The sequence below is a fragment of the Metopolophium dirhodum genome, chromosome 1, assembly GCF_019925205.1.
Source record: "Metopolophium dirhodum isolate CAU chromosome 1, ASM1992520v1, whole genome shotgun sequence".
In the NCBI taxonomy this organism is placed as follows: domain Eukaryota; kingdom Metazoa; phylum Arthropoda; class Insecta; order Hemiptera; family Aphididae; genus Metopolophium; species Metopolophium dirhodum.
The window spans coordinates 147,642,750-147,709,417 of NC_083560.1; the positions used below are offsets into that span (position 1 = coordinate 147,642,750).

General features: G+C 32.4%; 6 protein-coding genes and 1 pseudogene across 6 annotated transcripts in view; 3 read left to right on the plus strand and 4 right to left on the minus strand.

Annotated features, from left to right (window-relative positions):
* LOC132933274 (uncharacterized) overlaps positions 1–2,227 on the plus strand; it is an 11,129-nt gene extending 8,902 nt beyond the window's left edge. Inside the window, exon 7 of the mRNA XM_060999586.1 lies at positions 1–2,227. This exon is cut by the window's left edge and continues 27 nt beyond it. Within this exon, the coding sequence (XP_060855569.1) occupies positions 1–2,227 (2,227 nt within the window).
* Positions 2,228–6,539: 4,312 nt separating this feature from the next.
* On the plus strand, positions 6,540–9,496 carry LOC132933275 (uncharacterized). Its single transcript, XM_060999587.1, has 4 exons — positions 6,540–6,686; positions 6,795–8,494; positions 8,618–8,762; positions 9,383–9,496. Exons 1-4 carry the CDS (start codon positions 6,540–6,542, stop codon positions 9,494–9,496), a joined length of 2,106 nt encoding a protein of 701 aa, XP_060855570.1.
* Positions 9,497–11,872: 2,376 nt separating this feature from the next.
* LOC132936637 (uncharacterized) lies at positions 11,873–13,090 on the minus strand. The gene is made up of 4 exons (XM_061003396.1): positions 12,816–13,090; positions 12,466–12,585; positions 12,167–12,369; positions 11,873–12,055 (listed from the first exon to the last, which is right to left on the minus strand). The coding sequence occupies exons 1-4, from the start codon at positions 12,852–12,854 to the stop codon at positions 11,899–11,901; spliced, it is 519 nt and encodes a 172-aa protein (XP_060859379.1). The 5' UTR covers positions 12,855–13,090; the 3' UTR covers positions 11,873–11,898.
* Positions 13,091–13,413: 323 nt separating this feature from the next.
* On the plus strand, positions 13,414–19,087 carry LOC132933276 (uncharacterized). Its single transcript, XM_060999588.1, has 3 exons — positions 13,414–13,616; positions 15,623–18,908; positions 19,013–19,087. The coding sequence occupies exons 2-3, from the start codon at positions 15,630–15,632 to the stop codon at positions 19,085–19,087; spliced, it is 3,354 nt and encodes a 1,117-aa protein (XP_060855571.1). The 5' UTR covers positions 13,414–13,616; positions 15,623–15,629.
* A 6,321-nt stretch (positions 19,088–25,408) lies between these two features.
* On the minus strand, positions 25,409–26,557 carry LOC132933277 (uncharacterized). The gene has a single exon (XM_060999589.1). It carries the CDS (start codon positions 26,555–26,557, stop codon positions 25,409–25,411), a length of 1,149 nt encoding a protein of 382 aa, XP_060855572.1.
* Positions 26,558–28,381: 1,824 nt separating this feature from the next.
* LOC132933278 (uncharacterized) lies at positions 28,382–30,331 on the minus strand. Its single transcript, XM_060999590.1, has 3 exons — positions 29,918–30,331; positions 29,254–29,867; positions 28,382–28,640 (listed from the first exon to the last, which is right to left on the minus strand). The coding sequence occupies exons 1-3, from the start codon at positions 30,329–30,331 to the stop codon at positions 28,382–28,384; spliced, it is 1,287 nt and encodes a 428-aa protein (XP_060855573.1).
* Positions 30,332–37,097: 6,766 nt separating this feature from the next.
* LOC132933821 (probable serine/threonine-protein kinase DDB_G0288147) lies at positions 37,098–59,756 on the minus strand (annotated as a pseudogene).
* Positions 59,757–66,668: the final 6,912 nt, after the last annotated feature.

A 66,668-nucleotide genomic window follows, 5' to 3' on the forward strand; every position in this document is an offset into this window, starting at 1 on the left:
ACCAGAAGGCATCTGGCGGTTGTTTTCGTACAAATTGCACGGCAAAAGTCACACGGTCGTCAGACTTCCTGTCCACCTGGAGGGTCGTCAGAACGTGTACTTTGCGCCGGGCCAAGGAGAAGAACGGCTACAGAACCAAGCTGTGCGTAGTACGAAACTCACGCAGTTCTTCGCGCTCAACACAACAGACGTGAATGCTCGACAATACTTGTACCAAGAAATACCGACGCATTACACCTGGCAGATGCCACGTAATCAAGAAAACGTACTCGTAAGAAATGTCACCCAATGGTTGCCGCGGCGGATTCGGATGGCAAACGTTACGTTGGCTCGGATGTACATAGTAAACCCACTGGACCGGGACCGTTTCCACCTGAGATTGCTACTTCTGAACCGAAGAGGCCCGAAGTCCTTTCAAGACATAAGGACGGTGGACGGGGTCGTTCACGAAACATTCACGGCGGCTGCCGTTGCACTCGGATTATTGGAAGACGACCGAGCGTGGCGGGATTGCTTGACGGAATCGGCGACGTTGGACACACCGCGGCAGCTGCGGTATCTGTTCGTCACTATACTGGTGTTCTGCGAGCCCTCAAACCCGCTGGCGTTGTACGAGGCGAACGAAGCAAACATGATGGAGGACTTCAACCGCCGTCTCCAAGACGTCGACCGCGCGAGGGCCGCGTGTCTGGCGGCCATCGAGGATCTACTTCGTGTACACCGAAAATCGCCGGGCGACTACGGTCTGCCCCTCGCCGACCCCCGTCTACTGGAACCGCTGCAGGACGACGCGCTGTTCCGGGCAATAGACGCGGCGGCACGGTGGGCCCCACAAGTAGACGCCTTGAACGCCGAACAGCGAACGGTGTACGACCGCGTGATGGCGGCCGTCGATGACCAACGGGAGGTGGCGAAAACTTTCTTCGTCGACGGACCCGGGGGTACCGGAAAAACGACGCTGTACGGATGCCTGATATGGGCGCTTCGGCACCGACCTCCGCAGCGGGAGGTGTTGTGCGTGGCGTTCACCGGTATCGCCGCGTCGCTCATGGACGGCGGCATGACCGTACACTCGACGTTCGGACTGCCTTTCGGCACGCTGACCGAAGACTCGACGTCCAGCGTCACCATGCAGTCCGAGCGAGCGCAAAAGATACGCAACGCGGCGCTCATCGTCTGGGACGAAGCCCCAATGTCGCCGGGACTGCAACTGACGGTGGTGGACCGCCTGCTCAGGGACGTCATGGCATCGGAATTACCGTTCGGCGGTAAAACCATGCTGTTCGCCGGCGACTTCAGGCAGATATTGCCCGTGGTCCGGAGAGGGACGAGAGCCGAGATCGTCATGTCGTCGATCAAGGAAAACGGTCTTTGGCGCGTCATGGAGCGCTTCAATCTGGTCCAGAACATGCGCGCGGACCACGACGCGGACTTTGCGACTTGGTTGCTTGAGCTCGGCAACGGCCGACTGCCCGCGGTCGACGGCGTTCCGAACACCGTGCAAATCCCGCGGCAAATGGTATGCGACGTTGATGATTTGATCGATTTCGTGTACCCGCAGCAAATGTCGTTGGCCAACGTCGACGAATTCGCTCGGAGAATCGTTGTGTGTCCCACCAACGAAGACTGTAGAGGTGTCAACAGGGACGTGCTGGAGCGCGTCGACGGTGCTCAGATGAGCTACACCGCCGTCGACACCATGATGGCGGACGATCCCGACGAAGTGGCCAATTTTCCCACGGAGTTCCTCAACAGCTTGGAACCGGACGGCCTGCCGCCGTACCGGCTGACGTTGAAGGTGGGGTGCATCGTGATGTTGCTCAGAAATCTCGATCCGAGGAGACGACTGTGCAACGGTACGAGGTTGGTGGTCACCGAACTGCGGCGTCACAATTTCAAGGCTAGGATTTTGGGCGGTGAAGCACAGGACGACGACATCGTCGTGCCCAAGATACCGCTCACGTCCAGCGGCGAGGACGACCTGCCCATCTTACTGCGGCGCCTTCAATTCCCGGTGAGATTGTCGTTCGCCATGACCATCAACAAGTCGCAGGGTCAGACGTTCGACCGTGTAGGTTTGTTACTGACGTCGCCTGTGTTCACGCACGGGCAACTGTACGTGGCGTTTTCGAGGGTGAGAAACGCACAGTCCGTGAGAGTCGGCATGTACGCCGATGACAGCGGCCGATTCGTCACCAAGAACATAGTGTACAGGGAAGTTCTGTAATGCAACGAGTGGTGACAATGGTAAGTATATTATAATTAGGTGACGCCTGCTGATAGTCTAGGTGACTTTAAACCTAACACGTGTAACATATTTTTCAAACATAATACGTTACACCGCTGTTCTACGTGGTATGTGTTCTACATGCGCCCGATGGTCAAAGATGATGATGATAGTCTAGGTGACTTTAAACCTAACATGTGTGACATATTTTTCAAACATAATATGTTACACCGCTGTTCTACGTGGTCTGTGTTCTACATGCGCCCGATGTTCAAAGATGATGATGATAGTCTAGGTGACTTTAAACCTAACACGCGTGACATATTTTTCAAACATAATACGTTACACCGCTGTTCTACGTGGTCTGTGTGGAGGTACTTCGTGGACCTTGCCTTCGGGCTAAACGGAGAGAAAGTTTGACAACCTCCTCGTGGTTCTCTCTGGATGCGAATTCACTATAATGTGAATTCGTAACTAATGTCAAACAATGTATGTAATGTCTGTGTTATTTGTATTGTACCACATCCTATTGAATAGTATGATATAGTACAGATAGTACAGACAATTTAATTTAAATGTTGTATTTTATTTCACACATTAAGATTCTAATGTACCTATATTATATGATGTATAAATAACATTAATAAGTTAATTTCACTATGTTCCCAATATTTATTACACCATTTCATTGTTGTATTTCTTTCTTAAGTAGTATTAATTTATATTGTATTAATGGTTATCCTTTGTTTTTATGTAATCATATATATATGCTATTGACATTAATCAGTCAATTTCACTGTACTCACAATATTTTTAATATTTTGTACACTGTATTTCGCTGAACTACTTGATTGATTTATATTGTATTATTAATGGTTGAGACATTACTTAACTTGACATATTTTTATTAATTGTTTTACTCATGATTGAGATTTCATTACTATTAGATTCTATATAATTAGATTTTATTACTATTTACTTACTATATATAAATGTAATTATTTCAATATTTATATAATTGACATTGTATTAATTGTTTTGCTCAGTAAAAGAGTATTTGTTTTGTGTTAAACACCATTTGTTCAATAACAATTTTTTTAAAATACAGTAAATTAATAAGCACAACAGTTTTGTCCTATTTGGTACATGGGTAGAACCTAACCTAACTAATATAACTAAAATAACAATTTAAAAAACCATTGATACTATACACACAATTGGATATCTTAATAACAATATTTAATTTATAATTAACAACACTGCAAATTGCTGTTGATTGTTTTTTACATAATTTGTTTTACATAATAAAACACCATTGATGATACTATTTTATTCACTAAAAACTTTAATATTATGTAGTGTGCTACTACATACTAGGTCACCGTGAATTGATATAATTTATTTTGCCACTGGATCAATTGCTATGAAAAGTAACTCTCGGATGAGACGGAAACACATATTATATTATTTACTTTTTTATTAGTTTTTTTTAGTTTTATATTATTATTACACATGAAATTAAATTACTTTAACAATGGAAATATTTATACAATTTAGGTTGTATTTGTTTTACTCATTGTAGTATATTGATTCTAAAATCTTTAATTTTGTTACATGCAAATCTTTAGACATCCCATGCAATACCTACCTAATGTCATTAACTTCACTGACATCCTGACAACCATTATAACTATTTATAACTCTTATTTGATCCACACACCACACATAATTGTAATAGTATGAACTATATTATGTTTTTGGTAACTAATAGAAATTTAAAAAAATCCTTCATACTGTACCCAAAGTACACACATAGTAATTTAAAAATATCCAGTAGGAGAGGAAAAGGAAAATAAAATATAATTTTAAATGATATAGTCATGTTTTTGTCATAAATGTCATTATTTTATTGATCATCTGAAAAAAACATAACAAATAAACATAGAAAAATTTTTGTTGAGAAAAAATGTTCCTGTTAAAAACTCACTTATTGGGTGTCTGCTATCGGTACCTGAAAATGATATGTTTGATTAGAATTATTAATTTCAAAAACTAAAGTATTTATATTATATCCTTACGACGTTTGGCGGTGGGCTCGGTGGCGTCTCCCTTGCTGTGACGTAGAGCTCCTGAAAATAATGTGTTTGATTAGACAAAACTTGAAGTTTTCTTAAATATATTATATACTAATATATCCTTACGTTTGGCGGCTGCGCAGTTTCAGCGGTCTGATTGAGGTCCTGAAAAATTTGTTTAATTAGATTTATAAATTTCAAAAACTCAATAGCTTTTTTTTAATATACTAATATATCCTTACGTCTGCTGGTCGACTACTGCTGGCCTACTGAAAATAATTTGTTTAATTAGATTTATAAATTTCAAAAACTCAATAGCTTTTTTTTAATATACTAATATATCCTTACGTCTGCTGGTCGACTACTGCTGGCCTCCTGAAAATAATTTGTTTAATTAGATTTATAAATTTCAAAAACTCAATAGCTTTTTTTTAATATACTAATATATCCTTACGTCTGCTGGTCGACTACTGCTGGCCTCCTGAAAATAATTTGTTTAATTAGATTTATAAATTTCAAAAACTTGATAATTATTTTAAATATACTAATATATCATTACGTTCGGCGGCCTCCGACTTTCCGTCTGCCTACGGTCCTGAAAAATTTGTTTAATTAGATTTATCAATTTCGAAAACTTGAACGCTTTTTTTAATTATACTAAATATATATCCTTACCTTCTTCGGCCGCGGCGAGGCCGTTTTCAGTAGACCGTCCTGAAAATAATTTATTTAATTAGATTTTTTGATTTCGAAAACTTGAATGTCTTTTTAAATATACTAATATATCCTTACGCTTGACGACGGCCGCCGCCTACCACCATCACCACCCCTCCGCCTACCGCCATCACGACCCCTGCCACCGCCATCACGACCCCTGCCACCGCCACCGCCACCGCCCCTTTTGGACGGGCCACCTCTGGACTTGGCTACAATATAAATTACAATTATATACATAATATTAAGACTGTTATTAAGGAATATGTAAAGTAAACACTCACCGCAATCCCGGGACAAATGTCCCTGTTTACCACAGTTCAGTGTTTTTATCAGTGGCGGCGCTAGGCGTGGGCGAAGTGGGCCATTGCCCACGGCCTCGCACCTCAAAGGGCCTCGCGTTTCATAGGGACTTATAATTAACCATAGAAAAATATGGGAGAAGTATCTATACAAAAATTTTTGTATCCATGAAATTATTTTATTAAAAAAAAAATCATAAGCATAAATGTTATATTTCGTCATATTTAGTCATTACTAAAAGTACCAGATCACACTATGCGTTTTGTCGGTTGCCGATCGGCAAACGACCGCGACTATTCTATAATTAACATATAAACCGCGTTATCGGGGCCAGACTGACCGATTCGGCGAACCGATTTTATCTAAACTCGATAACGTAATTTCATTTTGACAGTTGTTGTTAGTTCAATTGGTTGTGTTTTATCCTCGTTTCTGTATCGATCGATTACCGAAAATTATATTCAATTTAATAATATTTAACGAAGCAAAAATCATACCACACGTACCTAAGTTGTAAGTATAAAACTTTATTAATTGTGTTTACATTTTCCATTGTTTTTTTTTTGTTTTATGATATTAGTTATAAAATTATTTTATTATAATATGAAAATAACATAATCAGTATGGAAAACGATTTATTGTGACAGAATAGATATACCTATAATAATAATTTTTTATAATAGGGAAGTATGGAAATAATATATTTTAGTATGTTGTATTGGAAATGTTAGTTAAAACTTTAAGAACTAATAAATAATTGTAATTTGTAATAGAATATTATTTGTATTATAAATATAATTTAATAAATAATAAAATAATAATTTTATAAATATTACATAATAATTTATTATTAAAATATAATTAACTATCCATATGTAGGTATCATGTCTGGATCTAGTAGAGACAGAGATACTGGTCGGAAATGGGAATCTGGTGCTTCCAAAAGAAAGAGAAAAGCTGAAATGATGCAAGTGAACCAAGCTATGAGTACTAGTATGATGAAATTTCTAAACAAAACCAGTACATCAACAACTACAGACTTAGACGAACCTAATGCCAAAATGGATTTAAATGAAGGAATTTCAAAATACAATGAAGAATTGACAAAAGAAGTTGAAACTAAGTCTGATCTTGAAACTTCTCCGCCAATAAATACTTTTGAAAATAAAGAAATTACTTTTTATGTTAACTCTAATATAAATAATATTTGCGATTTAGAGATGCACAAACAAGAAATTGTTTTAAGTGAACCACTAATGAGTTTAGACCCAGCTACAGACTTAGACGAACCTAATGCCAAAATGGATTTAAATGAAGGAAATTTATCCAATAAAATTTCAAAATACAATGAAGAATTGACAAAAGAAGTTGAAACTAAGTCTGATCTTGAAACTTCTCCGCCAATAAATACTTTTGAAAATAAAGAAATTACTTTTTATGTTAACTCTAATATAAATAATATTTGCGATTTAGAGATGCACAAACAAGAAATTGTTTTAAGTGAACCACTAATGAGTTTAGACCCAGGGAAATGGGTGTTTCCGTTATCAGGTTCACAGCGTCACGATTTAGTTCAAAATGGTCCTCAACAGATGCTAGATACTTGCGATGAAAATTATCCTTTAGACAATAATAAGAGACATTTTTCTAACTTCCACTATACAAGAAAATTAAGTAATGGCGAAACTCAACATCGCAGATGGCTAGTTTATTCTCAATCTCAAGATAAAATATATTGTTTTCCGTGTACAGTTTTTTCTAATTTACAAACACAAATGATTCGTGAAGGATGTTGTGACTGGAAACATCTAAGTACAATTTTGCAAAGACACGAAAAGAGCAAAGAGCACATGGTGTGCATGATTAAATGGGTAGAATTTGACAAACGAATTAAACTCGGGAAAACAATAGATCAAGAAAATGAAAAACGGATTCGTGAATCACAAAAGCATTGGTACAATTTGTTTGAAAAATTAATTAATGTAATAAATTTCTTAGCCTCACATAATCTATCATTTAGAGGTCATCGAGAATCAATGAAGTTAGATGATAGCAATAACTCTGGAAACTTTATTGATTTATTAAAATTATTGTCCAAATATGATCATTCATTACAGAACCATTTTCAACTAATTAATGAAAAACAACTGGCACAACATTATTTAAGTCATGATATCCAAAATGAATTAATTAAACTTATGTCTAAAAAAGTAATTGAAGAGATTATTAGTAAAGTAAAACTAGTGAAATATTATGCTTTCATGCTCGACTGCACTAGAGACATAAGTCGCGTTGAACAGATGTCCATTATTTTAAGATTTTGTAATACGTCAACCGGTGATATAGAAGAACATTTTATTGGATTTATTGCTGTTGATTCCACAACAGGGGAACATTTAACAAACATTATTCTACACGAGCTAAAAAGTAATGGTTTAGATATTCAAGACTGTCGTGGACAAGGTTTTGATAATGGCGCGAATATGGTAGGAATAAACAAGGGTGTTAAAACACGAATATTAAATATTAATCCAAAAGCATTCTTTGCGCCTTGTGGTTGTCACAGCTGGAATTTGATTTTAGTAGATGCTGCTAAGTCTTCCATTACAGCTACAACATTTTTTGGCTTTATTCAAAAAATTTATTTGCTCTTTTCAAAATCTAGTAAACGATGGGATCTTATTAAAGATAAATTAAAACTAACATTAAAGTCTTTATCTGAAACAAGGTGGGAAAGTAGAATTGCTGCAGTCAAAGCAATATTATTTCAATTTGACGATATCATTGATTGTATAAATATACTTAAAATGCAAATAGTAGACGCAGAAACTCTATGTGATTGTGAAGCCATTTTAAAAGAAATGTTAACATTTGAATTTATTGTTGCAATACATGTGTGGTATGAAATTTTACTTCGTGTAAATAATATAAGTAAAATCTGGCAATCAGTTCAAGTTAATTTAAAAATGGCTGTTGATTCTTTAAATAATTTTTGCAATTGGATTCAAGAATATCGTGATATAGGATTCAATAAAAGTATTATAGAATCTCGCCAGTTCATAGAAAAAAGTAGTTATGAAATAGAATTAAATTTTAAAAACAAGAGAATAGCAAAGAAGAAAAAAATGTTTAGTTATGAACACACTGATGAACCTATAGAGAATGGTGAAAAAAAGTTTAGAGTTGACTTTTTTAACAGCATGATTGATGGAATTCTACATGACATTAAATGGAGATTTAAATCATTGAATGAATACTTTGAATATTTTGGTTTTATTTATGATATGAATATTTTAAGATCCATTTCCAAAGAAGATCTTTATAAGCATTGTTGTGATTTAGGTACAGTTCTTCAAGAAGGTGAAAAGAGCGACATTCAATCATTTGAATTATACGAAGAATTACAACTCATAATTTCAAGTCTACCAGACTTTATTAAGGATGCAAAACAACTCATCAAATACATAATAGAAAATAATTTACAAGAAATATATCCAAATGTTTATATAACAGTCAGAATTATGCTCACTATTCCTGTCAGTACAGCTTCAGCAGAGAGAAGTTTTTCGAAGCTTAAAATAATTAAAAATTACCTACGAAATACGATGACACAAGAAAGACTCTCAGCATTAGCAGTTTTGTCCATTGAAACGAAAATTGCAAATAATTTAAATTACGAAGATATACTTAAAACATTTAGTGAAGCAAAAAGCCGAAAAGTCCATTTCTTGTAAATAAAAAAAATGAAACTTCTAACAGTATTATTAATTTAAAAAAATATGTATTTAATTTTATAATTATGTTTAAATAAAATTATATTGACTACTTTGCAAATAAAAGGTTAATAATTAGAGTTTATTGTTTTAAAAAATTGTAAATCTTAATATTTATTAAATAACTATTGTTACTTAAATGTTTATTAAAAAAATTTTAAAAAAGGGCCTCTTTAAGTCTACTTCGCCCACATATTAATTTTACCTCGCGCCGCCACTGCATTCTGAAACGGGTAGATATCATTTTAATCGTTTCTAATTGTATACAATATATATATATTAACCAATAGTCTTATACAAATGTATGCTTACTTCGGTCGCGACCTCCACCGCCACCGCCATCGCCATCACCACCACCACCGTCCCCTTTCAACGGGCCACCTCTGGGCTTGGCTACAATATAAATTACAATTATATACATAATATACATAACAGTTATAACATTCTGAAACGGGTAGATAATATATAATATATTAACCAATGATCTTATACAAATTTATACTTACGCTGAGCGCGGTCTTGCCCGTGGTTCACATAAACCGTGCAGCTGTGGCTTATATTGAAGACGCTCATTCTAAATTGAATAAGACAGTTGAAAAGAACAATTGATTGGTCTGCATTATTATGTTTGTGGCATTATAAAATATTCAATTTGTCTAACGAAATGCATATGGTGCACACTAAAACTAAGCCAGCGTTCGAATTAATTGAAGTAGTATACATTTGTATGTTCACAGTCTACTTTTTGTGTCACCACGGTAATTTCACACCGTTCAAGGGAGGATGTCCCCCTTGGACACAATAATTTTACCGTGTAAAAATTATGAAGAATTTGTACACTTTTTACACGGTAATTTCACACCGTTCAAGGGAGGATGTCCCCCTTGGACACAATAATTTTACCGTGTAAAAATTATGAAGAGTTTGCACACTCAAAGTCAGTTTTGTCCAAATATTTACAGTGTACATGCTAAATGGTTTTTTCTCAACAAACCTTATTACTAAAATGGAATAATTATTTAAAATACAGAACACAAGCCTTATTATAAAACTGAAATTATAATTACTAAATATTACTATATATTCACATTTTTTTTTCATTTAGGTTGGTTTCACTGTAATTTATCTAATTAATGAATGTCTATATTTTTTTTTAATTTATATACTTTTGAGTTATAAGCTAATCGTTTTTTATATTCAGTCGTCAATGATCCGCCGTTTACTCAAGTTGTGTCTCATTTTACTTTATTTTCTTAAAATTTCATTAAATTGTTTTACAATTTATAAATTTTTTTCAAAAATGAACTTTCAAAAATGTTCAAATGATTTTCAATCATTAGTTTATCGTATACGAAATAATCCGGCTGCAGTTCATCCAGAATTTTCTTCGTTTTCATCAAGATTTAAAACATTCAAATTATTCCCAAAAAATACTTTTCAAAATAAATATACATTGTCTGAATGTGGCTTAAAATATTCAGGAGTGGATGATGTTGTAGAATGCTTTTGTTGCGGACTTATTCTTCATAACTGGGAAAGGCTGGACGATCCATGGATTGAACATTGCAGATTCAGCCCAAGGTGTTTATATGTGTTATTAATGAAAGGTAATCAATATGTTCAAAACATATTAAGTAAATATTGTAAAACCGAACATATTTGTAATTGTGAAACTGGGTCATACGATACCGTTTGTTAATCATGTTTTTTTATTATATTATGTTATAGTAAATGAAAATAAATGTTGATTTTTTAAAACAACTTATATGTGTTAATATTTGATTTAATATCTCGTGAACGTATAGCCTAGTGGGTTAGCGCGTGTAGCAATAATTTAAATGTTTTCAGGTAACAGGTAAGTATATGTAATTCTCCCCTCTACTACATGCAGTAGCCGACTATGCTATACGTTCACATTTTTTGCATTTTTTTTTTTTTTTTATCTATCAAGTTTAGTATATAATACGCTTGCAAAGTAAAAACGCTTTCAGTTCAAAGTATATCCCTCATCGGTTATATTACATCAAATTTTTAAAAAAAATAATTACGTTTATAGTTTAAAGGTTTTTTAATTATTAAAAAGAAAAGAACTTTAATTTGTTATGGGTCTACCGGTAATTGTGTCAAAATCGGTATTTGACATACGTCCATTTGGTAAGAAGAGTGTTACGGTTGGACTATTAATCAGCAAACAAATTTCAATTATTGTGTTATTAGAGTGTAAGTTAACGAAAAAAATTATTACATTAAATTTAGAGCAATGGTGTACGCTCATGTCTGAATCTAATTACATTTCAATTACTAACAACTTACATACCAGGTGTAGACGTGTAAAAATTACTGAGAACTTTACATATTCAATTAATGTGAAGCAGAGTTCAATAACCTTGCATATAAATGATGATTATATTACACTCTCGCATATAGATTTCTGCAGACTAAAACAACTTCAACATTGTGTCGACCTTTATATCGCAGAAAAACAGAAACGTCTACCGAGTTTTCAAACAACATTCGATGCAGCTTACGAACTGATTAAAAACGATGTCCGTGGTTTGCCCATCAGTTGCCAGAGAAACGAATTCACAAACCAGTATATACAGAACTATGATTTTAGTTATTATTCTCATCTACAAAACGATGACACTTCATTTTTGTATGAGATTTTACAATTTCATTTTAATGTAATGTCTGACATGATTTTACAGGACTTAATAGTATGATATAATACAAATTCATTTATATTTATGTATTGTTTTTTTTATTAAATAAATAAAAATATTTTTATACTACATTTTTTTTTTTTTCATGCGGCTAATTTATTTCTTATTGTACGACGTTCCGGGTCTTTCAAAATTACATCAAATATAACCTGCATGGTCTCGTTTAAACTTGTATTGAGAGTCTGATCTTTTGACTTGTCCGATGTCGTCACCTTGACAGATGCCTCAGAGTGTCGCCACCTGCAACATAAATTAATTATTCAATCAGTTTGGCAGTGAATAAAAACTAATGATTTTTTTCATTTAGCAATAGTTTTTTAATTAAAAAATAAACCAAAGTCTAGTCTTTACCTTTCCTTTGTTGGGACGTTGTGTATATTCGCACACTTGTAATGTGTTATCGTCCAATAATCCGTCGGCTTTTCGTCTGGATTAAATTGGCTTTTGATGGTAGCCAAACCATCTCCCTGACGAAAAGTGACAGAATTAAAAATCTCTTCATCAAATTCTTCCGCCCGCAATTTCTCTTCGAGAATTTCTCTGTATGATGAACTCTAAAAAAAAAAAACAAATAAATAAATTCATGCCATAATTCATAAACTTAGAATATTAGATAAAGTATTAATATGATAAATTATTATTTATCTTACTGTTTTCATCTGTTTTTTTTTGTTTTTTTTGTCTACTGTTTTTTCAGCCCCTCTTTTTAACGATGTTTTGACCTGCTTTGAAGTAGAAGGCTTTTTTGTGTCCAGGGACTCAAATTCGTTCTATAAAACATAAACTAAGGTGAATAACTATAAATGTATGAGTGGCTTACAGCCGATCTCTAAAACAATATTGAGCAACGTTACAGTCACACTCTAATTATTATTTAATTTTAATATTATGTTTAAAATAAAGTTATAATCAACCACGAATTTATTATAACCATAGCGTTGAGTAGTTTTACGACTGACCTCCAATTTGCTTTAGTTATTAAAGTGATTCAATTACTAACCTCTGATCCGGAATCGATGATCGAAGTTCTGTAAGACATCTTGAAGCTGAATTGTTATAGATGATGAAGAAGTTCTAGTTGCTGAATGTTGACTGTAATATTGCTGTTAATACGCTAGCCTTATATACTGTAATGTTTCCACTACCATAGATACTTTGAAATGTGGAATATTCATAGCAATGTTCATTAAACCAGCCAACGCCCTTAATTTGTCCTCTTATTAATATCAGTTTTATTCCGCCAACGGTCTTATACGACCTCCTATCGATACTAGTTTTTATTCGGTCAACGCCCAGTTTTATTCCGCCAACGGTCTTATACGACCTCCTATCGATACTAGTTTTTATTCGGACAACGCCCTAAAATTTGACCTAGCTATTTTTAAATGAATATTCCGGACTACGGTCAACACCAATACATACATTATATATTATAATTACTATTACTACAAAATAACTTAGTTGTTTTTAAAATTAATATTACATGAACAGGTCATACGATTTCTTCGAATAGAATGTAAGTTTTAAACGATAACTAGGAAAGTAGGAGATGATTCTCGACTATATAACGCAGCATTTGATAGTCTGATATCGTTCTCTACCAGCAACAACAAGCGGCAGTCATTCACCATCGAATATTGAAAATACTTCAATCCTACCAAGTTTACCAGTCCAGCATCGACATCATCAATAAGGGTTCATCACTCAACATTGGAAAATACTTCAAACCTACATAGTTTACCAGTCCAACACCGGCATCATCAACAGTCATTCGTCTCTAAACATTAGAAAATACTTTAATGTAAGTACCTATTTATTTCATTATTTATATATTTAAAAAAAAAAAAAAATCATCTTATCGAATCTAAAACTCCACATCTTTACTAGTTTTTAAACGAAAAATAATACACGATAGCAAAAAACATAACATAACATAAGCGTTTAGGGAAGTGGTTATAAGTGGTTATAATGAACCGATATTCAATAGTTTTATTAGTAATTTTAATATTAAATGTACAAGGTTTTTATAATTAATTTTTTTTTTTAAATTTAAAAGGTTGATTAATTAAAATATCTATGTTTATCATGTTGTATATTAAATGGTTAAAAAAATGTTAGAAAGTTGAAATAAGTTGAAAAAAAACAAGTGTATACAGTATGTATATGATTATAATTATATGAATAACATAATATAAAAACTTGATTATTATAATATATAAAATATAGACATATTAGCTTACATTAAATTATTCACTATGCTGACTGATATATTATAGTCATTTTAACTACCATAATGTATATTTAATGATTAAAAAATGCTAAAAAGTAGGGATACGTTTAAAAACAAGTTTGTATTCCGTATACAGTATGTAAATGATTATATTTATTGAATAACATGATATAAAACTTGATTATCAGCTAACTTTAAATTATATCCAATGCTAGTTGATATAGGAACCAGTTTCTAATTATCAGATTTTTTTTTTTTTAACATATTTCTTTATATATATTAGTTCTAACATTTTTTTAACCATTTTAAATAATGAATTCTCACAATGATATTTTAAACGAAATAGACTATTATAAACAAATGATTGAAAGTTATACAGAAACGGATGAAAAAGACCATTTCATGAGAAGATGGAGACTTAAACAGAATAAAAAAAATATTAAAAATATAAAATATCAATTGTTTTTAACTAGAATAAGTCCTTCTCCTTCTCTCAATGTAACTTATATTAACGAATATTATATACATACATGTGTATTAAAAGAAAAATTGCTTTTTTTTAAAGAAGAGAAAGAAAAGATCCTTATATTTTATCGTTCTAGATGTACCGACTATTGGCAATGTATAAATAATTTTAATATGCAGATACAAAATCTTAATTATCAGTTACAGGAATTGGGTACAATCTGTTAAAAACAAAATAAGATTATATTTTTTTAATATAAAGTATTGTATTTATTATGTTTATGTTTAAAAAATAATTTGATGATAGACACATGTAAATAAATAAACATTCTAAATTAAAAGTTTTTTGTTCAATTATTTAATTGTAAATAAGCTAAATATACCAACCATACAAAAAAAATGTTTTATTTATTAATTGAAGTAAACTTAACATAATAATCACAAACTAATGTTTATAGATGATGTATAACCATAATTTATTTTAATTTGTTGATAATATTTATACATATGTGTGAATACATAAGCTAGTCTATTATTATAAGTATTATTCACTAATTAATATACACTATTTTATTTTTTTTATTACTATCAGTTAGTGTATAAAAAAAAACTATGACATTTTCAGAATAAAAAAATAAAAAATAAAAAATGGAATCAAAATCATTTATTATGGATGAAATTAACGATGTTATCCGAAAGGCCGAGCAAATTGATCAAGCAATGGATGAGGCAGCAGTAGAATTTAAAAAAAAAATTAAAATTATTGATATAAAAATAAAAAAAGCGGGTTTAAAACAAAAAAAAATAATGAATGAAAAAAAAAAGATTGCAAATGATTATTTACATTTGCTACATACAGATAAGAAACGTGAAAAAAATATTCGAAAAGAATTATCTATATTATATGCACAGTACAATTATATGAACAATGGTTAATAGTAATTCATAATTTTCTTGTTTTCATTCATTATTTTTTCACCTCAAAACAGCTTTTTTTATTTTTTATGTTTTGTAAATATATTCTAAATGTATTAATTTATTTGAATGATATTTTAAATAAAATGATCTTTCTACATTATTATATTTTTTTTTTTTTATATATTCTATTACAGTTTCATCATGAAAAGACAAACGGTGAGAAAATGCCAGCGGACAATTTCTACTGATAAAGAATTATTCGAAATTGAACGATTTAAAAAATGCTCGAAAACTTTTATCATAAAAAATACATTGGATTTTATAGATTACACGCTTTTTTTTAACTATATTTCAGAGAAATTAATTTTTAAGTTAAAAGAATCGTGTAAAAATACATCTATAAAATTTAATTTAGTCGTGGATAGTGTTTACGAAAGAATTATTACACAAGAAGTACAGGATATTGCATTCAAAACTTTTAATGTTCTTGCATGTAATTCATCTAATTTTAAAAAAATACTAAACGATATGTTCAATAAATTGTTGCGGGAAGAGACAGATTTTACACAGAAAGGTTCTGGATGGACGCTTAAGGTAATAGAAACATTACAGTTGAGAATCAATATAGTGAATCCTCTTAAAGGAGGAACATATATTGATTTACCTAAGCATATTAAAGATAAAAGAGCGATTATTAATGTGAAAAATAGTGATAATAAATGTTTTAAATATGCATTATTATCCAAGTTTGATAATCGCTCTAATAAAACTAATTTTCATGAAAAATATTTTAAGATGTTAGAGTTAAAAAGTAGTTTAAATTTTAAATGTGTTGATTTTCCAACACCAATCAGTCAGATACCTAAATTTGAACGTATAAACAATATTTCAATAAATATTTATAGTTTGAATGACAAAAAAACTATTTTTCCCTTGTATGTATGTAATACCGAAAGAAATGATCATTTTGACCTATTTTTGTATAATAATGATGAAACATCGCATTATTGTTATATTCATAATTTTTCAAGATTAATCAGAAGTCAGAAAACGAAAAATTGTTCGAAGCTAATTATTTGTAAGAGATGTTTCACAACTTTTGGTACTCAACCGTGCAAAAGTAAGCTTTGGGGTGTAGAAGGATTAAATGAACATCGACGCAATTGTGGAAAGAATCCGTTGGGGAGGCCTATAATGTTTGAAGAGGGGGATGATGATTTCATCTATTTCAAAGGTTATAAAAAAACGCAGAGGATTCCATTTGTCATTTATGCAGATTTTGAATGTATATTAACTCCTAAACAACCTAATAAATTCATTAATAGACGTAAAAAACAAAAAAATCAGAAAACTCATGTTACACATTTACATGAAATTATGAGCTATGGGTTTTATGTAAAAGTTGACTATAGTATTATATCGAAAGAGCTGGTAAAACAGTTTGAAATTCCGACGAAAGTAATTATTTATAGAGGTAAGAAAGCTGCAAAAAAATTTATGAAAAATATGATCGATATTGGAAATGAAATTAATAAAATTTATCAAATTAATACACCGATGGACAAATTAACTGATAAAGAGGAACAACGTTTTCAAAGAACCAAGTTCTGTCAAAAATGTTCAAAACATTTTAAAAACAATAATTTGGTTAAAGTTCGAGATCACTGTCATTTTACTGGCAAATATAGGCAATGTCTCTGTCTTCAATGTAATTTCGAAATAACTAGTCCATCGTTCGTTCCAATATTCTTTCATAATTTATCTTATGATAGTCACTTCATAATTCGGGAACTAGGTTGCGATGATAAAGATATTCATATTATTCCTAATTCATCGGAAAAATATATATCCTTTAGCAAGGAAATCGCACCTAGATTTAGTATTAAATTTGTCGATACATTCCGTTTTATGAGTGAGTCGCTAAGTAAACTTGCAGCCAATTTATCTGAAGATAAGTTGAGGTTTAGAGAAACCCTAAAAATATTTTCAATCAAATCATTAGATTTAGTTACACGGAAAGGAGTCTTCCCTTACGAATATGTCGATAGTTGGAGTAAATTAGACAATGCTTTTTTACCATCAAAGCTTGAATTTTATAACTCGTTAACAGATGAACAAATTAGTGATGAAGATTATAGACATGCAAAAAATGTATGGAATACATTTGACGTAAAGACTTTGGGTGAATATAGCGATCTTTATTTAAAAACTGATGTTACCATACTAGCTGACGTGTTCGAAAATTTTAGAGACATATGTTTATCTACTCTCAGAATAGATCCTGCTCATTATATGACTGCCCCTGGATTTGCTTTTGATTGTATGCTTAAGTATACAAAGGTTAAATTAGAGAGGTTAAAGGATTATAATATGTTACTCTACTTCGAAAAATCAATCCGAGGCGGTATTTGTCAATCAACTAAAAGATATGCTAAAGCAAACATACCAAATATTGAAGGATTGGACTATAATTCGAATGAACCGATTACTTGGATTACATATCTCGACTGTGTAAATTTATATGGAAAGTCTATGTTGACAGAACTACCTTTTAAAGATTTTGAATGGGTTGATGATCTCGACATAGATGTAACTAAAATTTCTGAAGATTCTGAAGTAGGATATATATTAGAAGTTGATATCGAGTACCCTAAACATTTACATAAAACCCATAATGATTTTCCGTTTTTACCGTTTAACAAATGCCCACCGAATTCGAAAGTTGAGAAATTGTTAACTACTCTATCACCGAAAAAAAACTATATTGTACATTACAAAAATTTAAAACAAGCGATTTCTCACGGTCTTAAATTAGTAAAAATTCATCGAGCTATCCGCTTTTCACAAAAAAAATGGATGGCATCATACATTGAGTTCTGTACAAAAATGAGAGCAGAAGCAAAAAATGAGTTTGAAAAAAATTTCTGGAAGTTGTTAATTAATAGCGTTTTTGGTAAATGTATGGAGAATGTCCGAGCAAGAACTTCTATAAAACTGGTTTCATCAGAAAAAAAAGCGAATAAACTAATGACAAAAACTAGTTTTAAAGACAGAACTATATACTCTAAAAATCTCATGGCTATTCACCAACATAAGGAAACTATTAAATTCGATAAGGCAATTTATGTGGGATTTGCAATTTTAGACGTTTCGAAAACATTTATGTACGATTTTCACTATAATGTCATGAAGAAAAGGTATGGTACTAAAATTAGTTCTTTATATTCGGATACTGATTCCTTGATATACGCTATTCAAACTACAAATTTTTTCAATGATTTAAAAAATGATTTATTACCATATTTTGATACATCTAACTATCCCAAAGACCATTATTGTTTTAGCGAATTACATAAAAGTCAGCCAGGCTTTTTCAAGGATGAATTGAAAGGAATTATACTTAAAGAATTCGTTTCATTAAGACCGAAATTATATGCGTACAAAACTGTAGACGGTACTGAGGAAAAAAAAGCAAAAGGCGTAAAGAAATATATTATTAAAAAACATATGCAATTCGAAAATTATAAGGATATACTACACGCTTTTATAAACCATTTATCTGTTAAAGATAAATTAACTCACAGGGTCATGAATTTTATCCAATCAAACAAACATGTTGTTCAATCGAAAACAATGAACAAACTTGTTCTAAGCGCTAATGACGATAAACGTTATATAAATGACGACGGGATAAATACTTTGGCTTATGGTCACTACAAACTAGATAAATTATATAATTAAAGAAAAAAAAGACTTGATAAATCTCCAATCGGTATAAACAGAAAGCGCTATCAAACGGTAGTGAAGTAAATTTTTTTTTTTTTTTTGTTTTTAAAAAAATTACAAACTGAAAACAAATAATTATTTCAACTTTTTTCTGGCATTTATTATAAAAGTATTACATGTTATACATAAAAAATTATTATTTAAAAATATCTGATGATGTTATCCACGAATTTTGACTTGAATCAAAACCCAACCATTTAACAAACATTTTATTCCCAACTTTTTTCACAATACGTTCAATAAGAAAGGTGTTTGGAAAATTAGTTAATTTAATTTCCTGTTCATAAAAACCACCTAAGATTATATTGTTTGATTCATCCTTTAGTTGATAAGTTACTGGATTTGTCTGTAAAACTTTTGAAACTGTAAATATTTCCGTTGTCCAATTCGGGGTATATCCTTTACTAAATATATGTTTATACTTAGATATTCGTACTTTATCGCTAACTTTAAATTTTGGTTTATACAATGTTTGTAAATTTTTATATGTACAAAATTTAATTCTGTTTGTATCCATTCGAGCTTCATTAGGTGTGCATTTGATTGTTCTATGTTTTGTATTATTATAGTTATTTATAATTTTTGATATTGTATTATACCAATTCCATGTACCTGTTGCAGTGAAATGTTTATATATATTATTTTTAAGTGTTTGTATCACACGTTCTGCGATTGAACATTTAATAACACTGTATGAACTGTAATGTTTAATTTTATATTTTTTCATTAAATCTTGAAATTGAGTATTATAAAATTCTGTACCATTATCTGTCTGTAAAAATTTCGGATTAGCTTTTTTCAATATATTAACCATTCCTTTTGTACATTCTTTTGCTGATTTATTTTTCAGCGGTTCCACAAATACATATTTGCTATATGTATCTATAACAACTAATATAAATTTAAAACCGTAATTTTTTTTAGAATGAGATTGCATATCCATTAAATCAGCTTGCCATAGGTCGTCAATAAACCGTGTAACCACACTACGTCTAGGAAATATTTTTCTCGCTGGTCGATGTAGCTCATTAGCTATACCCTCTAAGGTCGTCATTATGCTATAATATTTCTCTCACGCAGTTCTTCTAAAATAGATATGATTTCGTTATTAACACCAGTATTACCAACACTTTGCGATGATGTCAAAAGATTTAATCTAGTTACTAGCTCATTCGGATCGTCATAATAAACTAATTGGGTTTGAGGTAAGACATCTTTATATAAACCACTACCTGTCTTAGGATCAGGTGATGAAGTAAAATTAATCATATCTGTAGACATACGATCTGAAGGTGAAAAACTGCTTGCTGATTGATTAAAATCAAATGGATCATTTTCTTGTGTTATTTTTCTACGTTTAGCGTTTAATAAGCCAAAAGGACTAGAAGGTAAAGTATTGTTAAATGATTTTAAGTTAATTCGTGGAGTTGTATTCTCATTAATTTTATCTATTTCTTCATTAAACTGTTTTTCCGTCGCCTAACCTAACCTAACCTAACCGTCGCCTGCGTTTTTCGATAATTTTTTCGAAAAGTCGAGTTTTAACTGTTTTGGAAACGTCTCACCTCCCGTTCGCGACTTATTCGCGTTCCCCGTTAAATTTATAGGCCGCGCGCGGCCGTACTTGAATATCTTAGAGCGCCGCGGCGTAGAGAACGATAGCGAAAAGCGCGGCGTCGTCGCCGTCTTACCGAGTTTTCCGAGTTTTTCGACTAAAGTCGCGTCTCACCGCTCTCTCGAAAGTCTCACCTCCCCGCCGACGTGATATTCGCGTTCCCCGCTGAATTTCTAGGCCGCGGGCGGCCGGACTTCGTCCGGGACGACGCCGAGAGTGGAGTGCCGATATCGCCGACGTCGAGTAGGTATTACTATATACAGGCATAAATACGTGCGTCGGAGGGTCCGATTTTTTCGCGTTTTCGACGTCCGAGGGTGGCGGAGCCGGTCGTCCGCTGCCCGATGCGGTGAGATCGCCGGCTCAAAAGCCCTCCGCGGACGCCGGGACCGCGTTCGCGATTCGCCGGGACGGCGAAACGGCTTAAGAGTCATAGATTCGACGCCAGTTTTCAACTCTGTAGGTAGGTAGGTAGGTAAGGCGTCGGTGCGGATGACCCGGGGAGTTATGAACAGTTATGAACGTTGTCCGCGATTCGACGCAGTCGGATTGCATACTTGACGAAGTTACCCAGCCGTCGCACATTGTCCGCTATCCGACGAAGTCGGATTGCCTACTCGGACCACTGAGGTGACTGACCTGCTAGACACCCTTAAAAGACGATTGCTATATAATTTGCATAGAAGCCCGAAATGTTTTGAATTTTTTTTCACGTAATTAATTTTTCCGTTTTTGGTGACAGTAATGAACGTTGTCCGCGATTCGACGCAGTCGGATTGCATACCTGACGAAGTTACCCAGCCGTCGCACATTGTCCGCTATCCGACGAAGTCGGATTGCCTACTCGGACCACCGAGGTGACTGACCTGCTAGACACCCTTAAAAGACAATTGCTATATGATTTGCATAGAAGCCCGAAATGTTTTGAATTTTTTTTCACGTAATTAATTTTTCCGTTTTCGGTGACAGTTATGAACGTTGTCCGCGATTCGACGCAGTCGGATTGCATACCTGACGAAGTTACCCAGCCGTCGCACATTGTCCGCTATCCGACGAAGTCGGATTGCCTACTCGGACCACTGAGGTGACTGACCTGCTAGACACCCTTAAAAGACGATTGCTATATGATTTCCATAGAAGCCCGAAATGTTTTGAATTTTTTTCACGTAATTAATTTTTCCGTTTTCGGTGACAGTAATGAACGTTGTCCGCGATTCGACGCAGTCGGATTGCATACCTGACGAAGTTACCCAGCCGTCGCACATTGTCCGCTATCCGACGATTGCCTACTCGGACCACTGAGGTGACTGACCTGCTAGACACCCTTAAAAGACGATTGCTATATGATTTGCATAGAAGCCCGAAATGTTTTGAATTTTGCATAATTTTTTTTCACGTAATTTATTACTTAATTTTGCATTTTTGGCGACAGTTATGAACGCTGTCCGCTATTCGACGCAGTCGGATTGCATACCTGATGACGTGACCCGGCCGACGCATATTGTCTGCAATCTGACGAAGTCAGATTGCCTACCCACACCACTGAGGTGACTGACCTGCTAGACACCCTTAAAAGACGATTGCTATATGATTTGCATAGAAGCCCGAAATGTTTTGAATTTTTTTCACGAAACTTATTACCTAATTTCGCGTTTTCGGTGACAGTAATGGACGCTGTCCGCGATTCGACGCAGTCGGATTGCATACCTGACGACGTGACCCGGCCGTCGCATATTGTCTGCTATCCGACGAAGTCGGATTGCCTACCCACACCACTGAGGTGACTGACCTGCTAGACACCCTACCCTTATTATTACGGTGAACGTCATTTGAGGTGACTGACCACCTAGACACTCAAAAATATACGACGGCTATATGACTTGCATGGACGCCCGAAATGTTACAATTTTTTTCATGAAACTTATTACCTAATTTCGCGTTTTCGGCGACAGTAATGAACGCTGTCCACGATTCGACGCAGTCGGATTGCATACCTGACGACCGGCCGACGCATATTGTCTGCTATCCGACGAAGTCGGATTGCCTACTCGGACCACTGAGGTGACTGACCTGCTAGACACCCTTAAAAGACGATTGCTATATGATTTGCATAGAAGCCCGAAATGTTTTGAATTTTTTTTCAAGTAATTAATTTTTCCGTTCTCGGTGACAGTAATGAACGCTGTCCGCGATTCGACGCAGTCGGATTGCATACCTGACGAAGTTACCCAGTTGTCGCACATTGTCCACCATTCACAATCCACTATTCTTATCATTAACCCAGAATCCTTATCAGAAATCCAAAATCCTTATCACTGATCCACCATCCTTATCATAAATCCACTTTTCTTATCAAAATCTAAAATCCTTATCACTTAATTTTTTCACAGATCCCTATCAATAGACCTCTGTATCACCCATACACCGCGTCGGCTTCGGTTGACGACCAGACCACAAGACCACTGCGGCATCCGACATCGACAACACTCCTCACCAACCACGGGGGGTCTGGGGGTCTCGTGTTGGTTATGAGTGTTTTCGATGTCGGAAGCCGCAGTGGTCTTGTGGTCTGGTCGTCAACCGAAGCCGACGCGGTGTATGGGTGATATGATAAGAACGGTGGATATTGATAAGAAAATTGGATAAGTGATAAGGATTTTGGATTGCTGATAAGGATGTTGGATTAATGATAAGAATTGAGATGGAACATATTAATATGTGCTTACAAACTATTATTACTTGACACTATATCAATCTATTTTACAATATGGGATAACTATATGGGGTGGTACCTCTGAAAACACACTAAAACCACCAATATAATTTGATATACATAAATAAACGTGAATCTATAAGATACAACTTTAGGTTAATATTGAAAAGATAACTAACAATGGCTCTATAGATGATACCGTCTGGTGTTGTGATTGGTATTATTATTATTATTATATAATTCAAGTAAATGTAATTTATTTTTTGTTCTGTAGACACAAAGCATTGCATTACAATGTGCATGTGACGAAGAATCCCTACAACCGTTGAACGATATATTATGATGTTTTAATAAATAAATGTCGTGAAATCAAATTGTTAATGTCAACTCGAGTAGCTAAATATAATCATAGTGGACGTCTAGTGAATGTTATGAATTAATTTATATAAGTATACAATTTAATCTATAATTTACAGAGTTGGTATTAGTATATTAGTAGTATATTAGGTGATCAAGGTGATAACAGTGTACACATAAAATATTCAAAATTTAAATTATTATTATTATTATTATTATATTATATTATATTTTAAAATTTGTATCAGGTGGAATACATTATAACTGTATAATATTATTTAAGAATGGCAAAGCTGTAGGAATGTTAATTTATGCCAACGAAAATAACAATCCATAAAAGCGTGTTTCACATTGCCGAGGTGTTGAAGTTTACAATTTTAGACAGTATATTATGTGATCACGGTTAAACTTAGATCAGGTTATAAACCAAAATTTATATCTATTAGGTATGTTAGTTAATTGGTGTACTTAATGTCATTGATGTTTAGTTCTGTATGCAATGTAATGTGTATAAACAACTTGAATGGAAAAGCATAAAATATCAAATTTAATGTAATAATAATAATAATACCTAAAGAACACACATTAAATAATATAGCTAGTATACAATAGTAAAAAAACTAAAAGTTATCGGTAAACGATTACAACTACCCTAAAAACCTAAAAAATAGTGAGTAAAATAATTCATACACACTGGACACACTGCTAAAAATGACACATGCATAAAATATTGTTATATGCTAATAATGATGGAATGGTAATAATTTTCAATGTAATACCTATAATAAAAATCTATCAATAATAATGTAGACCACCTATAGAACTCTCTGTAGAAGTACATAATATAAGGTACACCCTACATATTAATTAATATATAATATTATAAAAATCTTAAGACACTATTAAATCATTTATTAATTAACTATTTATTTAATTTATGTTTAATACTGTATGCAATAGAATGTTTATTATACACAGCTTGAATGAAGACACATGAAAAAAAGGATTAAAATTATAAAAATTACACTATTGGTGGGAATTATTAAAAATTAATAAATGATTTATTAGTTAACTATTTATTCAATTGATGTTTATTACTGTATAATAATAATAGTTTATAAATGTAGAAGTTCCTAAAGTTTTGCTCAACTGAATATTCTTATTAAAATGTAGAAATGTTTTCATAAAAAAGTAAAGTTCTTTAATCATTAAAATTTTAGTTTTTAGCCAATGTCAAACCAAAGTAATTTTATTATTTCAAACTAAAACGTGTACATATTTAAAATTAAAAACAAAACAAGAGTAATACAATGGAATAAAAACAAATGTAATTAAGTAACAGAATTTCTAAATTTAAGATTTTTATGTGAATTTTAAAAATTGTCCAATTTAATATTTAAAATTCCTGAACATATAAAGTAGTAAACACACTAAATAAACATACAATATACTATTATAATGATTATACCTAAATTTAGAAATATGTAAATTATAAAATTAAGTTAAGACTCACTTGGCAATCTCATCCTGGTCCTGAACTTCCAACGTCACACGGTCGTGTCCCTTGTATATATACTTGTAGATATACATGACACTCTTTATGGACGTGCATATCTCGACGTTGATGTGCGCGTCATACTTGGCCAGAAGGTAAGGGTTGTACGGCACTACACACTTGTTACCAACCTCACGACCTCTCACAAGTACCACCCGGCCGTCATCCGGTCGGCGGTACTTTGGATATCCGCCGTCCGCAACGTACACAGTCTCCTCTGCGTACGCTTTCGGGAAATCTTTGGAGCATTTGTTGTCCACCATGCACGGACACTGTGGATTGACTGTTCCACACGGCCCGTGGATCATGTGAGACTTGACGCAGTCGTGTAAGCGCCTGTCGATTGCGGGGTCCGGCAAGAAGGCGCAAACCACGTCGTCCACGTCCTCGGCCGTACGGAACTTACAGTCCTCCGCCAGGATTATCAGTATATGCGCATGGGGCAGACCACGTTTCTGAAACTCGATAGTGTACACGTAAGCGCCGACATTACCAAACACACGATTTACAGTTATGTCACCTATTAGCTCCTGTAGCTTCCTGTTGAACACTCTGGCCACCAGGTCCGGCCTGTCGCTTGCCGTGCTGTGGGCAGCCAGGTTTTCAGTGATCTCTGGCCACCTGGGGTTGCACGTAAACGTTATGAACAGGTCGGGTTTCCCTTTGGTACGCACTACGGTGATGGCGTCTTGATAATTCATCTTGTTGAATCGGTCGCTACCCGTGAACGTCGACGGCAATATGATCCTACGCCCGACCGCCATGGGATCGATGTGGAGCTGTTGGTTCACATGGTCCATGAGCCCTTGATACGCTTCGGCGAGGAGATCCCTCTGGTGCAAACGTATGTAGTTCAGATTATTCGACTCCATTCGAACATACTGGTCGCACACATACATCTGCAACAAGAACCGACCCTGATGTAACAAACTAAACAGTTCATGTCTTTGGTCGTTATTTCCCTGATATCTAACAGCCAAACGGTAGCACGCAAACTCTCTGATACTGTTGCGATTGCGGACATTGTTTCGTCGGTTGCCCGCTTGCAACATCCCGTTATGCCAACCGGCCTCGCCGTACGGGAAAAACAGCGGATACAACATCGGATCCGAGTGACACGACCCTTGTGAAATGTAACGAATGGTATATATTATTTAAAGTGAATTGCTAAATCAACGATTTGTAGTAGCTGGGGGTTAGAGGATGGAGTATAGCAAGTACATAACCGCAAAAGAAAGGTTATTAAAATATTAACTCTGATCTCTTTGTATTCCAAGGATTTATAGTGTATATTTGTAAGTGATGTCTGTTATGAAGTCCAAACAAATCATGAAATTAAGCACCGAATTAATGTGACTATATTATGTTTGATTATTGATAAATTATATAGTACACTACATACAAATCATAACACGACTTATTGTCATACTATCACTACAAGATGAATATAATTTATAATGAATATGGTTTGAATTTAATATTGTTAATTTAACTTTATCTAATATTTTATGTATACATAGGTCCCCTAGCTCGAATAGCAATACCTGATCTATTATGATTAAATTATGTCCTGAATAGAATTCCTGGCCTGTCTATTTAACATTCTAATCACTGATAAATCTTTGAACGACACTTATTATCGGAGATGCGAACAATAATATAATTATCCTTCAGTCTTTCAAAAAAAAAATAGGAGAACGCTGCAGGATTTGTCAAAATATAAATAAAGCTTATTAAAATAATTTAAAAAGTAATAGAATTTAATAGATTCATTCAGAACTTTAATTTAAAAAAGTAAAAACTAAGTAAAATGTACTATTAATTCTGAAAAAAACTGTTTTTGTTGCGTTTTCTATTTATAATTGTACTCAGTTTTTTAAGCACAAACTAATAATATAAAATGATAGTCATAAAACTGACAGTGCATATTATTTTAAAGTTAAAAGATAAAAGTCAGATAATTAGGTTTAATATTAAGACTGCAATTTGAGATGGAACATATTAATATGCGCTTACAAACTATTATTACTTGACACTATATCAATCTATTTTACAATATGGGATAACTATATGGGGTGGTACCTCTGAAAACACACTAAAACCACCAATATAATTTGATATACATAAATAAACGTGAATCTATAAGATACAACCTAAATATCAATTATTCAAAAAACAGTATTGGTCAGATATTTCTAGACTATTTAGGACCAACTTATTTCAATAATCTAGAAATTAATTTTAAGAGGTATCTAAGGTAACTAATTTGTTATCTCAATTACATAGTTTATAAGTTTCTCATTTTTGTTATAATTGTATCGAGTCTTTTTATAATTATATTAATAATTATCACATGCGAATTATTTATCAATATCAAAAACCTTATTTATGTTAATTACTGTTATTATTAATCTTAATTAATTATTCGCTATTTTTATATATTTAATATAATCTGTGCACTTTTCTGTCCATTTGTTAAAAATTGTTATAATGTTTGATTTAAAACTGTTTGAATAAATAAATAAATAGTAAATTGTATATGCTGTGTAATCTCTCTAGCTAAATAGCTTGTTCAGTATCCTTATATTATTTTATTGATGATACACATGATAAGTACTATATGTTGATCCCAGCTGTATTTAATGTATAATGATGTAATTTAGTAAAGTATTACTGCACAAGTGAACGGGTTAAGGTCGGTTTTGACCTAACGAATTAGTTATTAAGTAATTATATTTCAAAATAATGTCCAAAATGTAGTGTATACTTAATGTAAATTTAAAATCGCAGTGTCAGCTTTACTGTACAACAAAAACTATGGTTCTATTTGATGGTGTTGATATTAATGTGCAATAAATATAGTGAATATAAGTGAACAATTTGAGACAGCTGTGTAAAAAATTGTGTTTTTAGTTAATAATTATTAACTAACCCGCTGGTATGGTTTGCATCCTGTGTTGCGGGTTGATTGGATTCGTATCGTAGATGACCAGATTAATGTCTCTTGGCGGACGACCCCCTTCACCTACGAACACGGCCGCAACTTCGTTTGCGGTAGGCAGGTTGTTTCGCCCGTCGTCCCGGGCCGCATCTCGGACAAAATGCATCGTCACTGGCCTAGGTCGCACACCTGCGGGATCGGCGTCGGCTAGGTCTCTTTCTGCCAGCCACACCTCACGCATGTTCCTGGAACAAATATAGACATGTATATTTTTATACTTAGACAGACTCCATTTAACTGCATTTAACTCTATAATTGTATAATAATAATAAATATATATATTATAAATGTGTGTGAAGTGTAGTAAGCTTAGGAGACCACATAGGTTGGGTAATAACAATAAAACCTATACTTCATATAAATCCAAGCATTAAATTAGTAATATATTTTGGTATAATTATGATATAATAATAAAAACGTCCCAGCCCTAAGTTATATTTAATGTTACCTATATCATTCATAAGTACATATAACTCTGTTGGTAGCAGAGTAAAATTATAATAAACACATAAAATACATATAATATTTAATATAATTTAAGTAATAAAGTAAAATTTTTTGCTTTGTATACTATTTTGAATCAACATTAAGTAATAACTGCAGTATATTGGTAGCTGTGAGTGTCTAATATCAACGTAATATCTAGTTCAACAGTTAACATAGTTAGTTTATTGGTTACAGTGTGTAATTTTTTTTGTTTTTTCTGTCTACTTTGAGAAAGGTATCTGTAAAAGAAATTTACTCTAAGGGGCAATTTATATTCCTATTGTTAATAAATACAATAAATTTATATCTTACTTAAAAGCCATTGCGTACGGATTTACGTCTCGCAGAAAACCGTCCAATAGTCCCATCACAACTACGGACAGTTCACGATGATTTCTCTGCAGAGCCATCCCAACGCGGCGGGCGTTGGCCTCTGCGGACTCGAGGAAATACAACTGACAGTAGTTGGCATCTACTCGGTCAACGGCCACGTCATTATTTATCCTCTGATAAGTTTGGCCTTGGATACACATCGTTCGCGGTCCACGCCCTCGCAATCGCCTGTCGTCTGTGCCACAGCTAAACGCAGCGAATGCCAGGGCGTTGTTGTACCGGCGAATGTCGTCTCGGAATCTACGACCATCCTGTGAATCTCCAATCAACAAACTCATTAGTAAAAAAGGGGCGGGCAACAACGCGTGTTGTCCTGCAGCGGTCACTTGACCGTTGTTACAGCAAGTGGAGAAGTGCATATTGGCACCCTGGCCCACAACCTCGCCTTCGAAGTGGCGGGCGTTACACTGTGTGCAGATTCTGTTTAACGCGCCCGCGTTGTGCTGCTCTGGAAGCGGGTGTGTCACGCCTGCCGGCCTGTCAATTATTGGCGCACGCCCTCGGGGTTGTTCACCCACGGCAAGTGGTCGGAACTGCAATTTAAATGATAAGTTTTATCTATGGTTTTTTTTATAAGTAAGACATATTTACTGACCTCTTCGTCGACGTCTGGCTGCAACTCGTCGAGCATGTCCACAAACTCCAGTTCCGCTTGCACTTCGTCCATCTGCACTTCTACCACTTCTACGTCCTCCCCTCCGTCCATCTGGACTTCTACCACTTCCACGTCATCCCCTCCGTCCATCTGAACCTCAACAAATTCCACGTCCTCCACCACTTCCATCTGGACCACCTCGTCCTCCACCACTTCCATCTGGACTACCTCGTCCTCCACTTCCTCCACACCTTCCATCAGGACCTCGACAAATTCCATGTCCTCCACCACCTCCACTCCTTCCACATCATCCCCTACATCCACTGGGACACCAACGACTTCCACGTACTCCACACCCTCCACTGGGACGCCGACGATCTCCACGTCCTCTCTCTCTTCCATCTCGACGTCCCCAAGCACCTAAAAGTTAGGTTGAGTTTAGAGTAGGTACAATTGTATTGATAATTCTATATAATTATAATAATAACAACAATAATTGACAGTAAGCGTAGGTACCTATAATATGCAATAAGTGAATTTATATGAAATAAGGTTTATGTCACACAAATAAAAGCATACATGTTATGGTTCAAATTTTTTTTTAAATAGTTACAAAATAATGTTTAGCTGAATGTGATCAAGTCACACCTATATACAAGCCCTGCCTAACCTAACCTTAATACAATCTTTTATGATAACATTGCAGTAGGTATATTGAATAGGTAGGTAATAGTAGGTATACTGAATTTTGTTACAGTGAAATAAATAAATTTAAACTTTAAATTAAAACTTTGGTTGAATGAAGTTTAAAAAGTGAGCTGTATATTGAACGCCATAACTATATCAAATATTGGCAATAAGGTTTATAGAATGTTTTTGCTGTTGTCATTTCGTACTGGTAGTACAGTGTACCTACACACTTTATTTGAAATAAAATTAGTTATAAAATCATGTGATAATTATAAACCATCAGCACAGCAAGTAGGCTATTGGATTTGGTTTGCAGTCTAGTGAAGTATCAAACTGTAGCCACTGTGAAATACCGCCCACATGGGTAAATTGAAATAATAAACACGTTTTAATGCACAAAAGTTGATGTAGTAGGTAACATTTAAAATAAAGTGAGATAATTGTAACTCAAACTACAGGAGATTAAACCTAGGTCAGTAATAAGTAGTGAGTAGTAGAAGTAATAATATTAAGAACAGTGTGAGGAAACGTTTAAGTATTTTGTTTATTGGTTGTAAACACCCATAATAAAAGTGAAAATACAGTGAGTTAACTGGAAATTACACTACCCATTGCGTATGAGTAGATAATATATAGTTTAACATGACATTTTGAAATGAAAAAAGTCCAACTGAACAACATTATATAGGTAACCTAACCTAACCTAAACAATAAGATTGACCCAGTGTTTAATATGCAATGAAACAGCAATGTTGTTCGTAATTGTTTAAAGAATAAAAGCAATAACAAAATAAGAGTATAATTTAACACAGAATGTTAACCAACAACAATAACTTAATGCAAGTACCTATTGTAAATGGTTTGCAGTCTGGTAAAGCATCAAACAGTACCTAGCCGCTATGAAATACCTGGCACATGGGTATATTGAAATAATAAACACATGTGATATTTTAATGCACACCGTAGTAAAAGTTGATGAATTAAATAACGTTTGAAACAAAGTGAGATAATTGTAACTCACACTACCTACAATTGTGTATGAGATGGCAGTTTAACATGACCTTTTACCACACATTAGTAGTCAAGTAGTCAAGTAATACTTTGTGTAGTAGTAATATTAAGAAAATGTAAATTCATGTAAGAAAACGTCAAGCACTCTGTTTAGGTTAAGTCAATATACCCGTAATAATTTTAGTTAATGTATTAAAATAAGCTTTACCCAGTGTTTAATATCCAATTAAAATGTTGAACAGCAGTAAGACACTACTTATTGTCATTGGATTAACTCTGATAATTACACATTATGGAATAAACTTGAACAAATTAAATGAAATTAGCACTGCAGAATGATGTTTAAAAAGTGGGTTCCACTATCTGAAAAACACTATATTAAGTCAATCCCATATTGTAAATGATCAAAATGTATATCAATGTGATATCATGACCTTTGTTACAGAACCGTAGTACATACCTATTTATTATGTTTAGTAGTATACTTGTATGTTGCTACAAAATAGTTGAATGTCATTGAGTTAAGTTATTAAATCAAGTTTGAAATACACAGTAGGTACCTACATTAAACTTATGGGAGTACATGACAGTAATAGTGACAGTGTTGAGGTCCACCATAATAAAATTTATACTCACCAAAGACGGCACTGCTGTGTGCAACAGACGGCGGCGATGTGCATTTCCTACAAGGTAGTCAGAACCCGGAATAAAGTGCCTTGAACACACTTTGGAGGCGTGGTTCACAGCAAAACCCTGGGCCACCACAAATGCCACCCACTCACGACGACGACGCACGTCGTTCGGAAATCTAAAGGTGACATATTATTGATTTTATTACATTGATATTCATTGACGTGTTGTGTGAAATCGTAAATACCCGTGTACTGAAACGCCGTTGATGTCGTCCACGATTCCGCATAGAATGCAGCGTTTGACCATATTGAATAGCCTAAAGACATCACGAACAGGTTATAATAACCTACTTCCTTCAATAAATCTATATTATCTGATTTATAAGATTTATATAAGTAAAAAGTAAAATATACTAAATAGTAAATAATATGAAAAACTCGTTGTAATCGAATATAACGACGGTATCAGTCTGTTATCAGTGTTGATGTACCTACGCGACTCGTGTGGTATTTTTAGAATTAATAGGTATACACCTTACATTGTAGTGTACGTACGAGAAAATTGGAAAATGTGAAAAATGACATACCCAGCTCGTCGTAGCACACCTAACTGTTTGCGTAGAAATATGCTAAAGCGACTAAAAACGTAAATAATAGTCACCGCAATGGTAACGCGCCGAAACGGCCAACGGGCTTACGTCGATCAGAGCAATTGATAATTGTCAATACGAATGCGGCTATAAAAAAGTTAAAAAAGTACAATGAAACTGCGGTGTCAAAAACAAAAAAAGCGACGTGGTCAAAATAACGGAAAACGATGTGTGTGTAAGTAGTTAAACGGCACGCGCTACCGCGAATACACGTGTGTGCGGAAAAGGTAATCTGAATATTATAGTGCCTATCTTGACTTGTACTCACCGGTATGAAAAGCGCCCAAAACAAAGCACACCAAAACACAGAGAAAAGCTCTAAACAACAAACTTTATCACTTTATAGATTTTTCTGTGTTCGTAGACGTGCGTTGCGAGAGCGCCGGTCACAAGATGACGTTGGATGACACGGACGCGCACCGCGTCGCTAAAGTTGTCCCCCGCACACCGCCACACCACCGAGGACGAATGCGTATAATCATAATCTACTGGTCATACTGTAACAACTACGTGGTATTGCAGTGATATATTGCACACCCACACACACACACACATACCCACAAACACACAATATACACATACTTATGTATATTAATTACGCAAAACAACCACAACAAATATTATAGTGTGGATATTCACGGACAACATTGTCGAAAGCACATACTGCTCGTGGTGTGAGCTAGGTAGGCTCATAGGTAGCTATTGAATCAACTCGACCAAATATCTCGCTTTAAGGTGTAATATAAAAATTGTATTAATGACTAATGAATAATATATTTTAACCTAAGCAATAAATACCGAAAAATACCTACCTATGTGAATTAATAAATCCACACATCTAAATTTACCAACTGACTTCCCTGTTAATCGATATATATAGATATATGTATAATATGTCATAATATAACGTAGTCAAATATAATTGTATATAAAGTCAACAGCACTGTACAAACTCTATAAATATGCGAAAAAAAATCGAACGCTTCGACGCATATATTTATGCCTGTATACCTATGGTTATAAGTAATAACGAAGCGACGGCGGCGATCTCGGCCGTCCGCTCTTAACGTCTTCGCTCCGGCGGGGGTAAATTTAGAGGGGAACGCGAATATCGCGCCGTCAGGGAGGTGAGACTTTAGAGGGAGGGGGTAAAACGCGACTCCCGACGAAAAACAAAAACGCATAAAAAAAATATACCAAGTAGGTATATAATATACCTCCAAGTAAATATATTAATCAATTTAGCGAGGAACGCGAATAAGTGGGCGAACGGGGACGCGGACCCGGTAAAATAAATATTTAAACAAATTTAAACTTTTGAGAGAGCGGTGAGACGGGACTTTAGTCGAAAAAGTCGGAAAAATCGGTAAAACGGCGACGACGCCGCGCTTTCCGCTATCGTTTTCTACGCCTATAAATGTAACGGGGAACGCGAATAAGTCACGAACGGGAGGTGAGACGTTTCCAAAACGGTTAAAACTCGACTTTTCGAAAAAATAAGGTCCGAACGGGGCCGTCCGAGGTGCGCGAAGGCGTTAAAACACGAATTTTGAAGAAATTTTGAAAAAAATCGTCAAAAGTGATGAGGCGGAAGTGATAGCGAAAGGTAAATAACGAAAAAAAAAAACGTGAAAAAAAAAATTCTGAATTTACACAGCCGCCGCAAATTATGTCCATTCCCGGCGGCCGGCATCGAAACCACGACCCCGGGTCATCCGCACAGACGCCTTACCTACCTACCTACCTACTGAGTTGAAAACTGGAGTCGAATCTATGACTCTTAAGCCGTTTCGCCATCCCGTCGAATCGCGAACGCTTTCCCGGCGTCCGCAGAGGGCTATTGAGCCGGCGATCCCACCGCTTCGGGCGGCGGACGACCGGCTCCGCCACCCTCGGACGTCGAAAACGCGATATTCGCGAAAAATATCGGACCCTCCGACGCACGTATTTATGCCTGTATATAGTAATACCCTCTGGACGGCGGCGATATGGGCATTCTGCTCTCGGCGTCGTCCCGCGGCCTCGGGACTCGTCCCAGAGGAAGTACGGCCGCCGGCGGCCTATAAATTTAGCGGGGAATGGGAATAAGTCTTCGACGGGGAGGTCCGACGTCTTCAAAAGGGGTGAAACTCGAATTTAAAAAAAAAAACGTAAAATTTTCGTCAAATCCCGATAAGGCGAAAGGAAAATGACGAAAAAAAAAACGCAAAAAAAAATTTCGAATTATCACGGCCGCCGCAAATTAACGACGTTCCCGGCGGCCGGCATCGAAACCACGACGCCCGGGACTTCCGCACCGACGCCTTACCTACCTACCTACCTACCGAGTTGAAAACTGATGTCGAATCTATGACTCTTAAGCGGTTTCGCCGTCGCGGCGAATCGCGAACGCGGTCCCGGCGTCCGCGGAGGGCTTTTGAGCCGGCGATCCCACCGCTTCGGGCGGCGGACGACAGGCTCCGCCACCCCCGGACGTCGAAAACGCGATATTCGCGAAAAAAAATCGGACCCTCCGACGCACGTATTTATGCCTGTATATAGTAATACCTACTCGACGGCGGCGATATCGGCGCTCTGCTCTCGGCGTCGTCTCGGACGAAGTACGGCCGCGCGCGGCCTATAAATTTAGCTGGGAACGCGAATATCGCGTCGACGGGGAGGTGAGACTTTCGAGAGAGCGGCGAGACGCGACTTTAGTCGAAAAAGTCGGAAAAATCGGTAAGACGGCGACGACGCCGCGCTTTCCGCTATCGTTTTCTGCGCCGCGGCGCTCTAAAATATTCGAGTACGGCCGCGCGCGACCTATAAACGTAACGGGGAACGCGAATAAGGGGCAAACGGGGAGGGCGGACGCCTCGAAGAGGGCTAAAACTCGAATTCTCGAAAAAAAAGGCAAAAAACGCGCGCGACGGCGGCGCTCGGTCTGCACGTAATCGCCACCGCGGCGGGCCCGCCGGGAAAAGAGTGCGGCCGCGCGCGGTACGTAAATTTAGCGGGGAACGCGAATAAGGTCCGAGCGGGGCCGCCCGGGGACCCCCGGGGGGGTAAAACTCGAAAACGTGAAGAAATTTTGAAAATTTGGAAAAAAATCGCGAAAAGTGATAAGGCGGAAGTGATAGCGCGGCGACGGCTCCGCCGCCGCGTCCCGACCGTCCCATTGGCGGGTTCTCTGTTTTCCCTCCATTATCCTCTATGCTGGTACGGGAAAACGCCATAGGGGGCGCCCTCGGGTTTCTGTTTTAAATTATTATTAATATCATCTGAGATAATTGATCAATACAAATATTATACTTTACCTACCATTTACCAATTTGTATCATTTTATTATTGTCTTCCTGACACCGCGAGTACGTCGTGTTAACTGCTTCGGTAAGAACACGACGTGCGCCAACAATTCCTATAATTTTCATACAATTCTCAGTATATTATTTTCAGATATTTAATTTAGTCTCTTTACACTGTTCCTGTCAATAAAATAATAACATAATAAATAAATATATTAATTAATAATTTTATTGATATTTGACATAATTTTATTTTCCTATTAAATATTTAATATGTCTAAGTAATAGGAAATTATAATCATTACAGTATGCTAATGATTAATTCATAGACATGCATATGCCTAAATAAAACATTCTTAAGAAAAATATAATATACAGACCCAAAAAAGAAATATTATTATAGGATCTTACATTAGATTTAAATAAAATTTAACAAGATAAAATAAGACACTTTGGAAAGGAGGATACGCTAGACCAAAAATTATAATTAACCAGATCAGATTATGTACAATATAAATGCACTGAATTGCTATTTCAGATACCTACCTGTCCATTTATATGGTTAATACATTTTGGCTGACAGGCAGTAATTAACAGGCTTCTAAAAAAATAAGATATTCAAAGAAAACATCCAGTTGGGTTACCATACTAAATATATATTTATATATAGTAGTATATTATTAACAATTAAGTACCTAATAGAAATGCTAATACTATTTAAATAATTAACACAATACACAATATAATATCTTGATTTGTGTATCAACAAAAAAATAAAAAAAATTCTTCATAGTACGTTTGTGTACAAAAAAAAAAAAAATTAAAAATAACAACTGTTCAGGTAACTAAGTAATATAGTAGATAAAATAAATTATTACACCAATAAATATTTAGATTCAAATTAAGAAATTATTTTATTATTTTTGCTTAGCTTTTTCTCTTCTCGAAACTTGGCATTAGCCATAAAAAATTTCATTGGTTTCAATATCTCTTGATCAATACAATTTTGATGACTTTTACCGTTCTTATGGTTTCTGAAACACATGTGTAAAATGTAAATACTTATTTATTTTATATATTACAAAATTATACAATATAGTACAGTATGCAGGTATAGTTAAGTTAATACAATTATGAAGAACTTATGGGAGGGGGGAGGAAGTATAACAGTAGGTATACAAACACCCCTAAATTTAAAATAAAATATAAGAAAAAAATTGATTAAGAATTATTTTTTATAAAACTTTAATAACCTATTAGCACATTACAACCATATTTTCTAATGGAACCCAATATTATCTTATAACATGTAATACCTCATATGAAATTTCCATCTACTAATTTCTAATTAATTTAAACTTAAAATATAGGTATTTAAAAAATAATTATTCCCAAATATAAGGGCACAAGAATTAAGAGAAGAGAAAATCATCTTTTTTTTTGTCCGCTATATGAGAATTTGCTCAGCAAATTATTGTGAAACATTTTTGACATAATTTGACGGGTCATATCCGAAACTGTTGTACGTTCTAGCTGAACTAAAAATGTTATCTATAAAAAAATGAACATATTATTATATTATATAAAGGTATATTAATTATGTGTTATATTAAATGGATACCATACACTACAATTAAACTAGTGTGTATCATAATATTTTTAATAGCTGGAACTCAATTAAAAATTAAAATATATTAAGTTTAAATATTAATGAAAAGAAAATCATGTCTATGATGCATTATATATTATAATATGTATTTCTTATATACTTTTAATAATAATAATATATTGATAGATTAATTTTTAACTGAATCATGATTATCATTTTTTGTCGAAAATCTTTGTCCATTATTTTTTCTTCAAATACAGTTAATTCGTCAAGGCTGGTCAATGGGAATTTGTAAATACAGTAGAACTTCCATATAGCGGTCACTGAAGGGACTGTAAATAATGAGTGCTATTTAGAGGTGCCCGTCCTACAGAGGTGACCGTTAACAGAAGTTCAAGACCTTCTAGGTGACCGCTATATAGAGGTCATACAAATTTTAAAAATAAAACACCAATATTAAAATAACGCATATGAATATGGGTATTAAAAATTGTATTTATGATTTACGAAATAAAGTAGGTAGGTAGGTACAGTTTAAAATTAAAAAAAGTCTCATAAGCTTTTATAAATAGGTACATATTAAAATTAAAAAAATTGAGATATTAGTTTGTTTTAAATTCATTTGATTATTTGAACATTCCCACACAGCAAAATAATATTTTCAAAGTGTTTACAAAATATTGTATGATAAATATTTATATTTTATAAAGATCTTTAGATAATTGTCAGAATGTTTCAAAATATTTTGAAAATATTTTGAGATCACTTTTTGGCAGGCAATCAAACATGGCTATAAAATTCTAAAATAAGGTTTTTAAAATATTTCAAATCAATATTTGTGAAATGTTTTAAAGTAATATTCGGGAAATATATTAATTTCAATATTTTGGCTAAGTGCTGTATCTAATATTGTATAGATATTCATTACTTATATTTTCAAAATATTCAATAGCTCATATTTGAGTAATATATTGCATATATGTTTTGAGAATATAATAGATATAATTATATACTTTAATAAAATGTTGCGCCTAATATAGAACTTATGTTTTCAAAATGTATGTTGATTGTATTTATTTAGTACACTTATTATTGAACATTTAATATCAATATACACCATTACATCATTACATATAAAAACTGAAGTGAAAATCTAAATTACAAACTTAAAATAGACTTAATTATTATCATCATTATCATAGGTTGTATTTTTTTTCTCTGCTTGTTTTTTGATCCTTGATGGTGCCTGAGCCAACCAACCTTTGATTGATTTTTCTATGTTCTTTGTTGGGGTGTCCTTATATTTTTTTATTGTGTGTATTGACTCTAAATAAGTAGAATGAAAGTTTATTAGCTATAATAATAGGTAGATTTTGAAGAGCTACTAGAATTCAATTTTATTTTTTTATACTCAGATGAATTGTCCGCGTTATAACTTTCTATTGCTGTATTTTCATGTCCAAATGAAATACGAGTCGGACTAAAATGACTAAAAGGCCTTAATGTCTTCTCAATGTCAGAGTCATCCTCATTTTATAGGTCTAGATCAAGGTACTGAAAAGAAATATTATGATTTAAATTTTTTTTATGGTAAATTATTACCATCGGATCCAAGCGTAGGAGGACTAGAAATTTGATCATTGATGAATGTTTTAGGATTTTTTGATTTTTTTTTTCTAATATCTTCATATACATTTTCAAGGGATGATGCTTCAGAATTGTCTTCTGCCAATTTCCTTGCTTCTAAATAGGTACCTAAAACAATATTTTTTATTATTATTTTTGCCATTGATATCTATGAAAATAAAATAAAAAATACCTATATTTTTAAGCAAAACCTTAGCCCTATACTGTTTGAACTCAAATTCATTCGGTTGTTTGCGTCTTTCAATCCATTTAGTGTTATTTTTGTTTGTCCATGAGCATGAGCCATTTCTGTACCAGAATTCTAGTACCGCAGCTAATGTGTTATCGTTTGTGAAAACTACAATTGTCCACATTCTATAAAATAAAAATTATTTTATTATGTTACAAACATATTAAAGTGTATCATGTTAATCCAAACCTTCATTAATAATATTGAAGTTCTGAACGTCACAATAAAATATTAACAATAAACAAACAAAAACTAATGTAGAAGTTATTTAAATTATCATAAACTATATCATAATAATATATACTTCATATATCTTAATATACATATTATATTGTTAATTGTAATAACATACAATATGTAATATATGTACAGTAGGGGGGTCCTTATTTTTGAACTTCAAAATTTTTGGTTTCTTACCTTTCCATTTTGTTCATTATATTATAAGAAAGTAATTGCTTTCAAATTTGGTCATGATTACTCAACCCCTTCACGTGCCACAAAGGGATTGAAAAATTCCAAAAAAGGGTTGATATGTAAATTTTTAAGTTCAATTTAAAAAATGTTATACTAATCAATGAACGTATTAAAGGTAAATTATAGATATTTACTATTTATTTTGTCAATAAAAAATACATAAAAATACATTTATACAATTTCTTATGAATCTATTAATAGGTACCTACGTAAAAATATTGAATAATTTGAGTAATAAAATTATTTCGAATGAATTTCGAAATATTGTCAATAAAAAATACATTTATACAATTTCTTTTGAATCTATTTTTAATTTATAAATTATATTATTTCGATTAAATTTCGTCTGATATGATGGTTGATTTTCGAGCATCAGGGAATCTCTTTCTATGACTTTCGACGACTTGTAGAAGGAATTGTTTTTGACTTTCATTTTTCGTAAGAATCGAATTATAATTTTGAATTAGAGCCACTCCTCTTTCAGCAAAGTCATTGACAACTGAAAAAATGAAAAAGATACAAACAAGTCTGATAAATACCACTGATGACGTAAAAAAGCTGTAATTCCTGCATTCGATACAGCTTTATCTGGATACAATGACAGTTCTTTTAGTAAATTTAAATCGTTTACAGGAGCAGATATAGCACAGGGAGCTTTAAACCAATGAAATACGTAAATTTGAACAATAAATAACGAAAATCTTTTCATATAATTTATTGTATTTTTAGATGCTTTGAATTGATTTTTAAATAAACATATTTTTATGGCATAAATAGCACGTGCCATCCATCGCGCCCGATGAACTGCTCTAGGTTGAATAAATATTATACCTCTTGTAGGAACACTGCCGAGATAAATAATTATAAGTTCTAACAGCTCCCTGTAATCGTCACGCGAATGAAATGAAATTAATTGTTCTTTGCAAAATATTATGACTTCGTCTCGATTACTTATTCTTTCTTCTAAGACTTGAAATGTATTCTTATCAATATTTTTCCACTGTTGTTGAAATGTTAGAAATATTTGAATATTTGGCCCAGTTGATGGACTGTTATAACAAATATTAAAAATAGCTCCGAAAACTATTTTTAATATATGATGTCGACAATTTTTTCCTCGATTAACTTACATGCTCCGTTTATTCGTCCTGTATTGCTGGCTGTTGTGTCAAATGATAGTGATTGAACGCGGTCTGTTATACCCCAATCAAATAATGACTCTATAACAGCATTTGACATCGCTTCCCCAGTTCCAGATTCAAGCTTTGGAACACTGAGAAGCTTACTTACTCCGTCTCCGGATACTAAAATAGGAAGACGATCAACATGACCTTTCCCGGTAATATCGGGTAATATTTTGCCATCCCAGTGCACAGTTAGAGGACAATTTGGATTAAAAGATACTTTTATTTCATCGGAAACTCTTTGTCTTAAAATAATTCTATTTCTTCGAATAGTTGAGCGATTTATAGCGATGTTGTTCGCATTACAGCCAAGACTTTGAGCTGTAGCAATAAGAATATGAACTGCATTTCGATCACTTACTTTTGTACAATCTAATGCTGTTACAATTTCAGAACTCATAATATTTTGTCTTCCCCTTTTTCGTTTATTCGAAGTATTTGTAGTTTCTAATGTAAATTCAATATCTTCTTCACTACAACTATCAGAAGAAAATAAATCAACTGTATCAAGTACTGATAATTCATCAAAACGTATATTAAATTTAAACGATAATTAAAATTAATAAAAAGCCAGTAAATTAATCAAATAATTAATAATAAATATACTTAATACGTATTGTACCTACTTACAGTAATATTTGGTCATCTCTTCATGAGTGCGGTTCAATAAATAAAACACTTTAGACTTTACACTAGTATTATAGCACTATAGATCAGTAAATCACATATCAGTATAATTGTCAGTGTACAAAAATAATATTTTCACATAGAGTATTTAACGCATGATCGTTAGTACCTAGGTAATTTATAGATAACAACAACGATTCGACGGGCGGCCTCATATTACGAAATATAAAAACTGATTACAATTTATCTAAATATTATATGAATTCTACTATTAAAGTAACATGGTTATTCCAATGCAATTTTGCAATTTATACTTATATACTTATTAATTTTTCAACCCTTTTGTGGCACGTGAAGGGGTTGAGTAATCATGACCAAACTTAACATAAATTATTTACTCATAGTAATGAACAAAGTTGGCGGGTAAGATATCAAAAATATTAATATTTTTTTTTTTCGTTATAAATAAGGACCACTCTGTACAGTTATTATAATAAAAAATTAGGTTTTATTTATTGTTTATTTAGTGACATGCAAAGTTATTAGAAAATCTAAATTTAATTTTAACACTACAAATAATATTTACATAACCATAATAAAATGTAAATACATTAATACTACAAAATAGTTTTTATCTTAAAATCGGTACAGCAGTAAGTATGTTATCCAAATTAAACATAATCATTTTTTTTTGAACATCTGATATTTTCCATTGACTTGAATGTACTGACAGAGTTTTGACAACAAAAATATTAAGTTTTGATGATTTCAATGGTTTAATAAACATATCTTCTTTACTTGTGAAGGCATGGCCAACAAACATTTCATTATCTGGCAGAAATTCGTTAATTTTAACAATAGTTCCATCATATGTTAAAACAAAACAATCGGGTTCTTTAACTTTAAGCTGAAGTGCATCATTATCTTTTAACTGTTTTATTGTAACATTTTCTTGTTCTTTATACCGTCTAACTACTTGCTGTAATGGTTTTTCATTTTTTCTAAGCATTTTTTTTTAATTCTCTCATATAGTTTTCGAAGGTAAAAGCACTGCAATTATCAAGAGGTTCATGTCTTGTATAATCGTCTACTAAATGTAGCAACCCATGTACATTGTGCGATATTAAATGACACCCATAAATTTTTTGAAAAGTTTTCACAAAATATTTTAATAATTGACGTGCATAATCTGAATATTTAGCATGATCTGAACTCAAAAGTATTCTCATGGCAATACTTAATGTTAAAAAATGTTGGTAACAGTCTTCTGATAAAATATTTTTAAACACTATAAGCCCAGTATATAAAAGAAGTTGACGAAATTCAGTTGCTTTAAATCGGTTAACTTCTTCTATTCCTCTGGGTTTTCGTGCAAAATCATTAGTAATACAATTTTTTATTTTAAGAAGAGAAATAGTAATCTGCTTTGATTTAAGACCAGATAAACGGACATGTAAAGGACCTTTTTGTAACCAAATGTTTATTAATTTTTTCATTACACCAAGACAAACCAAGTGCATATAGTCTAAACAAAATAAATTGACTACATCAGCATTGGGGATAAGAGCCAAACATGATATTGTTGAAGAAATATGATGTTCTTCATTTCTCATAAGTAAATAATCTTCATGAGTTCTTATTTCATTACCAGCTTCAATGAATGGAAAACAAACACGATTGTTTATATATTCTCCCTCATGTGAACACCTTGTACAAGAGGAAAAGCCCGAATGCCCCTTAACTCTTAATAAAAATGATTTAGCTGTAGCGTCCCAACATATAACTTCAATCACTACCTTTTTTTTTCGTTATTTATGATAATTCCGTTAGATGTTAAATCTATAACTTCTGAAATAAAATCTTTAAGGTATTCATTACTATCTCGTGGTTTCTCATTACCATAGTATATTCCTATGGGGAAAACATAATTACGGTAGGAAACAATATAAGCCAAAATTGGCCAAAATTGACCAGAACTGCTTTTTGATATTGGTAGCCTATCAACTCCAACAGCAATATTTATGCATTCTTGAATGGGAATTGTAGAGGAATACTTAATTATACCATTAAATAACCCAAAATGATAGTAAACACCAGGATTCACTTCTCGTATACCAATTAATTTTGTTGGCTCAGTATGAAGTAGTGTTCGGCAAGTTTCAGGTAAAAATGATAGATCAGCTTTATACTTTAATATTTTTAAAAGTTTAGTAACTGTATTTTGATGAACATTACATTGTACTGCCCACTCTTGTAAAGACTGTAACACATTTTCTTCATAATTATTATTATTATTTGTATTGGATTTTGTTAGTTTAATAGAATCAGACGTGGTCACAGTTTGAAGTATAGAGTTGTTATCAGCAATAGAATTTTCAGGAACAAATTGAATACGCTGATCCAATCTGTTCTCCAAGCTAAAGTTCAAAGGACTTTTTTCGTGACTTAATTGAGGTGATACAATATGTAAAGCCGTATTTGAATTATGTGTAATTAATTCATCTTCACATGGTCTGTTAATCCAATCAACCAAAGCATTTAATTCTTTTTGAATTTTTCTACGTTTATTTCTGTAACCAGGAGTCTTGATCATTTTAAACTATGGATGATAAAACAATTACATATAATAGAAAATATGAAATACTTAAGTATTATATGGTAGTATAAGGTGTATTATATGAATTAACATGTGAGTATAACGGATTAGTTTAAAATGATTTGCATATTATATACAATACATTATTATGGAGTATAATATAATTTAATTAAACAATTTTAAAATGATAGGAGAAGTTATTATAAACTGGTGTAGGCACCTATAATAAAGTAATACATAATACCAAATTTAACATTTTCCTCAAATTTTCCAGGATATATTATTTAGCCAATAAAGTAGGTATATTATATAGTGTAACACCAATTTTAAAATGAAATAATTATACCAACGGTATATGACATACTTTAAAAATGATATTTGGTAATATTCAAATTAATTAAAATACACAATAAAATACATTTTTAATATAACTAATAGTTACTTAGCTCTGTTATTAATATAACGTACTAGAAATAACTTTTGATATAATTAATTAGGTATAAAAAGTATAATAATAATATGAAAATAGTACTGATAGTATGAAATTCTCAATCTTAAGAGAATGTCAGCGCACTATTTGTTTTCTCTCTTTATTCTATGTTTTAACTAATCTTAGAGTAAAATCACCCATTACAAAAAAGATAGACAATAATATTTTTGAGGGAATGACATATCGATTTGTCTAAATATATATTGTCTCAAAACAATTTAAACATAATTTAAATTAACAACATTTTTTAGTTTATTTTTAAAATAAAAAATTTTCTGCATTTCTGCGTTAATGCGTTTTGTCCATGTTACGCGTGGGCAAGAGAGAGAAGATGAACTATTTATCTCTTATCTTTCTGGCCCACGCGCAACATCCTCTAAATAATTTAATTAAAACATTAAACGCCAAAACGTAAACAATAATGTTATATAAGGTACCTACTCAAACACTACACAGTGTTATTTGCAAATACACCACACACATAGAAAATTACAATTGTAGGTACCGATAATATAATATGTAGGTACCTCATCTGTACATATTAAATTATAATTGATAAAATATAATAATATAAAATACTTATTATAAGTATAGTTACTATATAGCTATAGGTATAGGTTATGAAATATGAAATTATTACCTGACAATGATCGATTCCAAAACTTCCGAAACAGCGTATGCTAATAAAACAAATATTGAAAACAACTTGACAATGTAGAATGAGCTAAGAGCAGTTAAAGTATGAGTATACGCTTCAGTCTCCATTCACGAATGGCCTAAATAATCGTGTGTTATAATATAATAGTATATAATATATTGAGACTTGTATGACATTATGAGGGTGAGCTGCGGGATGCGGCCGCGGCGGCAGTCGGTCGTTGTTGTTGTCCGCATCGGTTGGTCGGCGGGGGTAAGGACGCGACGGATTCACTGATAAACAAGTCTTACTTGGGTATTAACCGGAATTACCCAGATGGGTAATCATACTATTTTTATATTACTAGAATATGAACAGTGTATTTCGTCTTCTAAATAACTTAATGCACTATAATATTTAATGGCTATATATTCTGTGATAGTATAATGTCATATTATATTGTTTATCCTTGTCAAAATAACGATTTTGTAATGTTGTATAAACCTAATTATAATTAAATACCTATATGGATATTCATTACACAAAAACCACTAAATAGAACAACCTTTTTGTACGATAATTTAATTTTTAAGTAAGTTATGATCATTTTCAATTTATGCGCTATTATATTCGCAAAACTTGCTAAAAAAATGAACCGCCGTAAAAAAACATATATATACAAATACCTATAGTATTTATTGTAACTATCAAGTAGGTAGGTATCATAATAGGTAGATTAAATCAAATTTTTAAACTAACGAAGCTAAACGTGATAACGTGATCGGCAGAGCATAATTTATTTGTTATGTTACGCACTTGTGAGACTGAGACAACAATTTAATGCCCGTGTAACGTCCTCTTTTTAGGCACAGCTTGTAAGATATGAAAATATAATAATGTACCAATATAATATTAGCTAGGGTTGCCATACGTCCCGGTACACCGGGACATGTCACCAGTTCATGACTTCGGTCCCGGTCGTCCCACTAGACCCTACAAAAGTCCCGGTTATGTGTAAATAATATTAGTACCAATAATTATTTTTATAAAAATTATAATTGTATTCTAAAACCATGAATTTCATGTCGGACACTCCTATCTTATCTTCACTGATAATAATTGAACTTTGCTATTATGGCATAATAGAATAATTCTATTTATGTCAGTCAACATGCATGCATTGAGTTCGCATTAGTTCGCATTAGTTCGCATTAGTTCGAATCTAACCAACGTCGTGTGATGTCTGTATTCAGTGTATTCTCGTTTATCGTGATTTTGTAGTTTCGTATGGTTTTACAATTTACAAATATTATGCCAAAGAGAAAGTGTCATTTTTCCGATAATTACACCAAAGAATGGTCGTTCTTAAAAAGGGGTCGAAATGAATATGAAGCACATTGCACAATATGCAATATATTTATTTCCGTGAGTCACAGTGGTAAGACTTCAATACATGACCACAACAAGTCTAATACTCATAAGTCCAATATATCGATAGCGTCCTCTTCACGAGATATTTCAACATTTATGGTTAAGGAAAACACTCCAGAAGATATTTTAGTCTGTGCCGCAGAATTAACAACAGCTTACAAAGTTGTTAACCACCATCAATCATTTAATTCATTGGATTGTAACACAAAACTTAATTCAAAACTCTATCCAGATTCAAAAATTGCCGCAAAACAATCAACTGCGCGGACTAAAGCAACAGCAATCATCAAAAATATATTGGCACCACATTCTTTGCAAACAATTAAAGAAGAGATTGAACAAGTTCCTTTCTATGGAGTTCTTACGGACGCTAGCAATCATAATGCGGAAAAATTGTTTCCTCTTATTATTCAATATTTTTCCGAAACAAAAGGTATGCAATTAAAATTAATAAAGCTTAATTCTTTGGAAAATGAAACTTCAGAGACTATAGTGAAATTTTGTGTTGATACATTAAATAATTTAAATATTTCTTTACATAAACTAATCGCGTACAGTGCAGATAATACAAATACTAATTTTGGTGGGAGAGACAGACATGGAACAAACAATGTTTACTTTAAACTTCAATCCATATTATCTAAAGATATCGAAGGCATAGGTTGTCCAGCTCATATTTTACATAATACAGCGTCTACATCCGCTGACGTACTTTCTGTTGACGTGGAGTCTATAGTACTTAAAATGTATAAATATTTTTCCATATTTACTGTAAGAAATGAACGTCTTAAATCATTTTGTGAGGAGGCTGATGTACATTATGCTAATTTACAGTCTCATTCGAGAACTCGATGGCTGTCTTTGTTGCCAGCAATTGAACGTATTCTACAGTTATGGGAACCACTAAAAAATTTCTTTCTCGAAGAAACAAGACCACCAAAAGCAATCGTCGATTTTTTCAAAAATCCGTTGTCACAAATTTATTTCTTGTTTTTACATTGTCAAACATTTTTATTTGAGAAACAAATCAAAAAAATAGAAAAATCTGATATTACCATTATAGGAGTCAAAAAAAATTATAAACGATTTAGAACAAACACTTTCAGAACGCGCCGAAGCTAACTTTTTGGGAATCAAAACTAAAATTGAATATAATAAAATAAAAGACGATGCTCAGCTTTTTGTTTCGATAAAATTATTCGACGAAGAAGTCGATAATTATTACAAAACGGCACGGGAGTATTTACAACAGTGGAGTAACCCTCTTATAAAATTTGAGGTATTTTCATGGATGGATCTTACTTCTTCGCTGCAATGGCAAGAAGTTGAAAAGACAATAACTTATTTAAAAGAAAAGGGAATTGATATTACGGATAGTTGCTTTGAAGAAATATTGTATTTTAAAAACTTCATAGACAAACAGAAATTTGATGAAGATTGGAATAAAAAAAATATGCATGACAAATGGTTACATTTCTTTCAAAAAACTGATGTATTGGAAAGAAAACGTAATTTAATTTTAATGTGCCAATACTTATATGCTATTCCTGGTCATAACGCTAATGTTGAAAGGATATTTTCACTGATAATGGCCCAGTGGATAAAAGAACGTAACCGTCTTCAAGTAGAAACTGTAGAAAGTATCATTCAATGCAAATTTAATTTCAAAATGACTTGTTCGGAATTTCATATGTATGTTATGGGAAAACCAGAGCTATTGAAACAGGTGAAAAAGTCAGAAAAATATAATATTTCAAAATAAATAAATAATATTTCATTAATCAAATGTATCTTCTAATTTAATGTCTTTCATAATTCAATACTATTATTTTTTTTTCTATATATATATATTAATTATACTGTGTTCTAAATTTTAATATTAAAAAAAAGGTTGTTCAAATTATTTTTGTAAATGTCCCGGTCAGTACTTGGACTTTTATGGCAACCCCCAATAATTAGCATCAGCAATGCGCCTATTAATTATTATTATAATGGTTACAACATACTTGTAAAAACCATAACTTGCAAAGTCTTCAGAACACGTCTAAGTTTTAGATTCTGAGCGGAACAATAAATTATCAATTTATTATTTAATAGTACTTCAGGTTACCTATATACATGATTAAATTATTTTGACTCTACTTAGGCAATGCGTATAGTCATGAACAATTTTCGATATAATTTTGTTATTTTTTTAATAACAGTACCTACCTAGTACCTACCTATACTGTATAGTTAAATAATATTTAGGTAATAGCTAGGTATCATTTCGCCAAAAAGCTTGAAAATGTTTAACAAGGTATTCAAGGTAAATTATATTACAATAATAGCAAGCTTGATTACCTTGGTTGTTATATTTACCAATAAATGTAATAAGTATATGTAAGTACTTCTACTGTAGATCTGTTTTACAGTATAGGTACCCACTATTTATAGGTACCTATACCTATACCTATACCTACACAAGCGTCAAGCATCAATATAGCATTATACTATTAGACATTAGAGTAAGACTACCTATATTATATATATTAATATGAATTCTATAGATATATATATTATAGTATATAATAATAATTATATTACTATGTACATATAAATATATTATAATATGATCTGAAATCTCAATTATTACCCACACGCACACATCCGATTTAGGCATATTATACATATTATTATAATTATTATCAGTCGATATTGGTCTATTAAATAACATATTGTATTGTTGTTTAAGCATAACTGAACAATATTATTTTATTAAATATAATCATATCCTGTCATTATTAAAAAGCACCGTATACACCGTTATACAAAGTATTTTGTATACATTGTTTTGAAAACCTTTTAGTAGTGATATGTCGCGATCTACCAAACTTGTTCCTAAGTTCATTATTATTATGAAGTTTTAATAAATAAAATAACGTGCATATAAAAAACTCGTAAAACATTAAAATACGTAGTACCTAACCTATTTAGGCATAAATATACATCATATACAGTATCTCTATATAGGTTATTAATTTTATCTTATCGTACGAATTGGACAGTCTCAATAATGTATCGTACATGTTTATGATTTATCGGTTGGATAAAAGTATAACATAGCCACATAGGTATAATAGGTTCATAGGTATTATAAGTACGTTCTTTTTTTTTAATTTTGGGATTTCTGGTAGGTCACGCACTCACGCGTGTGATATCACTACCAACAATTTTAATCATTTTTAAAAACATTGAATGGAATAATGTTTAAAAATATTTAGTGTAAGTATAAGGTTTTAAAAATACGTTAATCGTACTTGGGGAATTGAAAAGATTGAAAAGATTGAATGGAACACTATTTTAAAATATTTGGTGTATAACGTTTTCAAAATACGTTTATCACATTTGGGTAAAAATATTTGTAAATTACATATTTTCAAAAGATTGAATGGAATACTATTTTAAAATATTTGGTGTATAACGTTTTCAAATTACGTTCATCGTATTTGGATAAAAATATTTGTAAATCAAACAATTTTAAAACATTTGATGGAACACTGTTTTAAAATATTTGGTGTATAACGTTTTCAAAATACGTTTATCATATTTGGGTAAAAATATTTGTAAATTACATATTTTCATAAGATTGAATGGAACACTGTTTTAAAATATTTGGTGTGTAACGTTTTCGAAATACGTTTATCATATTTGGGTAAAAATATTTGTAAATTACATATTTTCAAAAGATTGAATAGAACACTGTTTTAAAATATTTGGTGTGTAACGTTTTCAAAATACGTTTATCATCTTTGAGTAAAAATATTTGTAAATTACATATTTTCAAAAGATTGAATGGAATACTTGTCGGATATCTATAAAATCCTCGATAACGTTATTTGGCCGCCGGCCTGTTATCTACAATAATTGTCGTCGGTCATTACGGTAGACTCCACGTCGAGAATATTCGATACCCCCGCCCCGCCTGTGCCATCTCGGTCACTGCCTGCCGTCTCACCGCGAACCCGTCAACGTCTAGTTAGTGACCCTCGGTCTGTTCGTTGCAACTGTTGCAACGGCCCCGGCACCTTTGTCACGTCCGCGTGTTGCGCGACAGACTATTTTTCTGCGTGATCGATGTTGTGAATGTGTCGTGTTAAGTATTCATCGGCCGTGGCGTTTCGCGTGTGTTAAGTCGATCCGTCCATATTAGTTACCCGTCGATCACCTGTGGTACGTTGTCTCGTGGTGTACGCGAGCAGGTATCTGGTTGTTGGCCGTCGCCATTGTGTTGCGTGGAGTATCGGCGACGTCCGAATTATTAGTGTGCGCCACCCGTCAGTGGCCATCGTTGGGATTCCCAGTCCACCAGCGTCGACTCGCCGTATGGACCAATTAAGCAGTCGGAAGGTGAACGAGTGGCAACATTGCGGGTACCAGGGAGACCGGTGATTGTATCATTATATTATTATTTTGTATCATTTGTACCTACGTGTTAATTTTACCTATGTATATCCATTAGTGGGCGCCCATCCATTTCATATGAATGTAAAACATTGTAATCTTACATATTAATATTAGGGCGGTGCTTCTGGCTCGCCATTAGAACATATTACCTTGAGTTCTTCATTCTTATTTATATTGACGTTACGTATAAGGGACCCACTCTCATCCGTGCCTTGCGTGGTGGTGCTTAGCGCTATCATTTTGTTCAGTCAGAGCGTGGAGCAATACAACACGATAAAATATTATTTAAGTGTAGCCGAGTCGGTCGATGCCTCTGGGTCGGCAGTAAGGACTTTGTGCGACAATACTATTTTAAAATATTTGGTACATAACGTTTTCAAAACGCGTTCATCATATTTGGGTAAAAATATTTGTAGATCAAATATTTACAAAATATTGGCACAATATTTTTAAACAAATATTGGCAGTAAAACCTTTTTCAAATATTGTGAAAATTTATATATTTTCAAATTGCCGTGTGGGTTTTTTTTCAAAATACATTTCTGCGGTTTTTAACATGTCATAACCATCTACGTCACCTTTTTGAAGAGTGAAAGCTGATAATTGTTGTATTTGAGTTAAAACCTCAGAATAGTTTGATACAGTGTACTCGGGTTCTTCAGTTTTTTCAGTTTCTTCAGTTTCTTCATGTGTTTCCTCTTCGTCATTATCTGTTATTATGAATGACTTGATATCAGTACTATCTTCTTCAGTTCTTAGATTTTTGTCGACCAAAAATCACTCTTCACCTTGCATATGAGTTGGCAGCATATTAAGTAATAATTACTTAATATGTTCACCAACAATTATTTCGTTTTCAAGATCTGTGTTATCTAAATCTACAGGCAAATTTTCCAAAATAAAACCTGATTTTTTAAAACATTTAGTAACACAACTACCAGTTATTTGCTTCACAGACTGTTTAATCCACATCAAAGCGTCTAATACAGTAATGCTTTTTGCAAGTTCATCAGCATCTTTTACTACGTCTATCTGTGATAATATTCGTCTAAGTATCATTTGTCGGTAAATAACTTTAAAATTTTGAATTATACCTTGATCTAAAGGTTGACAGTGTGACGTCGTATTTGGTGGTAAAAATACTAAGTTTATGTTTTGTAGTTTTAAATCAGGATGTGATGTTGCATTATCTAAAAACAAAATAATTTTACGCTTTTGTTTTTTCATTTTTTCATCAAACCACATTAACCACTCAGTCATTATACATCGTGTCATCCATGCTTTTTTATTTGCCTCCCAGTGTAGGTCTAAGCGTTTTATGTCCACATTCTTAAAGCAACGAGGTTTCTTAGATTTACCTATGATTAGTGACTTTTCAAATTCACCTATTAAATTAACGCATAACATGACCGTCAATCTTTCTTTAGACTTTTTCCCAGAAGTACAAATTTCATTTTTAAAACTTAATGTTTTATTAGGAAGAATTTTATAAAATAATCCTGTTTCATCTACATTGTAAATATTTCGTGGCTCATACGAAGAAATTAATTGTTTGACTTTTATACGCCATTCGTCCACTGTTTCCGTATCAACCTATTTACTCTCGCCGCAAACCACTTTAAAAGAAATATTGTAGCGTGATTTAAATTTATATATTTACATTTATTTATTTACATTTTCTTTTTGGTAAAAATCTAACAATTTGATTTTTTCTGTTTAAAGTTAGATGTTTTCGTTTGGACGCCATTGAAATTATAGGTACGTACTTCGAAACGTTTTAAACATACACTGAACACAAATGACAAAATACACAGTCACGGACAAGTACGTACTTCGAAACGTTTTAAGCATACACTGAACACAAATGACAAAATACACAGTCACAGACAATTGTTATCGCCTTATCGACATAATAAATTAAGCTCGTTAAGATAAACTGTCAAAAATAATTTCAAAATAATAATTTTCCATTTGATATATTATGTATGTACTTTTAAATGTTGACCGTTAATTAGAGTGCCCGCTATTTAGAAGTATTAATGTATTTTTCCCATAACACTCGACGGGACCAAACAAATTGACCGTTACATAGAGGTGACCGTCCTATAGAAGTGACCGTTAACGGAAGTTTCACTGTATTTTCATCAACAGGATAATAATTATTTTTTGTAGATGAGTTGTTCTGGTTTTTTTGCTGATCGGTTATAACATTTTCCAATCGTTCAATTTTAGTTGACATAGTTCTCACTTCATACTTCAAATTTGTCAAAGTACGAGTTAAGTTTTTCAAAATACAAAGCATTTCTGAAAAAAAATTATTTTTAAAATAAAGATTAGATTTGATTTAATCAATATATCACCAGTTTGAACTGTTGAATTATTTGATATTGATACGGGTGATGATGGCGTACTAAAATGAGTTAGTGAATTGTCCAAATGTTTATCTTCAACATTTAACTTTTTTAGGCAGTCATTTTTTAAATTTCCATTTATATTATCTATGCCATCTTCTAATATATAATATATATATAAAAAAAAAAATTTAATTTTAAATACAATACTTTAAGCAAATACTATAATATGTATTGATGTTGTTCAATAAATTAAAATTAAATCAAGTACCTACTTATACTTTTTAATTAGGCAATAATATATAATATAATTTTTTATAATAATCAAAATAAATTATTTTACTGTATAATGTATTGAAAAATTATCAACATTTATGTCATCATGATGTAAGTCTGCCTCTATTTGTGGAGAAGTGGAATGAAGTGAAATTGACTCAAAATCCAACTTTTTTTTTATAATCTTGTTTGAATTTAGTAAGCCAATATCGTCAACGTTCCATTTTCCAGATGGTGAGGTTAAGAAAGCAGTTGTGGATACTAAAGTCCTATTTTTTGCAACAGATGATCCTATTAAAATAAAGTATAGGTACATATTGATTAGGTATAGGTACTTTATAGATTTAGGTAGGTGTTATCTTTGTTATTATTAAGTATTATCAGATATAAGATATTCAGTTGTCATTGTGCAGTCACACAGTGAGGTTGTGTTTCTCTTGATAGTGTTATTTTCGTTACGGTTTTTCTCTAATTAATATTAAATTTTAATTCATGGCTATGACATCTAATAATGTTCAAAATTGTTCATCTTGTTCAGTTTTGTTTGCCGAACTTGATACACCTGTTAAATGCGATGGATGCATTTCAGTATTTCATACTAAATGCACCGGCCTATCACCGAGCGAATTAAAATGTCTTTCTTTAAAAACTCGTAATTTAAAATACTTTTGTGAATCCTGTAATAATGGATTACGTGACATTCCAGAATTAAAAATGCTAATAAACCGATTGCTCAGTGAAGTTAACGAACTTAAAAATCAAAAAAATAATGGTAATAATGTTTCACATTATTCAGAAGAATTCATCATTAATGAGATCGGCGATCGTAACATGAGAGCCTCTAATCTAATATTATACAATGTTCCAGAGTCCAACTCGGATAACACCGCCGACAGAATTGCTCACGACTCTAATGTTGTAAGTAATCTTATTGATTCAATTATTATTGGTGATAAAAATATTAAACCGGTAAAATTATTACGTTTGGGTATTCGTGTTAATGATAAAACTCGTCCAATTAAAGCGATATTTAGTTCATCAATTGATGTCTTTGAAATACTCAAATCTAAGAAAAAATCATTATCACTTAATCCACCTTCCAATATTGGTATCAGCTCAGACCGTACGTTGTATCAAAGAAACTACATGAAAAAACTTCGTGAAGAGCTGGAGTCCCGTAGATCAAGTGATGGTGGTAACGAATTAATTATCAGATACGTAAGAGGTACTCCAACAATAGTTTCCAGAAATGACCGTCCTAATACTCGTGAAAAAAATTTTTTTTTAATAAATATGTTTTATCAAAATGTACGCGGTCTACTAACCAAAATCCCATATTTAAGAAATGCTTTACTTAATGTTAATTATGATATTATTTGTTTAAATGAAACTTGGTTAAATAGTAATGTTTTTGATGCTGAACTAGGTTTTAATAACTATAATTTATACAGAAATGATCGTATTTTAAGTCTTGGAAAAAGTAGAGGTGGTGGTGTATTAATTGCCGTAAATAAAAATATCATCTGTGAATTATTAACTGTACCTTCTGTTGTTGGAATCGAGCAAATATTTTTAAATCTTACAGTTAACAATATAAAAATTATTATAGGTTGCGTTTATATACCTCCAGGTGCTTCCTCTGATATCTATTCAAATCATTGTGATATAGTTGAGTCTATTTTTTTTAGATTTCCTGAACACTATTTTGTAATAGTTGGTGATTTTAATTTAAGTAGTTTCGACTGGTCTGTTGATCCAAATAGTCAAAATCATAGGTCTGGTGGCATCATATTTAATAGTTATATAAATTTCTTGAATCTTGAACAATGTAATATTATTAAAAATTGTGACAGTCGAACACTCGATTGTTTAATGCTTAGTAAAAATGCAGAACTTATTTCTAATTGTTATTCGGTTGACTCTCTGGTACATACAATTGATAAATATCATCCTCCTTTAGACGTGGTTATTAAATTTAAAAATTCCTCTATGAGTGACCATTATGAGTCGCCATATATTTTAAATTTAAAAAAATGCAATTTTAATGAGATCTCTCATTTTCTTTCCAGTATTGATTTCAATCTAAATCTTAACAAAAATCTGTCTCTCGACGCCTTAGTCGATTCTTTTTACGAAATCATTTATCACACATTTAGTTTGTTTGTTCCAAAAACTAAAATTTATAATAGTTATTCCCCTGCATGGGCAAATGCTGAGCTCAGAAATCTGATAATTAAAAAAAAAGTGTGCCCATAAAAAATATAAACTTAGTACTTCTTTTGCCAATTATATTGAATTTTCTGAGCTTCGAAAAAAATGTAAGAAATTGAATCAAATTTCCCACAATCAATACATTTCAGATTTGGAAAATAGCTTGCAAATAAACATTAAACCTTTTTGGAATTATGTAAATTCTCTGAAGAAAACGAAAAATAATGTCCCGGACTGTATGAATTATAATAATGTGACATCAAATAATATCTCTGAAACTGTCAAGTTATTTGCAGATTATTTTTCCAGTGTTTATGTAAGCAGCTCTTTGAATTCTAATGAGATTGTAACGTTATCTACACTTTCTTCTAACGATAATCATATTAATTTAAGCTCTTGGTCTATTGATACGGGTGAGATATATGAATATTTAACTTCTTTAAAACCACATACTGGGACAGGATCCGATGGTATTCCAGCAGCATTTTTAAAAAATTGTAGTTCTGTACTTGTTAAACCACTGCATTTTATTTTCAACAAATCACTAAATCTGGGCTATTTTCCGGATTCTTGGAAAAAATCGTTTGTGACCCCAATTCATAAGGCAGGGGATAGACATAATATAGCTAATTACAGACCTATTTCCAAATTATCCATTATTCCCAAAATATTTGAAGCTATAATAACTAAAAAACTTTCCATAATTGTCTCTCCTCTTATTTGCAAAAACCAACATGGTTTCAGACCTAATATGTCAATCTCCACTAACATACTACTTTATCAATCCAAAATACTTAAAGCCTTAAATAATCGAGCTCAGTTAGATTCAATCTATACTGACTTTCAGAAAGCTTTCAATAAGGTTAATCATCACCTACTTCTTAAAAAAATATCTACATTCGGTATTCATGGACATTTTTTAAATTGGTTATGGTCCTACTTAAACTGTCGAACTCAGGCGGTTAAAGTATCACATAGTATCTCTCCTTACTTCCCAGTTAGTTCTGGGGTACCACAAGGTTCCCATTTAGGACCTCTTTTATTCATAATGTTCATTAATGATTTACCCTCTATTTTTGATAACACGGTCGATATATTGCTATTTGCTGATGATGCAAACATTTTCTCTACAATTTATTCTCCTTCAGATGCTTTAAATTTGCAAGCTAACTTGGATAAATTTGTAATATGGACTCACCAAAATAGTTTATCTCTAAATATAAACAAATGTAATGTTATTACATTTTCACGCATCGATAATCCTATTAGCTTTGATTACAAAATTGATAATTGTTCCGTTACAAGAGCGACTTCTATTAGAGATTTAGGGATTATTATTGATTGCAATTTGTCTTTCACCACTCACATTAATACTATTACCAAGAAATCTTTTAAGATGCTTGGCTTTATCAACCGAAACACAGTTAATTTTAAAAATATAAATGCCTTGAAAATATTATTTTTTGCGCTAGTTAGATCTCATGTTGAGTTTGGATCAATAGTCTGGTCACCTAGTTACGCCACTTTTATTAATACAATTGAAAATGTACAACTTAAATTCTTGAAGTTATTGTGTTACAAATTAAATATTCCACTTATTTCAAAGAACTCATACAATATGCGAATGAGTGAGTTAAGCTTTATATCTTGTGAAGTAAGAAGAAAGGTTGCTGATATTATGTTTATACATGATTTATTAAATGGTCACATTTCTTCCCCAGATTTGCTCTCAATGATAGCATTTAATACAGCGAATCACTGTTTAAGAAAATCAAACTTATTTCATGTTCCATTTTATAATAATAATTACAGCTCCACTTCTTACTTTCCAAGAGCATTGAAACTAGCAAATCTTGTTGTTGATCATGTTGATTTCTTCTTCATGTCACGTAATGTTTTCAAAAGAAATGTATATTTAGTCTTAAACGATGTTGTAAATTAAGTAATATTCTATCATTATACTATTAGGTATTGATTTAGAGTTGTCTCCTATTGTATTATTATTATTGTTTCATTATTTAAACTTGTCTAATTATTATTATTATTGTTTTAAATCGAGTCGTTTATTGTTAATTGTAAAATACTTAAATGTTAAAATATGTTGTATTCTTGATACTTATTATTATTATATATTGTCGGCTCATTATTATTATTATTGTTTTAAATCGAGTCATTTATTATTAATTGTAAAATAATTAAATGTTTATTATTAATAGTAAAATACTTAAATGTTAAACCTGTACTATATTGTTTACACAAAAGGGTCTTTACCCGTTTATTATACAAATAAATAAATAATTTACTTACTTCTAAGAGGTAAATACGATTGAGTAGGTGATCTGTTGTTAATTATTTTGTTATCTTCAGATACATTTATATATGTTTTGTTTTGGAAATATTTTAATGGAGACTTTTTTTTGGCTGTTAACAAAATATAAGAATAGATGAATAATATTCTAAAACATAAATCTATTTTCTTTTTTTTTTATTTCTATGTAAAATTATTAATTATCAAGTGTACATCCATTATATCATTATATTTACCAAAAGGGTGTTTACCCGCTGATTTATAAAAAAATTTAAAATTTAAATAAATTAAACAATTATAACAAAATCTGTTTGTAGCTTACTTTTAAAGTTTGAAAACAATATATTATCTGAACCAGAATCTGAATCATTATTATCTTCAACAATACCTGAAATAATTATATGTTGTAAAATTTATAAAAAATGCAGTCTTTTTATTTAACTAATTTACCTGTTTCAATAAACTTTGGTGGGCTTAGAATTTTGTCTTGTTTTGTTTTAAAATGTTTTTTAGTTTTAATTTTTGAAGATGAGAAATCACGATCGTCATCATCATCATCATCATCATCATCATCAATTTTTTTACGTCGAATGTTCCGTGTTTTTTTTATCTTCTTCCATTGAAGATAAGTCAGACGTAAAAGTTGCTATTTTAGCTTTTTCTTTAGCTTCTTTTAACTCGCTAAAAAAAAAATTGAAATACAAAAAAAAAATCTTTTATTAAGTTATGATTTTTGGTAATATTCATTATACTAGGTATTTTAAATAATAACTAATAATCATATATATTTATATCATGTGTGATAATTGTATAACTGTTAACCATTATAACCTATATATTTGTACTTACAAATAGAGTTGGATAATACACGAATTTCAAACCAGGTGTATTCAAGTGAATTAGGTTGTGTTTTTTTTCTATTTGCCTAGTTGGATCTAAATGCCTTATGGGCCAAGCACGTGTTTTTCCATCTCTTGACAACCAGTGTGATGGAACAGCTTCAACAGAATTTTCTTTTGTGAAAATAATAACATGATAGGTCATAGTAAAAATTATACAGGAACCTGTTTTTGAAAAAAAAGGTGCATTTTAATTAATAGATAATATTTTATTCTTAATTGACTTAAGTATTATCATATGGTTACCAATTAAAATAAATATATAGTTTTGTTCAGTAAATATACAAGTTATATACAAGTTATATGTACAAGCATAATATAAATTAATTAATGTTACTCAGGTGAATGTAAAATTGGGAAAACAATTTTTTGACTATTATTTTCTAAAAGCATAGCTTTTTTTTTAAAATTCTTAAGAGGAGTCCAACTTAACTCGGCGGATAAGTTGTCAACTATATATATATTAAAAATAGTCGAACTCAATGGTTTTTCATAAAACGGTAGTTTAGTTAGAAAAACTTTTCCAACTAAAACTACTTCATTGCTAGTCTTAGTATGAGCTATATTTAATATTTCCATTATATTATTATCTTTAGTTAATATAAAACGATCAGCTATTCTTCTTGTTTTTATAGTTGAATTTCGTAAAACAACAGTTTTATATTGTGGTTCTGTCAAATTATCCAATAAAGGTCCTTGGGTATGCTCATTTTTAAAAATTATTTCTATATTTTTATCTCTGTGAGTATTAACATTTTTTTGTTCAGAGTATCTTTTAATAATTTGTTGGAGAGGTTGATCAGGTTTTCTTATCTTTCTTTTAAGACACTTCATAAAGTTTTCAAATGGAAAAGCGCTTATATTGTCGAGTGATCCAAAGTTGAGATAATCATCAGCAATGTGAAGAAGGCTATGCACATTATGAGAAATGAAATGTCTTCCATATAAAGTTTCAAATTGTTGAACAAAATATTTAGGGCCATAAAGTGCTTATAACATGTGTTGCTTATATTATCTTTAAAAACAATTTGTCCTGTATACACCAGTATTTGACGTAGTTCTGTGGCCTTAAATCTTGGTAGTTCATTTAAAGGCCTAGGATTACGGGAAAAATCACAAGTTATATTCTGTTTTAAAGTTGATCAGATATTTTTTTTGTTACCGTATTAGGTATCCGAACATTTAATGGTCCTTTATGAATCCATAATTGAATTAGTTTTTTCATAATTCGAAGGCAAACTAGATGCATATAATCTAATCCAAATATGTTTACAATATCTATACAAGGTAAATCAGATAATATGGATATTGTAGGTCCAACATGATGTTCTTCATATTTTTTTGTAATATTGTCATTATGGGTTTGCTTAATTTCACTACTGGCTGAATAGGGGCAACATGATCGGTTTTTTAAATATTCTCCTTCTTCTAAACATCGTGAACAAGAGTCATAACCAGAATGTCCCTTAATTTTTAGCACATAGGCCTTAGCGTGCGCGTCTAAAGAAAATCCATCTATGATGACTTTTAAGATTACTCCATTTACATTGATACCATTTTGCAATAATTCTTTTGCTTCAGTAACAAATTGTTCTAAGTATAAATTAGAATTTGTAGGCTTTTCGTGGGAATCCCAATTGGGAAAACAGAGTTTTTAAATGGCCGTATATATGCTAAAATTGGCCACAGCTGACTGGAACTGCTTTTAGAGATTGGCAAGCCATCAATTCCAATCACTATTTTTATCATATCAATATTATTAGTTGGATTAAATTTAAAATGATCTTGAATGGATGAACTTAAACCAAAATGGTAGTATAAACCAGGACTTATGGTTGATAAAGCATGTGTAGCATTAGTTTTTCTTGTTTCTAATATAGTACGAGAATCTTTCGGAAGTGATGATAGTGTTGGAACTTTTTTCAAAATTATCAATAATCCATCCAAAGCATTATGTGGTATATTAAATTGTGTTGCCCACATAACTAAATCACTTTTAAACTCATCACATATATTAATTGGTTCATTAGTTGGTAAATCATATTCATTGTTTTCCTAAAACTAAAAATGAGATTGTATAATAATAAGAAATTAAAAACAAAATAATAATAAAGAATATAGAAGAACTATTACCTTTGGAAATAACAGTTCAGAACTGAAACAATTATTATCAGTCAAGTAATTTGCAGTAGTTAATATTTGACTACCGAAATATTCATGCAAAGGTTTATTACAAATAACATTATCACCATCAGATTCTGCTTTCAATTTATACTCGTTTTCCTTTGCCAAATTATAATCATTAATATCAATGTCAAATACAGATTCTAGTTCTTCTTTAACTCTCCTCCTTTTTATTCTTTCACTTGTCATTTTAATAATTTCAATATTATCATATATTTTTTTTTAGAAAAAATCAGAATAAAACAACTATCTAAGTATTACTGGCTTACAATATAGTTAAGGGTTATATATTACATTATCACCCCTCAGAATTTTTTTTTTACTGTACAATTTTTAATCATGAAATTAGGTAGTATAATTATATTTAGTCACTTTGTTTATTAATTAGTGCAATAATTATGATCAGTTTGAATTTTGATATGCAATTTATTCTATTTAAAAGGTTTATGGTGTATTGCATCAACAATTTATTAAATTTAACGGTTATACCAATACAAATATATTTTAATTGGATGTTAAATCATCAGGTATAATCTATAACAACTACCTATATTATATCAGCTAGGTAGGTAATAATAGTAAACAAATATTATTAATTATTATTAGCTATTATACAGTAATAATAGTATTGTATAGGTAATTAATAAGCAAATATTAACAATAGTAAAATAACTAAAGTAATAATACCTATGAGTAGTAAGAATCTGACATAATAGATAAATGTGGGATAAAATATATGTCAGCTATAGTTGACTATTTAATATACTTATACTTATTATAATATAGGTATATATAGCTATATAATAGCTAATATAAAATATAACAATTAAATATATCTACCTACTATATTATAACCTAGGTATACTAGCTATAACTGAAGTCATGGTATAAACAACATGGTATGATAAATTAACCTATTAAATTAATTATTAACCATTATACCTATACATAAAATTGAATATGGACATTAGTCCTGTAACGTGCCCCAGTCAATAGTATTGAAGGATGATGGAATAAATGTAAATCTCGAGTGTTTAGTATAATATGTTTGATTTATTTAACTTTTTCAACTGTGATAGATTATATAAAAATTACTTTAAGTCCAAATATACTTTATGATTTTCATGAGAAAATTTGGTTTTGCATAAATTACAAGTATTACATGTTTCATGTGTTCTCCGCTGTTCAATAGTGAAAATTATAGGGGTGTTTGTTTTGAGTAGTTTTTCAATTTTTTGACCTATATTCACAATACTATCTATAAAATGTCTCGCCACGTCTTTATTATTTTCATTTCCACGGTAAATTACAGGTGATGTCGGAATTCCGAATTTTTCAAGCAGTTCCACTGGTATTTCTTCATTTGCTTTAACCATAAACCCATAGCTCATGGGCTCGTGTTCTTGAAAAGCTGTTGTTTTTTCTCCAATTTTCTCATCACTTTTCTTTAGAATTGCTTCGAAATCCGCGTAAATTACTATAGGATGACGTTGCGTTTTATCCCATGCAGTAAACTCGAGTATTGATCCGGGTTCAGGTAACTGAGGTAGTATGGGCTTGTGTTCTCCACATATTAATTTATGTTGTTCAAGTCCTGCAACTCCGTTTAATTTATATTTGTATTGTTGTTTATCGAATGATGTAAAGCACTGTTTGCAGAAAATTAACTGTCCATTATGTTTGGTTTTTAGAGTACTAATGAGTCTTGAAAAATTAGAGATGTAACTATAGTGTGTGTTATCGTCTTGGTCTGAAATTCGTAAAAGATCAAAGTGATCGGGTTTTTCTTCATGTACTACTTTTAGTGGAAATACTTTATATTCCGGAAATTTTGGTGGTTGGAATTGTTTATCGATACCATAAACATTGACGGAGACGTTTGGATTATTTTTTTCAAAAATTTTAATCTGATGTAGTGGTGTTGGAAATGATAGATTTGTAAAATTATATTTTTCTTGGTGTTTAAAATAATTATCACTAACACGATGTTTATTATTTCCTGTGATATGTTTTGCTAGGATCGCCCATTTGAAGCATTGTGAGTCTAAGTTCTGCGGATTAATCACAGCTTTTTTATTTTCTATTGCGTCTGGTAGTTGTATGTATTATGATCCACCCATAGGTTTATATTTATATACACCTAACATTAAACCGTCTATACATTGTAATGTGAAACCACTACCCTTGCTTGTATACTCGTCTTGCTCTTTCATTAATTTAGCGAATGCCTCTTCAACAGTTTCCTGTACTCCGGTATCACAGAAAATCGTCTTAGCCGATGTTTTAAAAGCACGGTTTTCCGATGAATATTCCACATTCGGTATATTATATGTCGCCTCAAGCTTTAAATTAAACTTGATCGGATTTTTACTCGCAATTGATTTTAGTAAATCGACTAGTTTGGATTTAATCGAGTCAAGAAAGTAGATATAGTTTTGAATATTGTTGGTATTTTTCACGTAATACCAGGTAATTGCATGATTTGATGATATAGAGATTTGTGTAAATCCTGAAGACTACGAGATTTAAACGTAATTTTTTAGCCTAACAGCCGACGTTGTATTTGCACTGGAGACACGTTTGCCATTATCGAGCGTAGTGTATGAATCTTTTATTTTTTAAAAAAAAAAAACTTATTAGTTAATAGCACGCTTATAAAAAAAAAATGCTAACCTTGAAAATCATAAAGTCCGAGATCCTCAGCGTCATTCACGTTACTCCAAAATTCGTCCATCGTGTTATCTCGTTCTGGTGATAAGCGATCATTTTGTCCGAAAAGATCGTTAACGTCTAGAACCTCCCAGCATTCATTCACGTTACTCGTAAATTCGTCCCTCGCGTTATCTCGAATGGGTGATAAGCGGACATTTTGTTTATCTCGTGCAGTTGATACGCAATCTTTACGAACGGATGATGGACCAGGCTGTAAGTCTGGTACGAAAACGTGTGGCGCGATTTGTACTATACCTGATAAAACATTTGAAATACAATAATAATAATAAATATTTAAAGTGGATACAAAAATACATACCATGAACATTTTTCAAATGTTTATTGAGACCGGTCTTATAACTGAACAGTGAACGTAATACCACACCTAATACATTGGATACGCTCGGCGTTGTGATTTTTTTCGTGTCTAGTTAGACTACGTTTCACCGTGAATTCCAAAGGACATTGTCGACATTTAAACATTTCGAGATGTGTTTTTCGGTGAGCGATCAAATTTGACTTGTATACGAATTTCAAAAAACATTGTTCGCATTTAAACATTTTAAAATAAATGAACAAGAAAAATTAAAACGTTATATGATGATTACGTGCGTAGTATTGACACAGAGCGATCGAGAGAACTATAGGTTAATATGGTACGACAAAATATCATCAACTACGGGGAGTAATGAATGTGTGTGTGTATTATATTTCTGTATGCTATGCAGGAAGCTACATGTTCGTTAAAGTTGTTTACGTTTACAAACGGAAAACATTTTTGTAATAATTCTCGAATGCCATGCGTGCGAAAACATTTAAAGATTATGCTAACGCCAATGTGATAACTGATAACATAGATATGATAACGCGGTGGCGGGCTCACGCGCGTTCGCAGCGGCCTTTGTAAGGTGTAGCGTTGGTGGTGGTGATGGTGGTGGTGGTGGTTGGGAGAAATTATAGAATGTTTATTGTTAGAAATATCAGTGGAATATTATATGTTCAAGTCACTGTGATAATGATGTGTGTATAATTGTTTATATATATGTAAGTACCTATGTATATTATATGTAGACTATATTATAATAATTTTGAATGTGTGTTTGTTTGAGATGTATAACGTGTATTTATGTATGTATATATGTATGTGTGTTTGTACGTAAGTGCGTATGTAGGTATTTATAGATGTGATAACTGATAACATAGGTATGATAACGCGGTGTCGGGCTCGCGCGCGTTCGCGGCGGCCCTTTGTAAGGTATAGTGGTTGTGGTGGTGGGGGGAAATTATACATCTCGTACGTATGTGAACGATTGTCGTAAACACCAGTTAAATGAGATAGAATATACCTTGTAAACATAAGCGAGTAAGTTGCACAGCGGTGTGGTTGTCGTATGGGAAGCGACCGGTTCGAGTTCGTATCCCGGTTCGGCGAAAAATTTTTAAAATTATTTTCCGCGGCTAATTGATAGGGAAGAGTGGCGGGGGGAATATCGTATAAGTGCGTGATTGATGGTGGGGGGTATATGAAGAGCGTGGTAGCGGGGGGAATGTCGTGTACGTATGTGATAGATCTGCTCAACCCATGGGTTGTGCAGAGGTGTAGAGATGTATAGATGTATGTGGGATGTGCAACGGGCTTCGCGGGATGTGCCATCAGGTATAGGGATGTGCTAGCAAGATGCGGTTCCAGAACTCTCTTTTTTATCCTACTCATAAGAGTGAAAGTTTGGAGATATCAGGGTTGTTAATATCCGATTCTAAGTCAATGAAGAACATAGGGAGAGGTGCCTTGGATTGTCTGTGAAGTACATTCATAATTAAAGCTACCTATAATATTTGTGTGGATTTTTGTTTTAATATAATATTTGTTATTTGTTACATAATAATATATAGAAGCTTATTAAATGCAGTTAAACTTGAACGAAAATGAAAATATTTTACATAGCCATGGAAATAATACTTATACTTAACTCATTGAGTTTCTTACAATATATTCTATATACATTATATACATTATTTATTTTTTTTAACCATTAATTTACAACTTTAACTATATAATCAATAAGTAGATTTAATATTGTGTATAATATTCATTTTTGTTTAAACATAATATTTTAATTATTTGTTATTTGTTACATAATATATAGAACCGTGTATGCAA

Coding starts and splice junctions, on each gene's coding strand:
- LOC132936637 (XM_061003396.1), bottom strand. CDS start 12,854: ATGTCTTACAGAACTTCGATCATCGATTCCGGATCAGAG. Junction 12,586..12,815: donor TCATCGATTCCGGATCAGAG/GTTAGTAATTGA, acceptor TATGTTTTATAG/AACGAATTTGAGTCCCTGGA. Junction 12,370..12,465: donor AAAAAAAACAGATGAAAACA/GTAAGATAAATA, acceptor TTTTTTTTTTAG/AGTTCATCATACAGAGAAAT.
- LOC132933278 (XM_060999590.1), bottom strand. CDS start 30,331: ATGGAAGAGAGAGAGGACGTGGAGATCGTCGGCGTCCCAGTGGAGGGT. Junction 29,868..29,917: donor ACGAAGAGGTCAGTAAATAT/GTCTTACTTATA, acceptor TTTAAATTGCAG/TTCCGACCACTTGCCGTGGG. Junction 28,641..29,253: donor CCGTACGCAATGGCTTTTAA/GTAAGATATAAA, acceptor TATTTGTTCCAG/GAACATGCGTGAGGTGTGGC.
- LOC132933276 (XM_060999588.1), top strand. CDS start 15,630: ATGAAAAGACAAACGGTGAGAAAATGCCAGCGGACAATTTCTACTGAT. Junction 18,909..19,012: donor AGGAAAAAAAAGCAAAAGGC/GTAAAGAAATAT, acceptor ATTAACTCACAG/GGTCATGAATTTTATCCAAT.
- LOC132933275 (XM_060999587.1), top strand. CDS start 6,540: ATGCACAAACAAGAAATTGTTTTAAGTGAACCACTAATGAGTTTAGAC. Junction 6,687..6,794: donor ATGAAGAATTGACAAAAGAA/GTTGAAACTAAG, acceptor TGCGATTTAGAG/ATGCACAAACAAGAAATTGT. Junction 8,763..9,382: donor TACCAGACTTTATTAAGGAT/GCAAAACAACTC, acceptor ATTAACCAATAG/TCTTATACAAATGTATGCTT.
- LOC132933277 (XM_060999589.1), bottom strand. CDS start 26,557: ATGTTGTATCCGCTGTTTTTCCCGTACGGCGAGGCCGGTTGGCATAAC.